We start from the raw sequence: 72,089 nt of genomic DNA on the forward strand, positions 1-72,089 counted from the left end.
TATTTTTAATAGGCCGAGACACAAAAGGTTCGTTAAAATTCCGTAACTTCTCTATCCGATGTTTATTTTTGACAGACTTTTTACCGTTGTACTACCATTGTTGAGGTCTTCGATTCTCATTTAGATTGTTTTAGTCAAAAATCCCTCGATCTCTATTTCGAGTTTTTAGTTGTCTACTGCTACATCCGAAACTTCGAAAAATCACAACTTCCCATTACGAAGTCAGATTTGAGTGTTCTTTTTATGTATGTTCACGGTTTTAATGATATCTACGATTTTCATTTAGATATTGAAGGTTTAAAATTATTTTATTAAAACTTCGCGTTCTTCGTTTAATCGTATTGACGGTTTTGTGGTGAAATCTTAGGCTGGTCATAACTTCTTCGTTATAACTCGGATTTTAGTGTTCTTTATATTTCTGAAAACCTTGACATGATAACTATCATTTATGAAATCCAGTAGATGACTTTTGAACATTTTATTTTCGACAATAATTTCATTATATTAAAAGGGGTTAAAATTCTTGACTTTTTAGGTCATTACATTGATTCGAAATATCGGGTTGTCACAGGTCCTGTGTCCCATCTAAAGCTGGGGGCTTTGTTTGATTGAAGTCCCAGAATTGAAAAGCTCGCCTAGGTCCTCCCCCTGCCGTCGTTACAGCTGTTGTAGCTGTTTCGGCAACCATCTCAACAATGGCTGCATAGTGCTCATCGAAATACTCAACCATAGTCGTCTTAATAGACCCAAATATGACCGGCAGCTATGCCCGAAACAGAGTAGCAACCTCATCATGCAGGATCTCTCGAATCCTGGTGTCCAGCTCATCCGACCTCATCTGACCAACAACCTCGGGCACTGGCAGTCCCTCCTGATCCTAATCTGGATCCAGTCATAAGGCGTCTCGTAACCACCATACTAAAAATACATACAAAGGAAGATATCAGACAATCCGCATAACTAATGGGGAACCAACTCCCAACTAAACCCTAGGGGTTGTGATTGTTGGATTAGTGTCTAAGTCCATAACTATTTTGGTATGTAGTTGACCCGATGGTGCATGGTCCTTTTGGTTTGCCTTCACCAAATCAACTTGATAGGATGAATTATAGAGAGAAAGGATTAAATATGATTTATTAATATATTATAGGAATAATATATTAAAGGAGAAATCATATTGGTTAATTAATATTAGTAAATAATTAATTGGTAATTAGTTTTGTGACTAAAAGAGATTAATTAAACTTAAGGGACTGGAATTGTAATTATAAGATAATTGCACTTTGGGCCATGGATTGCCTTATATTATAAGGTGGACGAATTCTATGGGGGAAGCCCATATAAAATCGTCCAAGGCCTTGAGGAAAGGGCTCCATGGGTTGCTTAGGGCTTAAGCATCCAAATTAGGGTTTCCTTGTTAGATAACCCTAATTGCCTCCTATATATATGGATCCCTTATGACTCAAAAACGTGGCTAAGATCCTATAGGGTTTGTAGACGTTTTTGGGCAGCCTTCATCCTCTTGCTTATGGTGTTTGTGAACCATTAGAGGAGTGACACTTGTGACTCTAAGCTTTCTAAAGTTAATACAAGGAGATTTGGGATTGTTATTACTACATAACAATCAAGGTAACATCTTAAACCTATTCTTATGTTAATATGATTACTTGTATGCTAGAATTAGGGTTTATAGTCTTGGATAACTTGCATGTACAATAGAGAAACCTAGATCCAAGCATTAGGGTTTGTATGAGCACATATGATGTCTTATGACCAAAACCCATCAGTGGTATTAGAGCCTAGACTGGTTGCTATTGTATTGATGCTTGATATGTTTGAAAAATTCAATTTTTTGGTTTCTGGAGGCTGGACTCGCCGAGTCCATAGCTGAACTCGCCGAGTCCATGCAGACTCGACGAGTCCAAGCTTGACTCGACAAGTCAACTCGTCAGATGGGGCTATCTTCGCGATTTCTTGCTGTTTTTGTTTATGGAAAGTTGCCTTATCACATTAGATCAATATAAATCCGATTTTTTGATATATATGAGTATATTCTTGATCTAATTGAAGATATTTATCAATTAATAAAATATTTGTTTCTTTATATGATAATTGATTAATTATTTTGATTAAATTGGTAAATTGTTTTGCAAGAAATCATTAAATTAATCAAATATGGATAATTATGTGATTAAATGTTAATTTAGATTATTTGTTATTTGATCCTTATTGTTATGAAAAGTTTCATATTTTCCCCTTTAGGTTTTATAGTTTAAATTTGAACCCAAAAGTTTTGTTGTTTTGAAATTTAAATAGTTAAAACCCTAATGTTTTGAAAAGGTTTCAAAACTTGCCCTCAAGTTTTCGAATTTAAAATTTTGGATTAATAGTTTAATTTGATGTATATTTAAATTCTAAACCCTAATGTTTTTAAATGTTTCAAAACTTGCCCTCAAGTTTTTGAATTTAAAAGTTGATTAAAAGTTTAATTAGGAATGTTAAATTCTAAAACCCTAGTATTGTTTTAAAAAGTTCAAATCACACCCTTATGGTTTTATTAATTAATTAAGGTGTATAATTAAAAGAGGTTTAATAAATCTATAAAAGTTTAGGTTTACAATTTAATTGAATTAAAAGTATATTTGTTAAATTAGACCACCTAGTATTTTAAAAGTGTAAAATACACTCTATACTATATATAACATTAAAAGTCTAACATTATATATATATATATATATATATATATATATATATATATATATATATATGAGTAAAAGTCAGTCTTACCGTTAGTAGGCCTCATTCACGAAGCTGGTCTATAAGGGGTGTTTAAGGAAATTGCGTATAAAATGGCGATTGAATGGGTATCCACTCTTACCCACCACACTCTTGACTAGTGGAGGGTCGTTAGCCGAACGGATAGGATAGGACAAAACCTTCCATTATAACTATAATGAATTACTAAAGTAACTAAATGTTTTTTTTTTCAAATTCCCAATCTTAGTTACTTAGGCAAAAGTGAATTGATGCAATTCCATGAAATTACACATTGTGCCCTTGCGAAGACGTTAGTGGAGCGTGTGTGGTTTACCGGCACACTTATTGGTTCTAAGCAAAGGTAGCAAAGGGTGAATCAATGTTTGTCATAGTTCGGTGGAGCGTGTGTGGTTTACTGGCACATCGAATAGGTGACTGTAACATGTGAGGGCACCATGTAGTTTGCATGGTTATTTACACCCGCTTTGTGATCCTCGGCATCCCAGTCACAAACAAGAGGGGCATATCGAGATTTAAACATGCCATTGAAAGTTCAATGAATCTCAAAGGATCTAGGAGTTTTCATAGATTTAAAACTTAAATTCTTTTTTGTTTTTCATGGTGGAAATTAGTGAATCGTCATTCACTTAACTTCAAATATTATGCAATTTGGGCTACGACATCCCTCTCCCGAGTTGTAGAATATTGTGTTGGGTCCTAGCCTTAGTATCTCATTTGGGTGATTTACTAAGGACTCAATCAATCAACTAACTTGAATTCGTTTTCTCCCATTTTGTAGATGTCAAAGTTCGACAACTATGGTTTCCCAAATTCCGTGGAACAAGCTTTCCACATGAAGATGATATTCCACGATTCGATCGAGGAACAAGAAATCATGCTTCACTTCCTCCACCTCCTCCAATCATTCTCCCTAACCCACAAGTTCAAAGGCTTGAAAAGTTCAAGATCACTCAAGCCCTTTTGGCAAGTAAACATAAAGAAGGAAAGCCGGTGTGTGCACACGTCCTAGGGATGGAGTCACACATTGATAGGTTAAGAATGTTGGGATCCGTTGTCTATGAGGAAATGGTTGTTGATTGGGTTCTTCAGTCACTTCTTAACTCATATCGTGAGTTCGTAAGAAAGTACTATATGATGAACCGCGACGTGACCCTTATAGATCTCACCTACATGCTTATTGCTGCTGAAACAGAAATGTTTTGGCGCAATGGAAAAGCAAAGTTGATCGGTGAATCTGCCTTTAAGACCTCTATGGATATAGACAATGGGAACGAAAGACATGTTATGATCGAAAAGTTTGATCATAAGAGAAAGACAATGTCTGAAGTAGTTCCATGTCATGTTCCAAAAGAGTCAATTTGCTTTTATTGCCAAGAGAAAGGGCATTGGAGACGAAGCTGCCCCATTTACCTAAGAGATCTAAGAGATGGGAGAGTCGAAACGTATGGCTCTAATATAGGTAAAATCCATTAACTAACTCTTTTAAGCTTCTATTCTAGATTCTTAATACATAATGTGATAAGATTACAATTGATGTTTTATAGGATCGAAGAAAAGAAAGGAAGCTTAAGGGAAGAAGTGAGCAAAATCTAACCGTGAAGGAATTGATTTCGTTCGCATTTCTCGAAGATTAGATTCTTGAGCTACTACTTAGAGTTAGAATTAGATTGCTAAGAAAGATCTATTAGCATAGTTTTTCAATGAAATGCATTGTAAGGACAATTTTTTTCCACAATAAATAAATTTTGATTTTATATTATCCTTACAATGGCGTGTATGAAAAATTGATGTTAAAATGTTTCTATTATTAGCAATAATGGATTTGGTTCTTATTATGTTATTTATGGAAAGTCGAGAATTTACCAAATAGGGAGAGTTTCTCATCGCCCAAGTTTCAATTGGACGGAAACTTGGAATCATGCAACTTGGTTGCACGATGAATGAGAAATTTCATATTTGGAAATTAGACTAATTCATTGACAAAGTGTCAAGTGAAGGACTAGGAGATCGAGCACATAAAGTTGCGTGTTAATCGAGTCCACTATAAGAGTAACAAATATATTTGTCATGATTTACTAAAGGTTTAGTAAATATGATTATACTTACAAGATTAAGTGTAATTCTGAATTGATTGAAAAAGTATAAATCAATAGCAGAACGAATAAGAAGAATCAAGTAGGCAGAAAGATAAAAGCTTCTCCATTCTAAGAAGAAGGGAGAGTACCTTTTATGCTTTATGATAGATCTTAATGATTAAGAACCATATGTCAATTGATCCTCTAAGTGAGTCTTAGTACAATTGTATGACTAAGAAGAGGAATCAAGAATTGAAGAAATGGTTAAATCAAGAAGTTAATCATACTTCGTTCCAAAACAAGTCTTAGAGTTAAGATTGCGACATTGAGTGATAAGAATTAGAAAGGTTTATAACATTCATCAAATGTGGAAAGTTGTGATGTCCTGGATAAGAGAAAGACCAACTAGGACAAATTTATGAAGTGTTTTCATAAAAGCTACACTAACTCTTGAATATTTGTTTGTCAAGAAATGGTTGTTGACATGAGAATCTTATATGTCAAGGAGTCAGTGGGAGTCTTATTGGTCTTGAAAGGTTTCAAGAACAAATCAAATAGACCTTATCGATCATCACTAGCACACGAGTTGAGGTTTACAACCTATCGTGTTGACATTATTTTGTTTCTGTGCCAATCCAATCGAGTTAAATATGCATGTGAGTCCTATGAGTTCTCATTTTGAACGCATAAAAGGCAAAGCACCTTAATAAATGAAAGGTACATCGATAGGAAAGGGTGAGCTGCTTAACTACTTGGAAGACATGGTGGGCAGCTGTGCTACCATAAGGCAAGAAATCAAGATTAAGAAAGTTCGGTCCATATGAGTTTGAATTTGTCGTAAACTTTGGTTTTAACAAATTCACATGGATAGGAACACATACACCGTTTAAATCTAAGTGTCATAAGATTTCCTCCTTCATGAAAATGATTGTGAGGAAATGCTTTCACTAAGAAAGATTTTAAGAAGATAGTGATTGTAAAATTGCATTCTCGAATTCGATTATGGTTACGGTATCCCTTTCCATAATTTGAATTGTGAGGTTGGCAATTAGTCTTAATTGTTTAGATACACATATGAACTATCGAAGGCAAAGGTGTATAAGTTCAAGAAGCCTTGATAAAAGATTATCAAAGCACTAAGTATTAGAAACATGAACTTAAAAAATTCAATAAGTATTGTTTTTCTGAAAGTTAAGATGTTTATGAATACATGTCGAAGCTAGTGGGAGCATAAGTGTTATGTTTTATAATAATCATCATGATAGTGGGAGCATAAATGTTATGATTGTATGATTATTAAGGTACGTATTGCAAGTTGGCAATATTAATTATAGAAAACACGAGTTATACCTTGCAAAGTACTAAGGGTTATAAAGTTGTTTTGCTACAATTAAGGGAGAGAATATTATTCTTCATTTCAAATCTAAAGGCTTACGTTGAGAGATTTTAATAAATTTAGTCAAAGGTACATAGTGTGTTCTTAAAATTTCGATTATGATTACGGCATTCCTCTTCACAATTCGAATTTTGAGAACACAGCAAATAAAACATTATGCGTCGTGTCCCATACGCTTCGAGTATAGGATCGATTGCAAATGCTTTAATGTTTGACCATTCTAAAAATTTTCCAAATGTCGAGCGCATTTAGAGGGGAAAGGGACTAGAATTGGTTTTGACTAAAATAATTAAACAACTATCAAAGGACAATCCAAAGTTTGACGCGGATTGGTCGCTTGTGAGTAGTTGGAAGCATGGTATTGGATGGACCATATCGACATTATTATGAATAGAAAAGATTCTATTAAGGATGAGTTGTCATATGGAAATTATGGAAATGTTTCTATATTGGATGGACTATATCGATATCATTACGAATAGATAAGATTCTATTAAGAATGAGTTGTCATATGGAAAATATGGAAGCGTGTCCATATTGGGAATTGAATATTGAAAATCTATGTCTAGATTAGAAACTTTTATGCAAAAGGATGTTCAAAGGAATGTACTTTGAGTGAGAGACATCATATCTAAGGAATTGTCTTGTAACAATGTCCGATAGAGGACTTTGTAATATCATTGGCAATAGTCTTTGTGACTTTGGTGCAGTGACATTACGAAAGGATCATTCCATAGAATGTTAGAATCTAGCATATTCTATAAGTAGCAAGAATTTGATATTCTTTCACTTATGGAAAAAGGATTTGGAGTTGTGAAATGATAATGATTGGAAATGTGTTCAATGTGATCTATTTCACAAAGTAAGAACCATAGGTAAACATTGTGTGCATGCTATGAGCATGAGACAAGTGTTGTAATTCACGTAAGAAGTTGATTACCCAAAACGACAAATAATGAGTAATCGATATGGTGATAAATAAAAGGAGTTTTATTTATACTCAAAGGTTTGAGGCCATATGGGCTTAGTATTATTCTTGTGTTTCACTTTGCATGTTTTGAATTCCAGAATAATTGAATTTATTAAGAATAATTGAATTATTCGAACGGGCCACAGTCGTTCATATGTTGGAAGTAGATATGAATGAAGACTGTCATGAATTGGTGTGTGGATTGTCTAAAAGAGTATTAGACATAAGCAAATGTTTGTTGCAACGTTCATGAGTGCTTATGAATGTGATTTGAGCATTGGATTTAACCCACGCTCACTTGGATCACTCCATGAATTGCATCACGAGTGATTGGTGAGACGATAACATCTTATATTCTTGAAACCGAGATGTGTGAGTTGTATCTTGCAAATCGGTTGCACATTGATAATATGTAAACGCACTAGTAACTTGGTGTTATAAAACATATTGTTGTGTGTGATTCGGTGAGTGAGTGCAAGCAAGCATTGTATCAAAGTTTATCCGTTCCTTTTATCCAAAGTAGGATAAAAGCGATATCTTTGGGCCCCTCGATGATTTAGTGATGACAAACGTAAATGCTCGGCCGGGCTAGGGCTAATTTGATTTTTTCAATTAGTCAGTCGTCATAAATCGGAATCAAGATATAGTACAAAGAGAATGATGTGAAATCATATCTCATATGATATCTAGAATGGAGGAACATATGATCCCTTATCTAAGGACACGCGTATCTGATAGGATCAGAGTTGACAGCGGCTTTGGAAAGCTACGATTGCAGATCAGGATCTGGAGTCATACGCAGAATAGTTATTAGACTTATCCAAGTGGGAGACTGTTGGATTAGTGTCTAAGTCCATAACTATTTTGGTATGTACTTGACCCGATGGTGCATGGTCCTTTTGGGTTTCCTTCACCAAAGCAACTTGATATGATGAATTATGGAGAGAAAGGATTAAATATGATTTATTAATATATTATGGGAATAATATATTAAAGGAGAAATCATATTAGGTTCATTAATATTAGTCAATAATTAATTGGTAATTAGTTTTGTGACTAAAAGAGATTAATTAAACTTAAGGGACTGGAATTGTAATTATAAGATAATTGCAATTTGGGCCATGGATTGCCTTATATTATAAGGTGGACGAATTCTATGGGGGAAGCCCATATGAAATCATCCAAGGCCTTGAGGAAAGGGCTCCATGGGTTGCTTAGGGCTTAAGCATCCAAATTAGGGTTTCCTTGTTAGATAACCGTAATTGCCTTCTATATATATGGATCCCTTATGACCCAAAAACGTGGCTAAGACTCCTCTAGGGTTTGTAGACGTTTTTGGGCAGCCTCCATCCTCTCTCCACTTCATCCTCTTGCTTATGGTGTTTGTGAACCATTAGAGGAGTGATAATTGTGACTCTAGGCTTTCTAAAGTCAATACAAGGAGATTTGGGATTGTTATTACTACATAACAATGAAGGTAACATCTTAAACCTATTCTTATGTTAATATGATTACTTGTATGCTAGAATTAGTGTTTATAGTCTTGGATAACTTGCATGTACAATAGAGAAACCTAGATCCAAGCATTAGGGTTTGTATGAGCACATAGGATGTCTTATGACCAAAACCCATCAATGATTTCCTTGCTACGCATATGGGTCATGTACTTTCACTAATACGGGCCCATACTACCTTCCACACCTACCCATATTTGTCTCAAGTATCATCACAACGCCCTAAAAAAATATGGCGATCACTCAATCCTCACTTCTAGAGGAATGCTAAATATCTCATACTGGCTTATCGACCTCGAACAACCCACCCATGAAACTTCTACCAACCCTGCAACAGTTGTGTATGCTAGCCATACATAACGTTGGACCCTATAGACTTCCGGATACCTGATCCTACCCTAAGCCCTTCATCAGACAAGAAGAGGAAATAAGGCCAAACCAAACATTCTTAGGCTATAAGATCTTAATTATGTACAGTCGTGATGCATACACTAAGCAACTACAGTAATGATGCCAATTTAATATAAGGAAAAACCCTAGGCTATCAAGCATCATATACTCAGGCAATTCTATCATGCAATTCCTCAACATCCCTAGCCTATTACTAGCATGCTGTTCTAACATATCAGGAGATCAAATAATCTGTAAGGTATTTTGGGGTCTACATACTCGTTTCGGCTAATCGTACACTTGCATCCACCTTTATTATTTTGAAAACTATTTGAAAAATCATTTTAAAATTCTTTCCCTTAGTTTGAGATTGGAGACACACGAGTGTTTCCTCTAATTTACTCAAACCAAGGCTCTGATACAAACTAGTAACACCCACAAGAAATCATGCCAAATTTAAACTTTTTGAAACATTCATAAAACCGACAATTATTACGAAACTTGTTTTCAAAACAGTTTAGTGTCAAGGTATCCCATAATCAAATCATGAAAACATAAGGAGGTGTATGATCATGCCTTCGCCTTCCCGCGATCTTCAGAAGTACCTAAAACAAAATCAACATCTGTAAGCCCAAAGCTTAGTGAGTTCCCCCAAAATACCAACGCCAAACAATATGGACCGTTCTCTGAGCCTTCGGCACGTCTGGACCGCCTCTCAGGGCCTTCAGCTTATCTGGACTGCTCGACTGGCCTTCGGCCTGACTAGTATGCCCTCCTGGGTCTGTAGTTTATCCGATCCCCCCAGCGTATGTTGGCCTTCAGCACAAATCAGGTTCACCTCAACCCATCCCCCAAATCAAACAATCATGTTCACAGAAATATCATACACAAGCATATATAACAGTCAAACCGATCTAACAGATCGCTAATCATAGCAACATCCTATAACCAGGATACAGACATAACCAAGTCACTAAGCATATCCTATATACTAGGATACCGACCTACCAAGTCACTAAGAATATCACCATCCTAACTACCAGGATGCAAATCAATAAGCATATCATGCAATAAACCCGGATACAAATCCGAAAAGAGCCGACATTGGTGCCTTAGACTATATTGATATTGTGAGAAGAACTCACCTCACAAGTAGCTCAGAATGATAATGTCAAATTCCTACAAGTACAGCTCCAAATCCAACACCTACATCCACCAATGATCCCTTCCATAAATTCGTAAATTACTAAAATACCCCTAGAAGTCAAACTTGTCAACCCTTGGTCAATGTCAAAGTCAACGATCAAGGTCAACAGTCCATGTTGACCCAACTTGTCGAGTGTAGCCTACTGACTCGTTGAGTTCTTCCAGAACTCGAGAAAATCATGAAAACCCTAGTTGAATCACCAAGTTCCCAGCCAACTCGTCGAGTTCACCAAGTTCCCCCCATGGACTCGGCGAGTTCATCAGGCAGATTACACAAAATCGACTTTTTTCAACCATTTAGCACAAATAACAAACAAACAAGCCTAGGCTCTGATACGACTGAAGGGTTTTGAGCATTCTAACACTTCCTAAGTGTACATGCAACCCTAATAACCTTGGATCTATGTTTGTCTAATTATCATGCAAAGTTGATATCCAAGGCTATGATCCTATCTAGCATACATGGGCAACAATTTTAACTTGAATAAAAGATAGAACTACATACCTTGTTGTTGATTTTGATCCTTGAAACCTTGTGAGCCTAGCACCCCAAGTGTCATGCCTCAAATGCTTCACACAACACCAAATGCTATGGAGCAAACTTGGAGAGAAAGTATAACACTCTAAAAATCGGCTCTAGCCCTCAAGCATGCATGTGTAGCCGATTTTGGGAGAAATATGAGCTTTATATAGTGTTGACACATCTAGGGTTACACCATGTAAACCCTAATGTGTCATGACTCTTCATTTCCATGACCCATGGGTTTGTAACTCCCATGGAGCCTCCATGGAGCATCCAATGGGTTTAACCCAACATGATTATCCATGGAGCCTCTTAGCCCACTATACAAGATATGGATGATTTACATAATCAACCCATATATTTAATTAGTTATCTTTTGATCACTTAATTAATTCTAAATTAATTCTTGATCAAACTAATTAAATAATATTATTAATATATTATAACTTATAATATATTAACAAACCACAAGTGTTCTTTCTCTCATTTAGTCTATCCAATTTCATGGTGCCATGCAACCCAAATGGACCATGCCGGGTCGGGTCAAGTACATACCAGAAATAGTTATGGACTTAGACACCTTATCCAACAATCTCCCACTTGGATAAGTCTAATAACTATAACTGCAAGTATGACTTCGGGAACCGATCGAGAATCGTTGCTCTTTTCAAGGTTTCTCGAAACAGAGAAGATGATGGTTCGCCATTTCAGATAAGGGATCATATAATCCTTTGTTCTTAGATATCAGCCGGACAAACACATGGAACATAGTCTTGCTTATTGTCCAGCAGTTTGTTTCCCGATTTCTGATTTGTTTGACATAGAACTTAATTGAACACATCAACTTAGTTCTGACCGGGCCCGGTACATAGGTCAAAACAAAATCATCGAGGGGCCCAGATATCAACTTCTAATCCAAGAAGGAACAGATAAACTTCGACTCATATGTTTGTTCTACTACTTGTTAAATTAAACACAAACGCACGTTTTATAACATCGAGTTACCAATGCGGTTTCGCACGTTCAATGCATAACTAACTCATAGTTAACAAGTCATATCTCTAGGTTTGAACATTTATATGATATTACCGTCTCCCGATCACTCGAGATAAATTCCACTAAGTGATACCAGCGAGCGTGGGTTGAATCCAATACGCAGAACTTATGAGCACTCATGAGTGTTGAGGCCATGTCCAACATCTTAGACCTCTACAACCAACTCATGACAGTCTTACTTCATATCTACTTCCAACATATGACTGAGTGTGGATAATTTGAATAATATGTAAAACAACAATAATATTCTGGAAGTCAAAACATGCAAAAGAAATAATAGTAAACGATTGACAAGGGATAGCTACACTTTACTCATAAATAAACACAACTTTTATTCATCATCAAATGTCAATTATATTTTACAAATTTCAAAATTATCTAACTACTAAGACTAATATCATCCTTCATCCCTATGCTCCTAGCATGCTGGAGATGCTTAACCCTACCCAGTCCCTTCGTGAGGGGATCTGCCGGGTTCTCATCCGATGATACCCTCTTTGCCACGAGAAGTCCTTCTTCTATACGGTGTCTGATGAAATGATATTTTCTGTCAATGTGTCTGGACCTCCCATGATCCCTTGGTTCCTTGTCTAAGGCAACAACGCTTTCACTATCACAGAAAATTTCCATTAGCTCTTTAATAGCTAGTACAACTCCAAGTTCTCCAATGAAGTTCTTCAGCCATATCGCCTCCTTTGCTGCCTCGCTAGCTGCAATATACTCTGATTCACAAGTTGAATCAGCCACTGTCTCTTGCTTGGAACTCTTCCAAGAAATTGCTCCTCCGTTCAGGGTAAAGACCCAGCCTGACTGAGAGCAGAAATTATCCCTATCAGTCTGAAAGCTAGCATCACTATACCCTACAACTCTCAAGTCATCACTCCCACCAAGGGTAAGGACCCAATCCTTAGTCCTCCGCAGGTACTTGAGAATGTTCTTTACTGCTGTCCAATGAGCCTTACCAGGATTCCCTTGAAACCTGCTAACCATGCTTAAAGTAAAGGCTATATCAGGACGAGTACAGGTCATAGCATACATGATCGAGCCTACTGCCGAAGCATAAGGTACCCGACTCATTTCTGCTATCTCATCCACAGTACTCGGGCTCTGAGTCTTACTCAATCTAGTGTTACTCTGGATGGGTAACTCTCCTTTCTTGGAATCTTGCATGTTGAATCTCTTCAGCACTTTATCCAAGTATGTACTCTGACTAAGTCTACATAGTCTTTTCCTCCGGTCTCTCAAGATCCTTATCCCTAGAATATAGGCAGCTTCTCCTAGGTCATTCATAGCAAAACACTTCCCAAGCCAGGACTTAACTTGCTACAGAGTTGGCATGTCATTTCCTATGAGTAATATGTCATCCACATATAGTACCAAAAAGCTAACTATACTCTCACTAGCCTTGACCTATACACAGGATTCATCTTCACTCCTAGAGAAGCCAAACTCTTTGACCTTCTCATCAAAGCAAAGATTCCATCAGCGAGGTGCTTGCTTTAATCCATAGATGGATTTCTCAAGATTACACACTCTATTAGGGTACTCTGTGCTGACAAAACCCTCTGGCTGATTCATGTAAACATCCTCAGCCAACTTCCCATTAAGGAAACCGATTTTGACATCCATTTGCCATATTTCATAGTCATGAAATGCAGCTATGGCTAACAATACCCTAATAGACTTAATCTTGGCTACTGGTGAAAAGGTCTCATCATAATCAACTCCTGGAGTTTGAAAAAAGCCATTTGCAACCAGTCGTGCCTTATAAGTGTGTACATTACCATCCATGTTGGTCTTCTTCTTGAAGATCCATTTGCACCCAACTGTCTTACGACCTGACACATTGTCAACCAAGTCCCAGAGCTGATTGTCATACATGGATTGTATCTCGCTATCCATTGCCTCTTTCCATTTAGAAGACTCAGGGCCTGCCATGGCTTCCGCATAGCTGTTAGGTTCATCCAGACCTACTAGTGTCTCATCACTAATAAGTGTCTCACCTTCCGTAGTAATATGGAAACCATAGTAATGCTCAGGTACATTCCTAACCCTTGTGGAACGCCTCAGAGGTACAACTAGAGGTATAATTGGATCAACAGGAGGTTCCTCCTCAAGTTGACTGCTAGGGTTTGAGGTTCCTTCACCACTTGACTCTTGAAGTTCTTCAAGATCAATTAGCCTCCCACTGTCTCCTTGGCTTATGAAATCTCTCTCTCTCAAAAGACATCCCTCCTTGCTACAAAGGCCACATTCTCACTAGGTCTGTAGAAGAGGTAACCAAAGGATTTTTGTGGGTAGCCGATGAAAATACACCTCACGCTTCGAGGTTCGAGCTTGTCATGAGTCTCGCGTCTCACGAAAGCCTCGCAACCCCAAACCTTGATGTGGGCTAGCTAGGAACTTTTCCAGTCCACATCGCGTGAGGTGTTTTGGCAACCTTATTTGTAGAGACCAGATTAAGGATATGGGTGGCAGTCTCTAAGGCATACCCAAAATGAGATTGGTAGCGTAGCTCGACTCATCATGGAACGAACCATGTCCAACAAGGTTCGATTACGCCTCTCAGCTACACCATTCAACCGTGGTGTCCTGGGAGGTGTCAATTGTGAGACAATCCCACATTCCCTTAGATAATCGAGGAACTCAGTACTAAGATACTCACCACCACGATCGGATCGAAGCATCTTAATGTTCCTGCCCAATTGATTCTCGACTTCCTGTTTAAATTCCTTAAACTTTTCGAAAGTCTCTGACTTATGCTTGATTAAGTAGACATATCCATATCTACTGTAATCATAAGTAAAAGTCAAATAATAACAATTAGCATCCCTTGTGGCATGTTTGAAGGGCCCACACACATCCGTGTGTACAAGATCCAACAAACCTTCACCCCTCTCACAAGAACCTGTGAAGGGTGACTTTGTCATTTTTCCAAGTAAGCATGATTCGCAACTATCATCTGACTTTAGGTCAAATGACTCCAAGACTCCATCCTTTTGGAGTTAGCCTATGCGTTTCTTGCTTATATGTCCAAGATGACAATGCCATAATGATGTTTTATCCAAGTTACTATCATTAGTAGAATCAATACACAATACATTATTTCCTAAGTTATCTACAACAAACACAGCTTCATACACACCATCACAAGGTAATGCTTTAAAACAAAACACATTATTAAAGAAAGCATTTATTCCACCAATTTCATTATCAAAAGAAAAGGTAAAATCTTGTTTATACAAACCATGAAAGGAAATAACATTTGTTGCCATTTCTGGCGAATAACAACATTTATTCTAATCTAAAGTAAATCCACTACTAAGCAACAAAGTATAAACTCCAATCTTGGTGACAGGTGAAACTTTCCTATTCCCCATGATCAAGTTTATCTTTCCATGCTCCACATTCTCACTTCTTCTTAGTCCCTGCAATTCAGATCAAATATGAATACCGCAACCGGTATCAAGGACCCAAGAGTTAGAATAGAGTGAATTATTAGATGAGATAGTGTAAATACCTGCATGGTTGGGTTTAACCTTCCCATCCTTCAAATCTTGTTGGTACTTTGGGCAGTTACGCTTCCAGTGTGCCTTTTCATGGCAGTAGAAGCATTCAGCCTCTTTGGGATCAGAAGAAGGTGTAACGAAACCTTTCTTGGTTCCGCTAGAAGAGGAGCCATCAAGGTTCTTACCCTTGGTACCCTTCGAATGGTTCTTTCTCTTCTTCCCTCTACCTTTCCCGATTGCCAGGACAGGTGCTGAGTTTGGAGTAGTAGCAGGAGTGGTCACAACCGACTTACCTTTAAGACCTGATTCTATGGTCTTTAGGAGTCCCTGAAGTTTGCTAAGTGTAACTTCCTCCTTATTCATGTGATATGTCATGCGGAATTGATCATAACACGAAGGTAAGGAGTGCAAAATAATATCTATTGCTAACTTCTCAGGGAAGTTCACATTCAACTTCATCAATCGATCTACATACCTTTGCATTTTTTTGCATGTGGCTTGTGATGGGTTCGCCATCTCTTCATTCGGGTTGTGATCATAGAGGAGATGATTTAATATCACTCTTGACGAGCACTCTGATGGTAGCGGTCCATCAAATCCTGGTGCATCTCAAAAGGATAGTAGTCCTCATAGGACTTTTGGAGCTCGGCTGTCATGGTGGCCATCATGATGCATGCCACTTTGGTAGCATCTCTTTCATGTGCCTCATATTCAGCAAACTCCTCAGGAGTAGCAGTTGGCTCAGGCACCTTAAGCTCCTTGTCAAGAACATATTCCTTGTTCTCGTAACGAGTGACCATCCTGATGTTTCTGATCCAGTCAGTGAAGTTGGATCCATCAAAGATGACTCTCCCACAAAGGTTCATAAGAGAGAACGAGCCTGTAGGGTTTGAGCCAGGAGTAGCATTGTTGGAATACATCTGAAAAGAAGAAAGTAAGTTTAGTTTAGATATATGGATAGTCCTTAATAAAACACCCAAATGTAATATTAAGGCTAGGATCCAATCACAATATATTATAACCTAGAAGAGGGATGCCGTAATCCAAGTTATAACATATTTGAAAGGTAGGTGAATGACCATTCACCAATTTCCACCATGAAAACGAAATATAAATTATTAGGTTTTATTTGGCTTTTAGAAATTCCTAGATTCTTTGAGATTCATTGAACTTTTCAATGGCATGTTTCAATCTCGAGTGTGCCCTTCATGTTTTGTGACTGGGATACCGAGGATCACAAAACAAGGTGTGAAGTAACCATGCAAATTACTTGGTACCCTTAATGTTTTTCACTTAATCGTTGTGCCGGTAAACCACACACGCTCCTTCCGACCTCATGAAAAACCTTAAGTCACCCTTTGCCTTCCTTGTTAAGTCCAAGTTAGTGTGCCGGTAAACCACACACGCTCCACCAATGACTTAAACAAGGTGCAAAGTGTAATTTCATGGATTAGCACCTTATTCACATTTTCCTAAACTAGCTAAGATTGGGAATTTATAAAACATTTAGTTACTTTATAATAATCATTATACTTTTAATGAGAATTTATAAGTCCTTGTCTTACCCTTTCGGCTAACGACCCTCCAACAGTCAAGCAAGCGGTGGGTGAGAGTGGACACCCATTAAGTTGCCATTTTATAGGCAACAACCTTATACCCACCTTATAGACTGGCTTCGTGAATGAGGTGTATTAGCGGTAAGACGACTTTGATCTTATATATATATATATATATATATATATATATATATATATATATATATATATATATATATATATATATATATATATATATATATATATATATTATTAACTTATAATATTATAAGTATAAGGGTTGAATTTTAACTTTTAAAATTCTAAGGGTTGGAACTAAAGTTTTAACATGACTTTACTTGTTCCAAAACTTGAGGGCAAGTTTTGTAAACTTTCAAAACTTTTCATTTCTTGTAACTTATGAGTTTATTAGGGTATTAAAAATGTAGACTCTTCATTTTTATAACCCATGTGTTCTTTTCATGGTTTTAAAGCAAAGGGACTTTTGGTTTTCCATAACTTGAGGACAAGTAATGGACTCCATTAAAACACATAATGATCAAGAATTAATCTACCACATAGGTTAATTACAAACAATTCCTATGATCACCTAAGCATCATAAGATCAAGAACATGAACATGAACACTTTCATGAATCAAAATTACACTTAAAACTTTGTAGTTTTGATAACTTGTTGTTGTAAATGGATTAGCAAGGACATTACACCATCTAAAACAAGTTTTCAAGTACCAAAATAGTTTAGGGTAATGTTTCTAGTCCATTTCCAGCAACTAAAGTCAAAAATCTGCATTCTGTGGCTCCTACTCACCGAGTGCATGAACCTACTCGGCGAGTAGGATGAAGATACACATGAACTCGGCAAGTCCCCCCATGGACTCGGCGAGTTCATCAGGCGGATTGCACAAAATCGACTTTTTTCAACTATTTAGCACAAATAACAAACAAACAAGCCTAGGCTCTGATACCACTGAAGGGTTTTGAGCATTTTAACACTTCCTAAGTGTACATGCAACCCTAATAACCTTGGTCTATGTTTGTCTAATTATCATGCAATGTTGATATCCAAGGCTATGATCCTATCTAGCATACATGGGGAACAATTTTAACTTGAATAAAAGATAGAACTACATACCTTGTTGTTGATTTTGATCCTTGAAACCTTGTGAGCCTAGCACCCCAAGTGTGATGCCTCAAATGCTTCACACAACACTAAATGCTTTGGTGTAAACTTGGAGAGAAAGTATAACACTCTAAAAATCAGCTCTAGCCCTCAAGCAAGCATGTGTAGCCGATTTTGGGAGAAACATGAGCTTTATATAGTGTTGACACATCTAGGGTTACACCATGTAAACCCTAATGTGTCATGACTCTTCATTTCCATGACCCATAGGTTTCTAACTCCCATGGAGCCTCCATGGAGCATCCAATGGGTTTAACCTAACTTGATTATCCATGGAGCCTCTTAGCCCACTATACAAGATATGTATGATTTACATAATCAACCCATATATTTAATTAGTTATCTTTTGATCACTTAATTAATTCTTGATCAAACTAATTAAATAATATTATTAATATATTAGAACTTATAATATATTAATAAACCACAAGTGTTATTTCTCTCATTTAGTCTATCCAATTGCATGGTGCCATGCAACCCAAATGGACCATGCTGGGTCTGGTCAACTACATACCAGAAATAGTTATGGACTTAGACACCTTATCCAACAGAACTTACCTCACAAGTAGCTCAGAATGATAATGTCAAATTCCTCCAAGTACAGCTCCAAATCCAACACCTACATCCACCAATGATCCCCTTCCATAAATTCGTAAATTACTAAAATACCCCCAGAAGTCAAACTTTTCAACCCTTGGTCAAAGTCAAAGTCAACGATAGAGGTCAACAGTCCATGTTGACGCAACTTGTCGAGTGTAGCCTACTGACTCATTGAGTTCTTCCAGAACTCGAGAAAATCATGAAAACCCTTGTTGACTCACCAAGTTCCCAGCCAACTCGTCAAGTCCATGCGATGTCCAAATGTTCGGAAAAACCCTAACTAACTCGTCGAGTCTTCTCACTGACTTGCCGAACCTGTGCAGATTTAATACATGTGATCTTCATCCGACTCGTCGAATTGGCCATGCAACTCATCGAGTACCTTCAGTACTTTACTCAATCAGACGTTTTTAAGCTACCCTAAAGCTCCAAATTGCAGATCTAACCTCATAGGGCATGGTTTCCTTGTAAAGTTGCAAACTTTACGTACATGCAAGGTCCTAAATGCCAAAACGAAGCTAAAGGAGGGGTTTTAGCTAAAGAGAAGGGTCAATGCTTGATAAGTTCAGTGACTTTATAACTCTAAGGACTTAGAGTAGTCTAGATCTGAAGTTACAACTCCAGATCTTACCCAACACCCAAAGTGCTCCACAAATATACTAAAAGATGGCAAAACATTATAGATGTTGGATCTACAAACTCATTCTCGTTCCAAGCTTCTCAACCTTCAAACTTCTACAACAAAATGCACCCAAAGAACTCTTCTAGTCTCACAAGCACAAGCAAACAACAAATAATCGCTAGGGTGTCTTCTCCGGGTAATGAAGTGGTAAGGGAGGCCATAAGAGGCGGATTAAGTCCTTTATATAGGGTGCAAACCCTAAAAATTAGGGTTTCATCTTCCAGCTCCTACTCGTCGAGTCGGGGTCCTCCGACTCGTCGAGTAGACCACGTAAATCACGTGGGTTGACTAAAACTCTACACGACGAGTTGGGGCCTCCAACTCGTCGATTAGACTTCCTTAATTACATGAAACCCCTAAATCTTATTCTCGGAAATCGGGATGTTACATCCACCAATAACCTAAGCAAGACATCCATGTCCTTCTTATGTGATTTTGAGTCGGATATCAATAAGGACAAAATAAACGAAGACTTTTTCATACATAGCAATGACGACAGATTATATATGGTTAGTACATCTGGCCACGTGCTATGAGTTGTACTCATTTTACAAAATAGATTAAACTCGTTAGCTGCAAGCCCTATGAGAATGTTTTGAGGATTTCTTGATAAATTTGTGTAGTTACTATCAAACTCTGTCCATGCAGATCCATCAATAGGATAATGAATCACACACTCATCTCACTCAGTACTATGCCAAATCATATTTTGAGTTGTGCGTTTGGAACCATACAACAACATAGTATGGGAGTCAAGGGAAAGTATTGCAACACCTTATGAGCAACTTTCTTTCCCTTTGTAGACTAAAACAAAGTACAACCATGATATCATTCTTTTTTGACTTTCTCTAATAGTGTGACATCCCCTACCTTGAAGAACCAAAAAAACTTTTTCTTTACGCTTTAAAAACCATAACATTTTTTTTTGCAGACAATCTCAGTATATATTAAAGTATTTTGAAGTACAAATGTTTATTTCAAAATAATAAAACTCCAATGATGTCATAATCAATATACAACATAGTTACAACATAAAGACCAAACGGTCCTAAACATTATTACATGCCTTCTTTTTAGTCACCTAACATCCTATTCAAGTCTTGAACATTCTTAACACCGCTACATGTGATGCATACAAATTGAGTAGGTTAGGTTAGGAAACTTAATGAGACATATAGGGTTTTCAACCCCACAATATTATGATGATGACACTAATAATCCTGCAAAACCAACTATTATCCAACAAACCATCATAATTATCCATAAGACATTTTAATGTTAGTTACCCATCATGTTGATCCTCACATACTGATCCTATAAGAGTGATCTTATGAGATCTATCCTGCGAGGTCATTGTAAGCAACGATTTGACTATACTGCATTGGGGATTCCTTGGCAGCATGCATGAGCCAATAAAAGCAACCATAGTAGAGGATATAGTACAACGAATGGAAATATGATCCGGTATCCTCATATGAATATAATTCATTAACACTTACAGACTATAAGTCTGACAGTGATTCCACAAGACTAGGTTTAGTCATTGGTTTTCATCCTACTCCGACAAATAACCAGGCACCTAACAACTACCTAAAATAGACACACCATTTCTAGTTGTAGAAAAGGAGGGAGTATAATAATATAGTACTCTTGTACATAACCCATTCCCCACCAAAAATCAGTGTCTTCGAATAAAGTTGAAGTCTCTCTTCTCATCTCACACATACCCTTAATATGATGCAACCTATTTTCAACTTAATTGAACTAAGCATCCCCATTAGGTCTCGGTTCATAACTAGATTGATTTACGATACCCGTAATTAACTTCCAACACAAATTTCATGCCTTGGTAATATCTTTAAAATATAGGGTATAATCAAACTCTCCTGGAATATACTGGAACCAAGCATCCTTTATATGTCTTATTTCAAAAATAAGAATGACTACAATGCTTGTAACCAACTTCCAAAACCGTTTTCTTGATTATATAGCACTATGATAATTCAATATATCTATTTAACACAAAGTAACATGTATTTAATATACATTAATCTTTTCAGTAAAAATACTTTCATTAAGATTATCATGTAATAATACCATATATATACTTTAAAAAATATATAACCATATCTGGTTTGCATAACATATGTTATCAGATATACATTTAAAACGAATTCCACATAATAAGAACTTATTTCACATATATGCTTTCAATAGATATTTAATACTTTTAATAAGTAGTTGTATTAAAAACATGTTCATGAAAGTAACTATCCACTAACCTGATAAAGGTGGAAGACTCGTGGGAAAGTCAGCTCCTTAACTAGCACTTCAACTTAACCGTTTTAAACGACCTAAATATGAATATTACTAAGTCTTAGTATTCACTCGTATTTATACAGTTATCTTAATAGTTACCAAATTCTTCAATAATCCTAAGGAATACTTCAAGTTTTATCGAATAAGGAATAACCAGGTAAAGATCATATAGAAGGTAGGACATGTTTGATAAAAAAAATGTAACATTTGGTAATTCCACTTTAAACACCTCATAGATCTAACGTAGACATCACTCCCATAAGTTGATCGATCAGTATAGTGACCGATATTACTTGTAGATCTTATTTATAAGTTCATAATACCAACCATGAACATAGATATGAGTTACACTTAAAGGAAAGCAATAACATTTTTCACACGAACATATGATATAATTTCTTCTATCGATATGTACTTTTCATAACTCAATAAAATTAGCGAACCCTTGCAAGAATTCAGGAGAATTTAGTTTTGGATTAGTGGCCCAACTAATATCAAATAGGTATGGTGAAACTTAAACAATAATCGAATAGAGTATATAGAAAGTAGATTATTTAAAAGGTATCCCCGAATAAAGTTACATTCGGTTTAAGTTTTTGCTATACGAGAAACAATAATTTAATAGAGTATTCATCATAAATTAAATAGAGTATTCTCAATGGTAGATTTCTAAACCCACTTTTTGAATACCTTATCTCATAAGTGAACATATATTACATAGCTGTATGTTTAAGAAAAATTCTACAACATTCCCCCTTAGCTCCTAAGTATATATATATAAGTATGTACCTGAAGAGCAAAGAGAAAATGACAATCATATTTGTCTTAAGCAAAAAACCATTTAATACATGTTCACATTGTAAATGAGATAAAATATTCAAGAAGCAGTTCCAAAATGGGGCCATACCAAAATTAATTTCTAAATCAATTTCAGACGAGTGTTTCTAAGCTCACGATTATCAAAACAAAGAGACAGAAACAAATAGAATTGTAGCATATTTTTGTTATTTATAGCATCTTACTTTTCCATATTTTTATTTTTTTATAGCATTTTACTTTTGTTTTAAGTTTTCTATTATAACATTGCACTTTAAATATTATATACTTTCTTTTTTCTATTATGGCATTTTACTTTTTCATATTTGTTGCTTATTTATGGCAATTTACTTATATTGTTTTTTCTATTATAACATTGTACTTTAAAAGACATTATGAATCATTGCGTCACTCTTTTTTTTTTTTTTCAATTATTGCATTGTATTTTAAATGACATTGTGAATTATAGCATCCTATTTATTTTTTTCGAATTATAGAATTGTATTTTACATGTTATTTAGCATTGAGGCTTGCCTAATTAAGTCATAACAAGTTAACACATCTCTAAGCCTACGATTATTTCACATATATTTTACACACATATAGATACAATTTACACACATATACATATATTATGCACATATAGACGTAATATGTACACATATACATGTATTATGCACATAAATTCTGGATTCATATAAATACACGTACACATACATCATACATGTACACATATAAACATACCAAATACACATACCCAAACAATGATACACATATACATATAAATATTCACACTTACAAAAAAGCACATAAACATATACAAAATACACATACAAAATTAGACAAAAGTGAAATCGCTAACCTGAAATCAAGAATGAGAAGTTGTTGTTGTGGTGGCAGTTGCTGGAGAAGGAGAAGCAGCAGTTGCATAGTCGCCAGAGAGGGAGAAGACACCGACGGTACTAAAAACACAAAGAAGTACCAATTAAACTTGTTTTCTTTGGTCAAAAGAGGAAGGGAGATAGAGAGTGGAGGGCGAGAATTGCAAATGTCGTCGGTGTTGTGGTCAATTCGTTGCCACAAAAACGATAGTCGTCGCCGGTATAATACACCCCAATGGTTCCTGTTTCGTGGTGGTGATAATCATGGGTGTTCATCGCGATTTGCTTTAGCAACAACCTAATTATCACAGTCGAAATAACCAAAGAAGAGAATGTTTTAGGAGATATGTGCATAAACTGAGCAATGGGGAAAAAGCTCCCAATGTAGACACATCGGCCCAAGCGTCGACGGGCTTTAGCGTCAATATGCATCATTGGCGATGACATATAATGGTAATGGATTGAAGATTTCCCGGTCATTTTAGGGTATTACCCATATTACCTTACTATCAATGTCGTCGATGGTATTACTGGCGGAATGGGCTTTACCGGTGACAACTTAATACGGAACTTAATACGGAACTCAGATGTCGCCGGTAAAGCCTATTTTGCCGATAATACCGTCATTGGTATTACTTGGATTTCATGTAGTGTCTATTTGTTTTTTGATAGATTAGCCATCACGAACATCGCTTTATCGCTTCGATATTAAAGTGATAGAATCTTGAAAAAAACATAGTACGAGGAGGAAGACTAAGGAATCCAAAGTAAATTTTAGTATCAACCGTGCATGTGGACGAGAGATATTTTTTTTTACGGAAGATACATAACCGAAAATTAATTCCGTATGAAACAAAAATCAAAACCAAAAATTACACGTACATTTCTTGCTATATATACCATGTTCAGAAAGGCATATCACTTCCCCATGTGAAGTCATGTGATATGTTCTTAGTCCTTCTGAAGCCAACTGAACTCCTGGAATCTTCGAAGAATAGACTTGGATACTTAAATAAAATCAACTTTTCTTGTATTCTGAGTGAATTATTTGGCGAACAATGACATGAAAAGAAAAAGACGAATGAAAATGATCTTTTTGTTTTTATGACTTTTGTAAAAGTAATGTTATAAGATAAGATTTATGACGTGTATTCAACGATCTGTTTTCTTCATGTATCATGACTAGACAATGATGTAAATTTAAAGCGAACTTTCGCTAGGAATGTTTAGACTATGCACATGGACTAAAAACCGATGTTAACACATCTTTCAGATCACTCTATGTTCTTTTGTTAAAGTATAAAACCATAGGATAAGAGTTTTAATGCTACAATAGTTATAAAATGGTCTCGAAAAAAAGATTGTCGGCTCATTTAAAAATTCATTACAAAAGAAAAATTAGAATATGATGGTTCAAGATTTCCAGTCAAAATATTACAAAGTCCCAAAAATTATGTGTAAAGACTGCCAACTGACGTTCTAACGACCTCTTTACACCTACGATTTAAAGGTACATTACACACACTAAAAATTACCAAATACCCCCTCTACACCAACTATAAAGTCTCCTCTTCCACTAAATAAACTTCCATTCATTATCATAATTACCAAAAACCCGCTCCTACACCAACTATAAAGTGGCCACTTCCTCTAAGTAAACTTCCATTCACCATTGTAATTCACAATTCACAACAAACAGCAAACAACAACTCTTCTCTATCCACAGAGATGGCCACCACAATTAACCTTACCAGCAGCACCACCATTGAAGGACGATTATCTAACGTTTCTGACTGCACATCAACTTCTTCAATCTCTGATCAGGAAGACTGCACACAAATTAACAGTAGCAGTGTACGAAGGAGCCGGAATTGGAGGAAGCTCATGAAGAAGGTGATCGAAGGAAGCAAAAAAAGCATCTACGGATCTTCAAAGCCTTTGATATTCCAGTATGATGCTGTTAGTTACTCGCTCAATTTTGATGAAGGAAATCACCATGATGAATATTATTCATATGGATCTCGATGATATCAAGGTTTAGGATAATATTGCTTGTAAGATCGATTAACTAATGTAGCATCATCATGTACAGAGAGATAGTATGTGTTATTAATTAATTCTATTGAGTTAAATTTTATGTTAATTTAAAGAGATTTAGCCCATGGAGTGTGGATATGAATTTAATGATTTGTTGATATATTCTGCAACTTTGGCGTTGATTTACTCGGTGATTTTGCCAGTTTGCAAAGCCCGAAATCTTTTGGTGTTTAACAAGAGAAGATGTGCCCCTTCGAAGACGACGGATGACACTCAACTTGCTGCATGTGTTTAATTGGCTTAAACAAAAATTAAAGTTTAAATTGTTATCTTGGTTTGAATGGTGTATTTCTCCCTTTTTCTTCTTAATATATCTGCACTTAAAAAAAAAAAAAAAGAAAAAAAAAACTTAACAATTTTTAACACCAGATTTAGCATTTTGTAGTTGAAGAAAGTGACTTGTTAGAGTTTATAAAATCTTAACCACAATTTGTGATCCAATTGTCGTTTTGGTTAATGGAATTTTTGTGGAGTCTCTGCAAATCTTAATGTGATATACACGAAAACGGAAAAATGATCGAATTGAAAGTTGACAACTTTGCTTAACACAGTTTCACTAAGAGTATCCACAATTCATTGATCTTCATAGAGTTTAAATATCATTTTTCTACATTTCGTACAACTCAATCAATTTTTTCCAACAATGTAATTAACTCTATAAAGTTCAATAGAAAGTTTCAAAAGCTAATTTATAGAATTATAGTATGTAATTAAGATTAGAAAACTTTCATTTTTCCCATTGAAGAGCTCAATGGTCATTAACTCCAAATCCATTGAATTCATGATAATATCTCACTATGGTAGAGTTTCATCTATTGAATGACAACTAGACTTACCACCTCATTCAACTTTTCCATTGAACTCACCATTGTGGAAGATCTAAATAAAATTTGACGGAAATCATATCGTGAGTTGTTTCCAAAAAATCAAAACCAAAAAATACAAGTACATCTTGCTAATGGTATATACCATGTTAAAAAAAGGCACAACACTTCCCCATTTGATCTGGACATGTGATATGTTCTTAATAATTTTGAAGCCAACTGACTCCTCGAATCCTTGAAGAATAAAGTTGCATACTTAATAAAATCTATTGACATCTTTTCGTGTATTGTGAGTGGATAATTTAGCAAATAATGACATCAAAAGACGAATTCTCTGTCTTTTGTAAAAGTTATGTTATAAAATAAGATTTATGACGTGTATTCAACAATCTTTTTCTTCTTGTGTCAAGACTAATCAACGTTGTAAATTTATGTGTAAAGATTGCCGACTTACGTTGTAACACCTCTTTACACCTAAGATTTAAAGGTACACTACACACTCTTAAAATTACCAAATACCCCCTCCTACATCAACTATAAAGTCTCCTCTTCCTGTAACTAAACTTCCATTCATCATCATAATTCGCAATTCACAATTCACAAGAACTCACCTCTCTCCAAAAAGAGATGGCCACCATAATTAACCTTACCTGTATAGCTGCCATTGATGGACGATTATCTAACGTTTCTGACTGCACATCAACTTCTTCAATCTCCGATCAGGAAGACTGCACACAAATTAACAATGGCAATGTACAAAAGAGCCGGAATTGGAGGAAGCTCATGAAGAAGGTGATCGAAGGAAGCAAAAAAAGTATATACGGATCTTCGAAGCCTTTGATATTCCAGTATGATGCTGTTAGTTACTCGCTCAATTTTGATGAAGGAAATCACCATGATGAATATTATTCATATGGATCTCGATGATCTCAAGTCTTAGGATAATATTGCTTGTAAGATCGATTAACTAAATTAGCGTCATCATGTACAGAGCTCGTATACGTTTGTAATTCACGTAAGATCAATTTTATTAAGGCGAATGAATTTATATTTTCATTGGCGGATCTGCATGCAGACGATGAATTTAAGAGAGATTTATCCCATGGACAGTGGATTTGAATTTATTGATTTGTTGATTTACTCTGCAAATTTGTATATAATCTGCTGCTATTTCATCAGAAGTACACAACATCTCAATCATTGAATTTACAAAAGTCTTTCAATAGAACGAGTTATTCTATTAAAAACATGGATTGATTTATGCAAACAATATTTATAATCAGAGACAAATTTTTCTTTGCCAAAGCAGACCAGTAGCTACTATTTAAATCATTTTTCTTCCTCATCTTAAATAGAGACAAACCACAAATTCCTCTACGTTCATAGTTTTTTTGCTTAATAGTTCTTGAAATGTAAACAATGAGGGGTAATTTCTTAATAATAATCCATACTGCGACCATAATAACCAAAAAGAAAAACCGAACAAAAATCGAATTAACCGATACAATCGAACCATAAAACCCAAACCATTTTTAAAACCAACGGTTCAAATTTGATTTTTTTGTTAACCGATAAGTAATCGTTTTGTTATGGTTTTATATGGAAATTGAACCATTATAGGCCAAACCGAAATCTTATATTTAGTTGTATATAAATTGGAAGTTATAGATAATATTAAATAAATAAAGTCTAAACGAAATTAAAAATTCCATGAAATTTGCTATTTAACAAAAAAGGGTATGTTGCTAATACGTATAAATATAAAGTTTTGGTTGTCGGAGAAGATTATAATATCTAATAAAAATTATTGTAATAGGTTTATTTATTTAAAATCAATAAGATAATGTTTAATATCTATGGAGCATATATTTGACTAATTTTGTTGACATCTAATAAACTTTTTAAGAAGTTGGAAAGAAATGTATGGTGCCTTTTAGGTGTCTAAATTAACAACCGAATGATTACAACTTAGTTAACAACATAGTACTATGTGATTTTCATTTTAATTTATTTAGACATTCCACTTTTTGTTTTTTCATTTTTATAGAAATGTATTTTCTATTTTTTTATCTAATTTGTGTTTCATTATCGTTAACCGATCTTACCCAATAACCAAGGCTTTCAACCGAAACCATTACTCACCGGTACCCAATGGTCAATGGTTACTGAAATGCATTAACCGTTTGTAATGGTTATGGTTCAGTTTTGTCCAATAACCGAACTAAACCCACATAAACGTACCCCTAATAGTCACATGTGACATGTCTCACTAAGGGTAACCCCTGGATATCATGGAGAACAATCTAGTGTGTAGTTGACTCATCATGGTATGTGTATCTATTCTTTAGGTAGGTGTTGAAACAACACATTTTATGTTCTTGGGTTAACTCCATGTAGAACATCGCCCTCTCCGTGAAGATACGAGTGATCTCCGTCACCGTCTCACCATCCTGTCTCAACTCCAAGAAATCCCGAGCTTACCGCTCCCGCTTGACCCACAGAATGTAGCAAGCGCGGAACATATCTCTGAACTGCTCCCAAGTAACCACAACTCTGTGATCATCAGTTTAAGACCAAGTCATCAACCCCCACCAGTCCTTTGCCCCGGACCTTACTAGGTTTAGGACACATCTGACCTTCTGGTCAGCAGAATATACGCACGTGAAGAAAAATCCCTCTATATCAGAAAACCACCTCATGGCTACAATCGGGTCCTATGGCTACAATCGGGTCCTATGTGCGATCGAAAGTTGGGGGCTTCGTGTTATCAAAGTCCCGGTACCGAAAAGCCCAACTAGCTCCACCCCCTGCCGCCGTTACACCTATTGTAGCTGTTGCGGCAGCCATTTAGAAATGGTTGCATAACGCTCGTCAAAACACTCAACCATAATAGTCTTAATAGATCCAAACATCTCCGACAGTTAGGGTGTAAACGAGCCGAGCCGAGACCGAGCCTGACCAAGCTCGAGCTCGGCTCATTTAATTTTGAGGAAGCTCGAGCTCGATTCGAGCCTTAAAATGAAGCTCGAGCTCGGCTCGTGAACAATTCAGTGGGCTCACGAGCCTAATCGAGCCTAAATGAGCCTCCATATATATATATATATATATATATATATATATATATATATATATATATATATATATATATATATGTGTGTGTGTGTGTGTATGTGTGTGTTAGTGTGTGTATGTATGTATGTATGTATGTGTGTATGTGTGTGTATATATATATATATATATATATATATATATATATATGGGTTATAGATCCGGTAAGAATTTTTTTTTTGGTAGGAAGGTAAGAAGTTTTTTTTTCTATATATTTTTGTGACGAACAAAAGAAATGAATCACTAGATGAATAAAAAATAACATGATTCACCAAAAAAAATCTCAAAAAAACACACCGATGATTCATTTATACAATGATTTCGTTGTTATTCATTAAAATTGTCATAAAAGTGAATTTTTTCTTAATTTACTTAAAAATGAATCATGAAGATGTTTTTTTGGGAATTTTTTCTTGTGAATCATTTTACCTTTGAATCATCTAATGATTCATTTTGTATGTTCGCTAAAAAATATGTAGAAAAAGAACTTCTTACCTTCCTACCAAAATTTTCCTTCTTATTTGATCTTGACTCTCTCTCTCTCTCTCTCTCTCTCTCTCTCTATATATATATATATATATATATATATATATATATATATATATATATAGGCTCGAGCTTAGCTCAGGCTCGTTTAATTCGATCTCGAGTCGAGCTTTTAACGATTCGATCCCGAGATGCTCACGAGTAGCTCGGCTCACTTACAACCCTGCCTACAGTTGTGCCCGAAACAAAGTAGCAAACTCATCATGCAGGATCTCTCGAATCCTGGTGCTCAACTCATCCGACCTCATCTGACCAACAACCTCGGGCACTACCGGTCCCTCGTGGCCACCATCTCCTGATCTTGATCCAGATCCAGTCACAAAGCGTCTCGTAACCACCATACTGAAAATACATACTCGGAAGATATCATACAATCCACATAAATCATGGGGAACCAACTCCCAACTAAACCCTAGGGGTTGTGATTTCCTTGCTATGCATATGAGTCATGTGCTTTTAGTAATACGGGACTATACTACCTTCCACACCTACCCATATTTATCTCAAGTATCATCACAACGCCGTAAAAATATGGTGAATGCTCAATCCTCACTCACCAATGAAACTGGCCTAGAGGAATGCTAAATATCTTATAGTGGCCTATCGACCTTGCATAACCCACCCATGAAACTTCCACCAACCCTCCAACACTCGTGTATGCTAGCCATACATTACGTTGAACCCTGTAGACTTTCGAATACCGGACCCTACCCTAAGCCCTTCATTAGGCAAGAACAGGAAATAAGGTCAAACCAAACATTCTCAGGCTATAAGATCTTAATTATGTACAACCGTGATGCATACACTAAGCAACTACAGTAATGATGTCAATTTCATATAAGGAAAAACCCTAGGCTATTAGACATCATATACTCAGGCAATTTTATCATGCAAATCCTGAAGATCCTTAGCCTAGTACTAGCATGCTGGTCTAACATATCACAAAATCAAAAAATCCGTAAGGTATTTTGGGGTCTACTTATTGGCTCCGGCTAATCGTACACTTGCATCCACCTTTATTATTTTGAAAACCATTTGAAAAATCATTTTAAAATTCTTGCGCTTAGTTTGAGATTGGAGGCACACGAGTGTTTCCTCCAATTCACTCAAACCAAGGCTCTGATACTAACTTGTAACACCCATAAAAATCATGCCAAATTTAAACTTTTTAAAACATTCATAAACCAAAAATTATTACAAAACTTGTTTTCAAAATAGTTGAGTGTCAGAGTATCCCAAAATCAAATCATGAAAACATATGGAGGTGTACGATCATGCCTTCGCCTTCCCGCAATCATCAGAAGTACCTGAAACAAAATCAACAATTGTAAGCTCGAAGCTTAGTGAGTCCCCCTCAAAATACCAATGCCAAACAATATGGACCATTCTCTGAGCCTTCAGCACATCTGGACCGCCTCTCAGGGCCTTCAGCCTATCCAGACCGCTCACCAGGCATTCGGCCTGACTAGTATGCCCTCCTAGGTCTATAGTCTATCTGGTCCCCCCATTGTATGTTTGCCTTCAACACAAAGCAGTTCCGCCTCAACCCAACCCCCAAATTAAACAATGGTGTTCACATAAAGATCATACGCTAGCATATATAACAGTCAAATCGATCTAACAGATCACTAATCATAGCAACATCCTATAACTCGGATACAGACCTAACCGGTCACTAACATAGCATTATCCTATATACTAGGATACCGACCTACCATGTCACTAAGAATATCACCATCCTAACTACCAGGATGCAAATCAATAAGCATATTATGCAATAAACCCGGATACAAATCCGAAGAGGGTCGGCATCGGTGTCTTAGACCCTATTGATATAGTGAGAAGAACTCACCTCACAAGTAGCTCAAAATGATAGTGTCAAATTCCTCTAATTACAGTTCCAGCTCTAACACTTACATCCACCAATGATCGCCTTCCATAAATTCCTAAATTACTGAAATACCCCCAGAAGTCAAACTGGTCAACCCTTGATCAAAGTCAAAGTCAACGATCAAGGTCAACAGTCCATATGGACCTAACTCGTCAAGTGTAGCCTACTGACTCGTCGAGTTCTTCCAGAAATCGAGAAAATCGTGAAACCCTAGTTAACTCACCGAGTTCCCATCCAACTCATCGAGTCCATGAGATGTCCAAATGTCGGGAAAAACCCTAACTAACTCATCGATTTTGTCACTGACTCGCCGAGTCCATGCAGAACTAATACATGAAATCTTCATCCGAATCGTCGAATTGGCCATGCAACTCGCCGATTCCCTTCAGTCCTTTACTCAATCAGACATTTTTAAGCTACCTTAAAGCTCTAAATTGCATATCTAACCTCCTAAGGCATGGTTTCCACATAAAGTTGCAAACCTTATGTACATGCAAGGTTGTAAATGCCAAAACCAAGCTAAAGGAGGGGTTTAAACTAAATAGAAAGGCCAATGCTTGATAAGTTCAGTGACTTTATAACTCTAAGGACTTAGAGGAGTCCAGATATGAAGTTACAACTCCGGATCTTACCCAACACTTGATGTGCTCCACAAATATATTAAAAAGGGCCTTAAAGCTAAGAAAAAGGGGATCTAATGCTAGAATGATCACGGTAACAACTTGTTACCTTCAAATGGATGCCCAAATGTTGTAGATGTTGGATCTATAAGCTCCTTCCCGTTCCAAGCTTCTCAACCATCAAACTTCTTCAACAAAATGCACCAAAAGAACTCTTCTAGTCTCACAAGCGCAAGGAAACAACAATTAATGGCTAGGGTTTCTTCTCTGGGTAATGAAGTTGTAAGGGAGGCCACAAGAGGCGGATTACGTCCTTTATATAGCGTGTAAACCGTAAAAATCAGGGTTTCATCTTCCAGCTCCTATTCATCGAGTCGGGGTCCTCCGACTCGTCGAGTAGATCACCTAAATCACGTTGGCTGACTAAAACTCTACACGATGAGTTGGGGCCTCTAACCCGTCGAGTAGACTTCCTTAATTACATGAAATCCCTAAATCTCATTCTCGGAAATCGGGATGTCACATTCACCAATGACCTAAACAAGACATCCATGTCTCTCTTATGTGATTTTCGGTCGGATATCAACTAGGACAACATAAATGAAGACTTTTTCATACATAACCATGGTGGCAGATTGTACGTGGTTAGTACATCTAGCAACGTGCTATAAGTTGTACTCATTTTACCAAATAGATTAAACACGTTAGCTGCATGCCCTAAGAGAATGTTTCGAGGTTTGATTGATAAATTTGTGTAGTTACTATCAAACTCTTTCCATGCAGATCCATCAACATGATAATGAATCACAAAATCTTCTTGATCGGTACTACACCTAATCATATTTTGAGTTGTGCGTTTGGAACCATACAACAACGTAGTATGGGAGTCAAGGGAAAGTATCGTAACACCTTATGAGCAACTTTTTTTCCTTTTGTATTTATATCGACCCACCGAATTTCATAACAAATGGAATAATTTTGCAACAAATTGTGCTCTTTCCGAAAGCGAGAACAACCGTTTTTAGACACATGTATCGATTCATAGCCCAAAAAAATCTTTTTTTTTTAATTCTTTCCGGTAATGCTGATTGCGATAACTATAAGAGTTGATCAAATGAACTATTAGCCCATTTGTTGTTCACCTTGATATGCATCAACTTTTCTCTAATGTTAAGAGAAGAAAACAAAGTACAACCATGATATCATTCTTTTTTGACTTCCTCTAATAGTGTGGCATCCCCTACCTTCCAAAACCAAAAAAAAAACTTTTTCTTTACACTTTAAAAACCATAACATTTTTTTTGTAGAAAATCTTAGTATATATTAAAATATTTTTAAGTACATATGTTTATTTCAAAATAATAAAACTCCAATGATGTCATAATCAATACATAACATAGTTACAACGTAAAAACCTAACGGTCCTAAACATTATTGCATGCATTATTTTTAGTCACCTAACATCCTATTCAAATCTTGAACATTCTTAAAATCGCTAGATGTTATGCATACAAATTGAGTTGGTCAGGTTGGGAATCCTGATGAGACACATAGGGTTTTGAATCCCACAATATTATGATGATGACAGTAATAATCCTGCAAAACCAACTATTATCCAACAACACATCATAATTATCCATAAGACATTTTAACGTTAGTTACCCATCATGTTGATCCTCACATCCTGATCCTATAACAGTGATCTTATGTGATCTATCCTGAGGGATCACTGTAAGCAACGATTTCACTATGCTGCTTTGGGGATTCCTTGGCAGCATGTGTGAGCCAATAAGGGCAACCATGGTAGGGGATATTGTACAATGAATTAACATACGATCTGGTATCCTCAGTTCAATATAATTCGTTAACACTTACAGACTATAAGTCTGATATTGATTCCACAAAACTGGGTTTAGTCTTTGGTTTTCATCCTACTCCGACATATAACCAGGCACCTAATGGCTACTTGAAATAGACACACCATTTCTGGTTGTAGAAAAAGGAGGGAGTATACTAATATAGTACTCTTGTACATAACCCATTCCCCACCAAAAATCAGTGTCATCAAACAAAGTTCCGTTAATATGATGCAACCTATTTTCAACTTAATTGAACTAAGCATCCCCATTAGGTCTCGGTTCATAACTAGATTAATTTACGATACCTGTAATTAACTTCCAACACAAATTTCATGCCTATGTAATATCTTTAAAATATAGGGTATAGTTAAACTCTCCTGTAATATAACTCGAACCAAGCATCTTTTATACGTCTTATTTCAAAAATAGGAATGACTACAATGCTTATAACCAACTTCCAAAATCGTTTTCTTGTTTATATAGCCCTATCATAATTCAGTATATCTATTTAACACAAAGTAACATGTATTTAATATATATTAATCTTTTCAGTAAAAATATTTTCATTAAGATTCTCATGTAATAATACCATATATTAAAATATATAACCATATCTGGTTCACATAACATATGTTATAAAATATACATTTAACACGAATTCCACATAATAAGAACTTATTTAGCATATATGCTTTCAATAGATATTTAATACATTTAATTAGTAGTTGTATTAAAAACATGTTCATGAAAGTAACTATACACTAACCTGATAAAGGTGGAAGACTCGTGGGAAAATTAGCTCCTCAACTTACACTTCAACTTTTTCCTTTTAAACGACCTAAATATGAATATTACTAAGTCTTAGTATTCATTCGTATTTATACAACTATATTAATTTTTACCAAATTCTTCAATAATCCTAACGAATAATTCAAGTTTTATCTAATAAGGAATAACCAGGTAAAGATTGTAAAGGAGGTAGGACCTGTTTGATAAAAAGATGTAACCTTTAGTAATTCCACTTTAAACACCTCACAGATCTAGTGTAGACATCACTCCCATAAGTTGATCGATCAATATAGCGACCAATATTACTGGTTGATCATATTTATAAGTTCATAATACCAACCATAAACATAGATATAAGTTACACTTAAAGCAATGTAATAACATTTTTCACATGAACATAAGATATAATTTCTTCTATCGATATTTACTTTTCATAACTCAATAAAATTAGCGAACCCTTGCAAGAATTCAGGAGAATTATGTTTTGTATTAGTGGCCCAACTAATATCAATAGGTATGGTGCAACTTAAACAATAATCGAATATAGTATTTAGAAAGTAGATTATTTAAAAGGTATCCCCGAATAAAGTTACATTCGGTTTAAGTTTTACTATACGAGAAACAAGAATTTAATAGAGTATTCATCGGAAATTAAATAGATATTCCCAATCGTAGATTTCTAAACCCACTTTTTGAATACCTTATCTCATAAGTGAACATATATTACATAATTGTATGTTTAAGAAAAATTCTACAACATTCCCCTTAGCTCCCAAGTATATATAAGTATGTACCTGAAGAGCAAAGAGAAAATGACAATCACATTTGTCATAAGCATAAAAATCATTTAATACATGTTCACATTGTAAATGAGATAAAATATTCAAAAAGCAGTCCCAAAATGGGGCCATTCCAAAATTAATTTCTAAATCAATTTCGAACGAGTATTTCTTAGCTCACGATTATTAAAACGAAGAGACATAAACAAATATAATTCTAGCATATTTTTGTTATTTATAACATCTTAGTTTTCCATATTTTTATTTTTGATAGCATCTTACTTTTGTTTTAAGTTTTGTATTATAACATTGCACTTTAAATATTATATACTTTTTTTTTTCTATTATGGCATTTTAACTTTTTCATATTTGTTGTTTATTTATGACATTTTACTTATATTGTTTTTTCTATTATAACATTGTACTTTAAAAGAAATTATGAATTATAGCAACGCTAGTTTTTTTTCAATTAATGCATTGTATTTTAAATGAAATTGTGAATTATAGAATCTTACTTTTTTTTTGTTTTTCCAATTATAGAATTGTCCTTTACATGTTATGGAGCTTTTAGGCTTGCCTAATTAAGTCATAACAACTTAACACATCTTTAAGCCTACGATTATTTCATATATATTTTACAAACATATAGATACAATTTACACACACACACACACACACATATATATATATATATATTATCAACATATAGACATAATATATACACATATACATACAATATAGACACATATACATGCAGTATATGCATAAATTCTGGATTTATATAAATAGACATACACATACATCATACATATACACATGTAAACATACCAAATACACATACCCAAACAATGATACACATATACATATAAATATTCATTCCTACAAAAAAGCACATAAACTTATAAAAAATACACATACATTTTTTTACTAAATACACATACACATATACTAAATATATAAATGTTACTCATACACATACACATATACCAAATCTATATATATTTTCACCCATAAATTAATACACATTTGTTTATGAACAAAATTAGACAAAAGTGACAATCAGTAACCTGAAATCAAGAATGAGAAGCAGTTGTGGTGGCAGTCGCTGGAGAAGGAGAAGCAGCAGTTGGATAGTCGCTAGAGAGGGAGAAGAAACTGGTGGTACTGAAAACACAAAGAAATACCAATTAGACATGTTTTCTTTGGTTAGAAGAGGAAAGGAGATAAAGAGTGGAGGGACGAGAATTACCAATGTCATCGGTGTTGTGGTCGATTTGTTGCCACAAAAACGATAATCGTCGCTGGTATAATACACCCCAATGGTTCCTGTTCCGTGGTGGTGATAATCATGGGTGTTCATCGCGATTTGCTTTAGCAACAACCTAAGTATCACAGTCGAAATAACCAAAGAAGAGAATGTTTTAGGAGATATGTGCATAAACTGAGATGGGGAAAAAGCTCCCGATGTAGTCGCATCGGCTTTAGCGTCGGCGCGCTTTAGCGTCAACATGCATCATTGGCGATGACATATAGTGGTAATGGAGGGAAGATTTCCCGGTCATTTTTAGGGTATTACCGGTATTACCTTACTATCAATGTCGGCGATTGTATTACCGACGAAATAGGCATTACTGGTGACAACTAAATACAGAACTCAGATGTCACCGATAAGCCTATTTTACCGGTAATACCGTCGTTGGTATTACTTGGATTTCATGTAGTGTCTATTTGTTTTTTGAGAGATTAGCCATCACGAACATGGCTTTATCGCTTCGATATTAAAGTGATAGAATCTTGAAAAAAACTTAGTACGAGGTGGAAGACTAAGGAATCCAAAGTAAATTTTGGTATCAACGTGCATGTGGACGAAAGATATTTTTTTTTACGGAAGATACATAACCGAAAATTAATTCCGTATGAAACGAAAATCAAAACCAAAAGAGAAATTAAATATCCTCCTACTATTTCTTCCTATAAATCCTCCTACCCAATTAAATAGTGACATGTGTATTATTTAATGTTCATTTAATGATATTTTAATATATTAATATGACACATGTAATCATTTAATTGAGTAGGAGGATTTGTAGGAATAAAAGTAGGAGGATATTTAATTTCTCAAACCAAAATTACATGTACATTTCTTGCTATATATACCATGTTCAAAATGGCATATCACTTCCTCATGTGAAGTCATGTGATATGTTCTTAGTCCTTTTGAAGCCAACTCACTCCTCGAATCTTCAAAGAATAGACTTGGATAGTTAAATAAAATCAACTTTTCTTGTATTCTGAGTGGATAATTTGGCAAACAATGACATGAAAAGAAAAAGACGAAGGAAAATGATCTTTTTGTTCTTATGTCTTTTGTAAAAGTTATGTTATAAGATAAGATGTATGACGTGTATTCAACGATCAGTTTTCTTCTTGTATCATGACTAGACAATAATGTAAATTTAAAGCGAACTATCGCTAGGAATGTTTAGACTATTCACATAGACTAAAAACCGAAGTTAACACATCTTTCAGATCGCTCTATGTTCTTTTGTTAAAGCATAAAACTATAGGATAAGAGTTTTAATGCTACAAAAGTTATAAAATGGTCTCGAAAAAAAAGATTGTCGGCTCATTTAAATATCCATTACAAAAGAAAAATTAGAATATGATGGTTCAAGATTTCCAGTCAAAATATTACAAAGTCCCAAAAATTATGTGTAAAGATGGCCAACTGACGTTCTAACGACCTCTTTACACCTAAGATTTAAAGCTACATTACACACTCTCAAAATTACCAAATACCTCCTCCTACACCAACTATAAAATCTCCTCTTCCTCTAACTAAACTTCCATTCACCATTATAATTCACAATTGACAACAAACAGCAAACAACAACTCTTCTCTATCCAAAGAGATGGCCACCACAATTAACCTTACCAACAGCACCACCATTATTGAAGGACGATTATCTAACGTTTCTGACTGCACATCAACTTCTTCAATCTCCGATCAGGAAGACTGCACACAAATTAACAGTAGCAGTGTACGAAGGAGCCGAAATTGGAGGAAGCTCATGAAGAAGGTGATCGAAGGAAGCAAAAAAAGCATATACGGATCTTCAAAGCCTTTGATATTCCAGTATGATGTTGTTAGTTACTCGCTCAATTTTGATGAAGGAAATCACGATGATGATTATTATTCATATGGATCTCGATGATCTCAAGTCTTAGGATAATATTGCTTGTAAGATCGATTAACTGAATTAGCATCATCATGTACAGAGCTCGTATACGTTAGTAATTCACGTGAGATCAATTTTATTAAGGAGAATGAATTTATATTATCATTGGCGGATCTGCAGACGATAAATTTAAGAGAGATTTATCCCATGGACAGTGGATTTGAATTTATTGATTTGTTGATTTGCTCTGCAAATTTGTATTAATCTGCTGATATTTTATCGGAAGAACACAAAATCTCAATCATTGAATTTACAATAGTCTTTCAATAGAACGAGTTATTCTATTAAAAACATGGATTGATTTATGCAAACAATATTTATAATCAAAGTCAAATTTTCCTTTGCCAAAGCAGACCAGTAGCTACTATTTAGATCATTTTTTTTCCTCATCTTTAATAGAGACGAACCACAAATTCCTCTATGTTCATAGTTTTTTGCTTATTAGTTCTTGAAATCTACACATGGAGGGGTAATTTCTTAATGTTCATACTGCGATGGTAATAACCAAAAAGAAAAACCGAACAAAAATCGAATTAACGGGCACAATCGAACCATAAAAACAAAACCATTTTTATAACCAACGGTTCAAATTTGATTTTTTTGTTAACCGATAAATAATCGTTTTGTTATTGTTTTATATGGAAATTGAACCATTATAGGCCAAACCAAAACCTTATATTTAATTGTATATAAATTGAAAGGTATAGATATATATTAAATAAATAAAGACTAAACCAAATTAAAAATTCCATGAAATTTGCTATTTAACAAAAAAGGGTATGTTCTTAATACGTATAAATATAAAGTTTTGGTTGTGGGAGAAAATTATAATATCTAATAAAAATTATTATAATAGGTTTATTTATTTAAAAATCAATAAGATAATATTTATCATCGAGCATATATTTGACTAATTTTCTTGACATCTACTAAACTTTTTAAGAATTTGGAAAGAAATCTATGGTGGCTTTTAGGTGGCTAAATTAACAACCGAATGATTACAACTTAGTTAACAACATAGTACTTTGTGATTTTCATTTTAATTTTTTGATAATCCACTTTTTGATTTTTCATTTTTATAGAAATGTATTTTTTATCAAATTTGTGTATCATTATCGTTAACCGTTGTTACCCAATAACCAAGGATTTCAACCGAAACCATTACTCACCGGTACCCAATGGTCAATGTTTACTGAAATCCATTAACCAATTGTAATGATTATGGTTTAGTTTTGTCCAATAACTGAACTACACCCATATATACATACCCCTAATAGTCACATGTGACATGTCTCACTAAGGGTAACACCCTGGATATCATGGAGAACAATCTAGTGTGCAGTTGACTCATCATGGTATGTGTGTCTATTCTTTAGGTAGTTCTTGAAACCATACATTTTACGTTCCTAACTTCCTTTGTTTTGTACTTAAGATCCATCGACTCCCACAACCACAAGGCAACCATGGTGTCCCTTCTTGTCCTCGCATCACCCCACTTCTCTGCTCTGTTCTATGTCACTATGGATTCATCCACATATTTGTGTGGCACTATCATACTAAACATCCCCATTTCTTTCTTTAGCAAAGAAATATGCAATCTCATGCACGCTAATCCACCCACATTGATGAGCTATACACAATAACCAAAGTGGTTTAAAAATGGAGATAATGTCTACTTTGTCGAACGTTCCACATTATCATCACTTTTATAGGAAATTCACTCTTCCAGGTGGGAACTCTAGAATAAATGCCATATAATAATAGATGTCATCTCCTTTTTTTAGCCACACATGAAAACTGATGTACCTAACTATAAAGCACTGCCAAGTTTGGTAAACCACCAAAGCTCCCAACCACAAACCATATGGCCTTCTCCAACAATTACCAACACTATAAATCCATGGTAGACATCATCATTAATTTTATAAGACACCTTCCTCCATCAAATGGAAATACCACCATATCGGTTATGATAGATCGACTTACTAAACTCGCTCAATTCCTTCTACTTCTATAATGTTTATAACTCTCGACACAACTGTGGAGAGGGTTATCATTTAGTATATATAGTACAATAACAAATAAGTGATATGCATTTGAAAATGTTACCCACTAAGTTTAAATATTCATGATAAGAATACTAAGGGATAATGCTATCTATCTCCAACTGTCTACTTATCGCTAATTCCCCCTTCAAGTGTATGGGTGGTGGTCCAAAACAAAGCTTGTGATGAAAACTCTCAAATAAAGGCTTTGGAAGACTCTTGGTAAAAATATCTTCCACTTGCAACTGACTAGGAACAAACCTAGCGTGTAATATACCAGAGGCAACAAGTTTTCGAACCAAATGGTAATCAATATCGACATGTTTGGCTCGTTTGTGAGAAACTGGATTCTAACTGAGAAATATGGGACTTCAGATATCACATAGAAGGGTTGGACGATCAGGAGGTATGACATGAAGCTGTCGAAGAAGATGAGTGATCAAGACAATCTCAGAAGCGGTATATGCCATACCATAATACTCAAACTCACAACTCGAACAAGAGACAATAGGTTGTTTCTTAGAACTCAAAGATATAGGATTTCCACCAAGAAAAATAGAGTATCCATACGTAGAACACCGTGTTTCAATACAACAATCCCAATTAGCATCAGAATAACCAAGGATGCTCGGTTTGTTAGAATATCAAAAAGATAACCCATAGGAGATAGTACCTTTGACAACCCTCAAAATTTATTTAACATCCTGAAAGTGATCAATAGTTGGAATGTGCAAGAACTGACTTACTTGATTGATGGGATAGGATAAGTTAGGTCGTGTAAGGGTAAGATATTACAAAGCACCAACCAGAGACTGATATGCAGTAGGGTAATTAAATGGAGTAGATGGGCTTGTGACGTAATTGAAGGTAGAAAGTGGCGTAGAAACAAGTTTAGAGCTCAATAAGCTGGCTCTCGTGGGAATATCATGAGCATATTTAGCTTAACTAATGAATAAGCCATCATTAATATAAATCATCTCAAGACTGAGAAAATAACTCAAGTTTCCTCGGTCCTTGATCACCAATTCAAGATTTAAAGTGAAATACGAAAGTTAATAAATTTACGGTTGGTTACCTATAAGAATAAGGTCATCAACATAAACTATAAGGTAAAGAGTACATATCCCCTTTTTGTAAACAAAAAGAGAAGTGTTAGCACAACTACAAATAAACCCGACGGTAGATAAAAAAGAACTCAGTTATTGGAACAATGCATGTGGAGCTTGTATAAGGCCATACAAAGCTTTCTGTAATCAGCACACATGATTAGGTAGTTTAGGATCGAGAAAGCCAAGGGTTATTCCATAAATACAGTTTTAGTGAGATAACCATAGGCATTCTTAACATCTTGTTGGTGGAGAGGCCTTTATTTAAGATTACCAAGGATAAAACTATTCGAACAATGAAAGCTTTTACAACTGGACTAAATGTCAAAGAGTAATCAAGATTTGGTACTTGTGTAAATCCTTGGGCAACTAGACATGCCTTAAACCGATCAAGAGAGACATCATAATTATATTTTTTCCAAAATACCAATTTAAAGCAACAACATTCGAACAAGTGGATCTAGGAACTAATACCCATGTATGATTAGATCTTAAAGCATGTATTTCTTCTTTTATGGCGGATAACAATTTGGGATCTTTAACAACACTTTTAAAACTGCAAGGCTCTTTATTTGAAAGAATAGCAATATGAAGACGGTTGTGCTGGAGAGATGTGAAATCAACAATATACTTTGGATTTAGGTTTCTGATTTTAGATTTTCCTTGTGTAAACATGGGATGATGAGGAATGGATTGGGTCGGAGCTGTGGACAAAGGCGGGTCAATATCTTGGGCAGGTGTAGTATGAAGTGCAGCAAAAACAGTTGTGGACTCAACTATATCATGGCATAAAGTGCATCCGGGTGAAGAACGAAGACCACTTGTGTTGGCCGAAATAGGTGGCCCAAAATGAGAAGAGGTTGTATATGTTGGGTTATTTGACTTGAAAACTTTAAGAGGCCAAATCAAATGAGAAAATGGGTTGAGTGGTAGAGCGAGTGGCAACAATCGATGGACTATCACAATAACTAGAGAAAAGTAAAGTGACAAGATCGATGGGTACAACTTGACCAGAAAAAGGAAGCTTGTTTCATCAAATTGAGCATGTCGATTTGTATAAATTCGAGAGGTAGCCAAATCTAGGCACCGATAACCTTTATATTGAGTGTCATAACCAAGAAAAATACATTCTAGGCTTCAGGGAGCCAACTTATGTGCAACATAATTATTCAAATAAGGAAACAACCAATAACTAAACACCTGGAAAAAGATCATAGTTTGGTGAAGATCCAAAAATGAGCTCAAAGGGAGACTTGTGATCAAGAAAAATTGTGGGAAAATGATTAATAATATATGTGGTTGACATGAAGGCATCAACCTATAAAGAAGCTCGTTCATGAGCATTGAAAAGCATAGTAAGGCATGTTTCAATAATATATCAGTGTTTTCTTTTAGCTCTACCATTTTGTTGAGGTGTATAGGCACATGATATGCGATGATGAGTGCCATTTTCAATAAAGAGAGTACGAACCCGATGATTGAGAAATTTTGTGCCACCATCAGTTTGGAACACTTTAAGTTTTGTGGAGAATTGAGTTTGAACAAAAATTAAAAATGTCTTAATAGTCTCAAAAGCATCACATTTAGATTTTAATAGATAGAACCAGGTAAATCTAGAATAATAATCTACAAAAATTATGTAATATAAGTAACCATTAGTATACATAATGGGAGTCAGTCCCCATAAATCACAATGAAAAAGATCAAGAATATGTAAAGAGCACTTAGGATTAATATCAAAGGGTAAATGTTTACTTTTAGAAATCTGACAATAAGAAGAAATACTAGGATTTGGTAATAAAGAGGCAAGGTACAAACGACCAAATCTAGACAAAGAGGAAATAACGTAAAAAGAAACATGACCTAAACATTTGTGCCAAACAAAACAGTAGCATGAAGTCGAGATTTGGATAACATGGATAAAAATGCTCTTTGACCTTGTTCGAGAATGTAAAGATCTTGATTAACCCTTCCTCAAGCTAGAATTTCCTTGGCGACACAAGTGAATTAAAAGAAGTAGTTGGAAAATAAGATATCAACAGGAAGATCATTGGTAAGTTTACTAACGAAAATCAAGTTTTTGATAAGATGACAAATGACAAGAATATTTAATAAGGGAATGTTTTGAAGAGTTAAATGACTAATATGAGTGATAGGTGAAGTCTTACCATTACCGAAGCTGACAAAATCAACCCCATTGTAAGGCATAAAAGATCTATATGCCCAATGGTAATTATGAAATGATATTACTAGATAATATATGATCTTAAAGGGTTACACTAACAACTTGATACAATTGATTATCTATTAGAACTCACTATTGTAAGTTCTGAAATAGTTTAGACACACACATCTGAGCTATCTAAGGAAAGGTGTGTGGGTTTGAGAAGCCTAGATAAAGTCTCATCGAAGCATCTTGTATCAAAATCTAAACTTTGGTAAGAACGTCAATAGGTATTGATTTCTAGAAGTCCAACTGATTTCTGAGTACATGTCAAAGCTAGTGGGAGCATAAGTGTTATGTTTGTAAGTATGTAATCATTATGTTAGTGGGAGCACAATTATTACGTTGAGTGTTGCGAGTTAGCAATGCTATATTTATAGGAAACAAAGTTTTAAATTTACAAGGTTGCAGAGGATGAAAAGTTGTTTCGCTGTAGAAAGTCTAAGGGAGAGGAACTCGTACTTCATTTCAAATCTAAATGCTTAGAGTGAAATTTTAATGGTACTTAGTCATGGATATATGTGAATGTCGTGTTGAAGTGTTTCAACATTTGAAATTCTATATAAGGAAATATTATAGCAAGAGACTGGTCAAGTATCAAGTCTTTATGTAAGACATTATGTGACAACCCGAAACTTTTTCCGTTTCTATTACGTGATTTCCGTTAACGAAATTTCAGATCCGTTAACTTTTCCATCAAAATTTTTGTTTAATAAAAATAATCTAGTTATATTTAATTAAATTATTTACGAGTTGGAACCAAAAATCGCGCGAAAACCCGAATATCTCGAAAAATCAACATTTTTGGTCTAAATGGGATTACGACCGTAAACGTGTTTACGGCCGTAAACTCATTTACGACCATAAACTAGTTACGATCGTAAACCTGTTTACGGTCAGTGAAGAGTGGACCCCTCACTTCACCCTTATAAATACGATGCCTCCGACTTCATTGGGACGTTTCTAGCCGCATTCTCGCCTCATCTCTCTAAGATTCATCAACCGTAAAGTCACAAAACGCTTTTAGACTCCGGGAAACGTCGAAGAACACCTTTTGGAGCACTTTGGAGCATCTGGAATCACTTCTCGCATCGAAATTTGCATTCAAAATCTTGTTTTCCGAGTTTACGGTCCGAGCTTCGAAGACCGTAAACTCAATCCTTGAGTTTACGGCCATAAACTTAGCCACCTGCTAAAATCGTAAACTCATTTCAGAAACCGTAAACCCATCTTCAGAGACCGTAAACTCGATTTCTAAGGCTGAAAACTCATTTCTTCGATTCAAGCAAGTCTCGGTAACATTCCTCAACCGAATTCAAGTGTTCTTTTGACACTTTATTTATTCAAAATCGCTAATTTAGATACATATACGTATTTATTTGATAATAGGATTTCGTTAAGTGTCACGTGAAACAACTCGAGGATCTTCATTTCAGTCAACGATTTCGCGCACCAGCTGTGAGTTCATACCCCCTACATTTTCCCGTATTTTTTAAGATTTTCAGGGGGGATTACAAGATAAACATATATGTTTTCTGAAATACACATAAAACTTATGCAAAATTTCATACTTTATTTCCCTTTTGTACTATGTCAAGCATAAGGGACGTTTCACGAAAATTGCATAGTTTTTACGGATTCGATATTCGCTTCATTATTCATACAAACTATAATCAGTATAGTTGGGAACTTCTCTAAGAACTTATCAAACATGAAAACTTTCTCTACTAAAAATATGCACTGGAACAGAAACCATTTACAGTTTATATCATTGTTTTATCATGATTTTTCATAGCTGTAATTTATCATTATACGTGGTATACACTCGGATTTCCATTACGGTAGAACGCTACTGCTTTACTTGTAAACTAGATTGTACGATACTGTGAGGCGCTACTTCATTACTGTACCCTTAGGTGTACATGGATAAATCCTACCACTGTATAACCAGAGTCTCCTGGAGGGAGAGCGTGAAGTTTGTGAATAGATCTATTCGGGACTGACAATCCCACATCTGGACTGTTAGCTACAGTTTGGTGGTCACGCCTAAGATGTACAAATGTCATTTAACGTCAACGCCTGAAGAACGTTGGAAAGGTCTCTAGTCATATCAAGCATGGTTATACGACTCATATTATGTATAAATCACCGATAGTTTACCAACCTGGTTTTCTTCAGTAGTTTTATTTATACCAAATAGGAATAAACACGCTATGCATACTGGCCGAGCTAGGGTTTTCAAAAACCGAATCATTTATGCTACGGTTTTACATTTAAATATGTATACTTCATGATTAGCTTTAGCTAGTCACATGAAGTAGTATTTTGCATATCTATACGATTTTCAGAAACGAACATTCATGGTTGTATACGAAATCGATCACACTACGTTTTTCACTAAAGAAAATATCGGATTTTCTTGAAATTACACAATCATTTCGGCTCGCTCATCAATAAGTTTTCATTACAAATTACTACTTATGAACTCACCATTTTTATGCTGATATTTTTCAAACTGCTTGTATTCTCAGGAAATTAGTAGACAGGTACTTGCTGGATTTTCGAGGAACCGAAGCATTTAGAGTTTTTAAGTTTTTATTTTGCAAAACTATTGGATGTATTTCAAACTGAGTTTCAAACAGATGTAAACATTTTTATTCAAATATTCATTGTAATGCTTGTGTTGCTATGATTGATGTTATTCATTGGTTGTGATGCTATACATGACGTCCTCCGCCCCGGAACGTTTCCGCTATCGGTTTCGGGGTGTGATAGATTGGTATCAGAGCCCATGTTTATAGCGAACTAGTATACCGAACCTTACGTGGTATACAACTATAAACACTAAGGGGCCTAAGTGCTCTATGCTAAAAGTATACTTTCAAAATATAAGTATTTTTATAAGAAGTATACGAGCATGCATACATAACAGGATTCGTGTCGCTAGTAGAACTGAACAAATGTTTTTTGGATGCTGGAACGCTACAGTTAAACCTGGGCAGTTATGTAATCATGTCTAGGGTGAATATAGGCTGATCAACTATATTCAGCCGAGACATGACCAACATATGTTTGGGAGCGACTTTCGTGCTACAGCAGGCTTAAAACTTACCAAAATCATCTCACATAAAATACTATAGAAGTATTTTCGCTAGAGCCAAACTTAGTACGCGGATTCACTCTAAGTATTGCTACCTCTCCTTCATTACCAGGATGAGATATATTTTGTTCTTTTATGTATATCTCGAGGACTTACCATCCTCTTCTTCCTGATTGTTTCTAGAACAAGATGCCTCCCCAACCAAGACTCATCAGAAGGAACAACGACACTCCGTCACCACCACCACCACCACCTCCTCAGTTCGACCCTATCATGTTCCAGGCAGCAGTTACTGCCGCCGTGACTGCAACAATGGCACAAGTAAACGCTGGAGGAGTTGGAGGTGGAACCGACCCACAGAGACAAAATGGAAGTCAGGGATAGGGATGAGTTATAAAACCGGAAAATCGGACCGGAACCGGAACCGGTATAACCGGAAAATACTTAAACGGTCCGGGTATTGGGTTTCAAAATTACTCTTATCCGGGTTCCGGGTATTTCGGGTATGGGTCCAACGGGTCCGGTTAATCCGGGTTTTGGAACCGGTTTTGTTTAAAAAACCGGAACCGGGTTTAATGAACCCGGTCCGGGTTTAGTGGGCCAAGAAACCGGTTTAGGTTTAATGTGGAACCGGTATAGGACACGTGTTTATTACACCAAAACTGTAAAATACTCTATTTTTATTAATAATCTGACATACACAAGTACCATCAACAATAATAGAATAAGGTACAAGATTGAGAGTCTGCATTGACGGCCTATAAAACAAATTGTGTTCCATTTTATCCCATAGACTATAAGAAATATATAACTTTTATTTTAATAATTTGAGAAAGGATAATATATTACACTGTACATCGTAATTAACTTGTATACTATTTATCAAAACTGTAATGTACTCTAGCTGTTGTATGGCTATAGCAGCCTTCATGGGTTAACGGGGATAATCTTTATCAATAATCACAGGTTTAGCCAATATAACCTAGTCCAAACCCATCCTACCATCGTAATTAACTTGTAGCTTATGCAATAGAAGTTGTACTTTAATCCTCCACCCATCGAATTTTTTGTTTATTAATTTTTTATAATAGTTATGGGATTGAGGTAATTAAAAAAAAATTCGGGTTTTACGGTTCTAAACCTATTTTATCCGGTTTCACCTTACCCACTTTTCTATTTTCAGGTTTTTCGGTTCTACACCCACTTTACCCGTACCGAACCCGGAACCAGTTCCTATAATTCGGTCCGGTTTCCGGTTCTAAGAAATCTCGTTAAACGGTTCCGGGTTTTCCGGGTCCGGGTCCATCCGGTCCGGGTTTGGACCCACTTTCATCTCTAGATGGAAATATCGATGATGAATATTATTCATCCGAATCTCGATGATTTCAAGTTTAAGGATAATATTGCTCATAAGATCGATTAACTTAAGTAGCATCATCCTGTACAGAGAGATAGTATGTGTTAGTAATTCACGTGAGATCAATTTTATAAAGGCGAACGAATCTATATTATCTTTGGCGGATCTGCTAATGATGAAATCAAGAGAGAGATTTAGCCTATGGAGAGTGTACATGAATTTTTTAATTTATTGATCTATTCTGCAAATTTATATATATTCTGCTGCTATTTCATTGGAAGAACATGCCATCTCAGTCATTGAATTTACAAAAGTCTTTCAACAGAACGAATTATTCCATTAAAAACATGGGTTGATTTATGCAAACAATATTTATAATAAAATACAAATTTTCCTTTGACAAAGCAGACCAGTAGCTACTATTAAGATCATTTCGCTTCCTCTTCTTCAATATAGAGACGAACCACAAATTCCTCTATGTTTTTTTCTTATTCGTTCTATAAATCTACACATGGAGGGGTAGTTTCTGTATCGTAGCCGCTATGGCGAGCATAATAACTGAAAAGAAAAAACCGAAGCAAAACCTACTTAAACGATACAATCGAACCATAAGAACCAAACCATATTTAAAACCAATGGTTCAAATTTGTTTTTATTTTTTATTTTGTTAACCAATAAGTAATGGTTTTGTTATGGTTTTATATGGAAATTGAACTATTATAGAGCAAACATAAATTTTATATTTAATTGTATATAGATTGTAAGTTATAGATAAATATTAAACAAATAAAGTCTAAACAAACTAAAAAATCTCCATGAAATCAGTTATTTAAGAAAAAAAAAAAGGTACGTTCTTCATACGCATAAATATAAAGTTTTGGTTGTTGGAGAAAATCCCAATATCTAATAAAATTTACTATAATAGGGTTATTTATTTAAAAATCAATAAGATAATATTTAATATCTATCGAGCATATATTTGACTAATTTTATGGACATCTACTAAACTTTTTAAGAAGTTGGAAGGAAAATTATGGTGGTTTTTAGGTGTCTAAATTAATAGCATAAAGATTACAACTAAGTTAACAACATAGTACTTTTGATTTTCATTTTCATTTTTTGACAATCTACTTTTTGTTTTTTTTTTTTTTACAAATGTACTTTCTATTTTTTTTTATGTAGTTTGTGTATCATTATGGTTAACCGATGTTACAGTATAACCAAAACTTTTAACCAAAGCCATTACTAATCGGTAGCTACTGATTACTGAAATGCATTAACCAACTGTAATGGTTATGATTCGGTTTTATCTAATAACTACCACCATATACAAACCCCTGATAGTCACTAAAGGTAACCCCTAACTAGATATAGGGTGTCGTTATTGACGCCTAAAACCACGTTCAAAAAGTCAAAACCGGCTACACGACAATAATTAACTTAATTACATGACTGAAATATTACATCTTTAGTACTTTTGTTTACATTTATCTTCAATTTTAAAATCTTTTATTTTAAAATTTTAATTTTACATCTTTATTATATATATATATATATATATATATATATATATATATATATATATATATATATATATATATATATATAAACGAGTAGTGAAGACTCGGTTTATAACGTCGGTTAGAAGTATATATATCATATTTAGCTTCGTTCCTAACCCGCTTACTATTCAAACGCTGGTTATGTGGATTAGGTTAATTGGAAGTCAACGGAAGGTGTTAAAGGTTGTGATGATGACTGTTTTTTGGTGCATGTATTTGGAATTTTTGAAATTTGATTATTTTGAGGTCGATAATACATAGGAAATCCATCATTTTTTATGTGGTGCTTGATAGATCGGTTTTTGGATTTCTAATATGTATAGGGAAGCTAAGTCGTGTTTTGGTTTCTTTGTTTTAAAAATGACTTTTAGCTTCTATTTTATGATTATGGATATTTTTGGCTCTTCGTTAGTATTTAAATCAAATTACACCGTTCCAACAAAATTAATGAATTTTTGTCAAACTATTTAGAACGTTTGGGTACAGTTTGTTTATCGTTACATTTAGGGGCGGAACACAAGCATTATAACTAGGGGGCTGAAATTAAATTTCAAAACAAAACTATATAGGAAAAACAAAATTTTGTTCAAAATGATCACATATCAAAATATGAAAGAAGAAAAATAGTAACAAATATTGTTATATCGCATTTGAAAGTGTAACTCGTCAATCTTTTTCTTTTTTAAAGTCTTGTTGTAGCAGGAATACTAAACGTTGGGTTCTCCGCAATAGACAATAACATGATTTTGATCTTCCAAAATTCATCAAAAAAATATGTTTTTAAGCTGTTAGTATAATGTTTTTAAGATGCCATAACTTTTTTATTTTTAACATGTAAGATTCGGCTATAAATAATTATTTGTTACCTAAAAAATAGCTTCTTTTAACCTAGATAATAAATTTTTTAGCAAAAAAAAAGGCAGCTCAAAATCAATCGGGGGCGGGGGCGGGGATGGGGGAACCAGGAAATTTCGGGGGCGGGGGCGGGGAATGCACTCCCCGTCCCGTTTGCCCCCGTTGACATCCCTAGGTGGTTCATGAAACCATACATTCTACGGTCCTGACTTCCTTTGTTTTTGTGACTTCCTTTAAGATCCATCGATTCCCACAACCACAAGGCAGCCATGGTGTCATCTTAGTCCTCACGCCCCCTACTTCTCCGCTCTACTCTATGTCACTATGGATTCATTTAGATACACAATTAGATACACTACTGGTGTAGTGCTATCCTACGACACCTACTGATTTCTTTCTTTAGCAAAGAAATGTGACACCTCATGCAGGCCTAATCCACCTACACTCATGAGCTATACATCATTACCGAAGTAGTCAAACAAAAAATGGATACAATCTCTACATGGTCGGATGTTCCACATTATCATTAATCTTATAGGAACTCACTCTTCTGGGTGGGAACTTAGGAACAAATGTCACATACTAATGGATGTCATCTGTCTTTTTTAGCCACGTATGAAAACTGATGTTGTTAACTATATTAAGCACTACCAAGTTTCCCAAACCACCAAAGCTCGCAACCATAAAGCATATGGCCTTATCCAACCCTTACCAACACCATAAATCCATTATAGACATCGTCATGGATTTTATCGCATACCTTCCCCATCAAACCGAAATACCACCATATCATATCGATTGACTTACTAAACTCGTTCATGTCCTACCGCTTCCAACTCAATTCAATGTTACTGAATTGGCCACCATTTTTTTAATAGAAGCATATCAACTGCATAGGGTTCAAAACAATATCATTTCGGACCATGATCCATTATTTCTAAGTAATTTTTAAACAGTAAGGAACCAGCTTATTACATTCAAGTGCCAACGATGTATAAACGGATGGTCAAACCGAGGTAGCCAACCAATTCTTGAAAGCTTATTGATGTGCCTTTGTTAGTGACGAACCTTGGTTGTGGAATCAATTATGGGTCAACCAAAAGATTCAAATTCATAATTTGAATTTAATGAAATTGACTTATTCATCATCAATATATTATTGTTGTATCTAGCCTAGTTTAGGTCCATAATCTTCTCCTTTCCATTTGTTGTAAATAGCTACAAATAACCCTATGATGTATGTATTTTTCATCATTGAAGATTAGCAAACACATAACTTTATATGGTATAAGAGCCTAAATTGCTCAAACGAGATCTGATCCTCAGCCATATCATCTTCCTCGCCACCCATGTCTAACCCTGATTCTGGCATTCTTCAGCTCACATCCCCTGCTCATTTTACCATTAAACTTACAGCCTCCAACTTCACTATACGGAGGAAGCAAGTTCAATCAACCTTAACTTGGACTTGATCTCTACAAATATCTTGATGGTACTCTTCAACCACCATCAAAAGTCACAACCGAAAAAGAGAAAACAAGCCCTAATCCCGATTATCTTCCATGGTGCAGACAAGACCATATGATCGGTGCACTATTAGGGAGTTTCTCTGACTCCATCCAACCGATCATCTCTTCTGCTAACACAGCCCAAGAAGCCTGGGAAAGACTCAACTCAAGTTACGCGAGTGCCTCACGATCTCGTATTATCTCCCTCAAATCCAATCTCGCTAAAAGCCCACAAGGTAATCGATCCATCACAGACTATCTACATGATATGAGAGCAATAGCAGACGACCTGCCCTTGCCCAAAACCCGGCGACCGAAGAAGATTTGATGCTTTACATCCTCTCGCAACTCGGTGATGAATAAACTACAGTTGTTGTTGCACTCAAAATCCGTGAAACTTGAATCGCATATCCGGAGTTGTTTCATAAACTCCTCGACCTTGAACGATCCTTAAAATCTACCTCAGTGATACCCGAACCAATGCTTACCGTAATCAACTACACAAATCGCCAACAAAGTTGATCTCAGTCCTACACTTCTACCGGTTCTGCTACGACTCCACGCACCAACAGGTACTCACCAAATAATCAGCAACGCAACCCACGTCCTCCATGGTCTTCTTCACAGCAAGGCGGAACACGTTCAAATCGGACAACATCTTTTTGCCATTACCGCAATATTTCTTATTTCTGGTCACCACACAAAGGACTGCAGAAAGCTCTCTAAATTCCTCAAAGAAAATAATATTTCAGTGGTGAACTCCCAAGGTACAAGTCCTGTTGCAAATGTTACTACATCTGGCTCCACAAATGCTACATCAACTTGGCTCTTTGACGTTGGTGCTTCCAACCATGTCACCCCGAATCATGCAACACTTCACAATCTTTCTGAATATGGAGGCCCTGATGAGATTGTTCTTGGTGATGGTAAGCGCCTTAAAATCTCTCATGCAGGCCAAAAACAAATTCAAACTGCATACAAAACTTTAAATTTTCCTAATGTTCTTTGTGTCCCTCATTTAAATAGGAACCATATATCAGTTGCTAAATTATGTAAGACTAACCAAGTTTCATGTGACTTTTTCCCAACTAACTTTTTTGTGAAGTATCTTCACATGGGGGCATGTCTGTTGCGAGGGGAGAACACTGATGACGTTTACCATGCTACCTTGTCGTCCACTCCTCAAATCAACCACACCATCAAAATTTCGTTTCTAGACTGGCATCACAAACTTGGCCACCCATCAATTAAAACATTTGTGTCTATTATTAAACACCTAGGTCTCACCTCAAAGTCTATGTTGGATTTTCATGCTCACTATGCATCTTGTTCAATTAGTAAAAGTCATAAACTTTCATTTGGTCAAAATTCACTTGTTGCTAAAACCACTACAACTTGTGTACTCAGATGTGTGGGGACCTCTTCAAACTTCTATTGACCAGTATCATAGATATTATGTCATATTTTTGGACTTTTACTCAAAATATGTTTGGCTATACCCAATGAAACGTAAATCTGATGTTGCCAGATTATTTCCACAATTAAAATCACTAGTGGAAAAATATTTCGAAACCCCACTTGTATCTCACTTTACCGACAATGGTGGAGAATATCAAGGCCTAACCCTTTTCCTCAAAACAAATGAAATTTCCCATTATACTACCCCTCCACACACACCGGAACAAAATGGCACTACTGAACGACGTCATTGTCACATTTTTGAAACGGGGCTAGCCCTCCTACATTATGTCGGTCTTCCTCTTAGTTTTTGGACACATGCTTTTCAAACTGCTGTTTACCTAATAAATAGATTACCCACTCCAGTTCTTGGTCATCAAAATCCATTTGAACTCTTGTTCAACCAACCACCCAATTATTCTAAACTAAAGTCCTTTGGGTGTCTAAGCTACCCTTGGCTTAGGCCCTACACACAATCCAAACTTCAACCCCATTCATCCCCTTGCATCTTTCTCGACTATTCTTCATCAAAATCAGCCTATAAATGCCTTGATCCCAAAAATAATTGACTCTACCATTCTGACATGTTGAGTTTTTCAATCACATATTACCCTACAAAAGCACCCAATACAACCCTCCCACTCTACTTACGGCTGACAATTTTCTTGCAACATCTATGCCATCTCAAACATATAAGCATGTACCTCCTACTACCATTCCAAGTTCACCTTTGCATACTTTCATACGGCTTCACATGCACCATGCAACCTACCCTCTTCATCCAGCTAAATGCTAGAACCTAATGAACCCTTATCACCCAACCAATCCTCACCTGATCTCTCCTCCCCACCTCCTTCCTAATCACCCACTCCTGACCAACATACCCCCAACCCCCACCCCTCACCCCTACCCCCACCCCCACCCCCACCCCAACCATTGCTTGCACCAAGACACTGAAAGCTAAACTCTAAATATTTCAACTCCACCTTTATTAACACATCCACCCTGTAAGTCCTTAATCTGCCTGTGTATCAATCAGATCCATTTAATGGTGCGGAATCCCAATCAAACGGATGATGTCAGATCAAATAGAAGAGAAGGAGATGAAGAATATGATGAATCTTGAATGTATTGATTAGAATGAAGTTCCGAATATAAGATTCACACACACTAACATACACTCTCTTTTCTCTCTCTTTTGGCCGTACACTCTCTTATGTTCATCAATTTACTCCTCAACCCTAACACCTATATATATATATATATATATATATATATATATATATATATTTATTTATTTATTTATTTATTTATTTATAATAAGGGAACATGGGCCGTAAATGGGTTTACGGCCGTAAACCTATTTATGGCCGTAAACACGTATACAACCGTAAACACCCATCAGTTTACGGTCCAAGACACAAAAATATATATTTTCTAGAAAAAACAAAGTATAAACCATATTTTGACCCAACACACCCTACACCTGATCCCTACCACTCTTGAACCCACCACCTACACTGAAACAATGAAAATTTCAGATTAGGGCAATGCAATGGACTCCGAGTTCAACGACTTACTCCATAACGACACTTGGGAACTTGTCCCTTGTACCTCTCACACTACCATCAGTTGCAAATGGGTCTTCCGAGTCAAACGCAACTCAGACGATTATGTTGCTAAATACAAAGCTCGGTTGGTGGCAAAATGTTTCCAACAACAATACGGAAAAGATTACTTTGACACTTTAGTCCAGTCACTAAACCTGTCACCATTTGAACCGTTCTCTCCATTGCACTCTCAAAAAATTGATCACTTCGTCAACTCGATGTGAACAATGCATTTCTCCATGGAACTTTGAATGAAGAGGTGTTCATGATCCAACCTTCGGGTTACATTCACCCCCAATTCTCCAACCACATATGTAAACTCAAAAAATCTATATATGGCCTTAACCAAGCACCTCATGCTTGGTACACTGAACTCGCCACCATTCTTACCACTGTTGGGTTTCACAAATCAATGGCTGATGCATCCCTCTTCATTTATTATCATGGTAGCAATACATGTTACTTCATGATTTATGTTGATGATATCATCTTCACCGTTAATAACCCTACCTTCTTGGACCAGTTTGTCCACACTCTTGCCCAACAATTCTCTATCAAAGACCTTGGTCCATTACATCACTTCCTTGGCATATAGGTTATTTCTACCGCTTCCAGTCTTTTCCTCTCTCAACATCGTCACATGCAAGACCTTCTCACCCACTTTTCACATGGATGGTGCAAAAGAAGTTGCTACTACCCTATTCTCATCAGTTGTTCTCTCCCTAATGGATGGCTCTCCTCCGGTTGACCCAATCCGTATCGCAAACTAGTGGGCTCCCTTCAATATATTGCATTTACAAGACCTGATATCTCATTTGCGGTTAACAAGTTATCTCAGTTTATGCATGCTCCTTCTCAAACACACTAGCAAGCATTAAAAAGAGTTCTTCGCTACCTAAAAGGAACAATACATCATGGTCTCTTCCTAAACTGGGCAACTGCACTTGACCTCAATGCCTTCTTAGATTCTGACTTGGGTGGTGTTTCCACTGCCCGTCGATCCACTACAACATACTTATTATATCTTGGGGAAACATTATCTCTTGGCGGTCTGCCAAACAAAAGTCGATATCCCGATTTTCTACGGAAGCATAGTACAAGGCTCTTGCCAATGCGGTAGCAGAAGTCTCTTTGGTACAAAATGTACTCCATGAACATGGTATAACCACGGATCACCCTCCCACTCTCTATTGCGGCAATACAGGTGCCACCTATTTGTGTTCTAACCCGGTTTACCACTCTAAGATGAAACATGTCACGTTGGACTATCACTTTGTGCGAGAAAAAGTCACCAATGGCTCCCTTCGAGTACTCCATATGAACTCCACAGATCAACCTACAGATGCTCTCACCAAGTCGCTACCTCGTTCTACATTCTTCATCTATGGTCAAAGATTGGAGTCTCCAACAGATCCTCCATCATGCGGGGGCATATTACGGATCAACCAAAAGATTCAAATTCATAATTTGAATTTAATGAAATTGATTTATTCCTGGTCAATATATTATTGTTGTATCTTGCCTAGTTTAGGTCCATAATCTTTTCCTTTCCATCTGTTGTAAATGGCTACAAATAGCCCTCTGATGTATGTATTTTTCATCATTGAAGATTAGCAAACACATAGCTTTATAGACTCGTTACATCTACCTAACCAAATCATATTACAATATGAGCCACCACCATTCATGATTACAAACCCGACGACTCTAATTTTACTTCTATCGATGATTCCTTCATTGCACATCAGTGACTGATTGAGCTGCTTAAAGAAACTTTATCTAGGTCCTAGCAAAAGATGATCACTCAAGCCAACAAGCACCATCTTGATAAGAATCTACCGCAAATCTTTTGTGTAAAACCATGCTAACGAAAAACTTGCAAAACGTTTTTAGAGCCATATAAAATCTTGGAGAAAGTTGTTCAAGTTGCATGTCGTTTAGAGTTACTTCCTCATCCACGAATCTACCCCATTTTCACATCTTGCTGTTGCATTCCAACTGGATCAACTACAATATAGACAACCAATTTTCCAATAATAGAAGATGATGACTGCAAATACTGAGTCCATGTAAACAAAGAACAAACACAACATGATCACCACGTCCTCATTAAATGAGTAACAAGCCTATCTCAGAAGCCGCTTGGGAGAGAAAACGTGAAATTCTCGGTTTTCCTCAAGGACGAGGTCAATTGTAAGGGAAATGACATTTATACACCACATGTTGAACCTTAGGCCCAAATCAATATTCTGATGGACCAATCCGTTGTTACTAGGAGGCCATACTTGAGAGTTAATTGCCAAACTGTTATAAGGAATAACTTTGCATGGAACCAGACAAGAAAAAGAAAGAGTCAAGCACAGTTTTATAAGAGTTGAATAAGTCTTTCCATGTTTTCCTACATTTTTGCATAATTTTAGAACCTGACAGCAGCATTTAATTCATGGGGTTGCATTTGGAAATATAATTCAGAAAATTGCTCCCACCCTTCTTGTTTGTTCTTCTTCTGTCTGTTTTTCGGAAGATTAGCCATCTGGAACATGGCGTTACCATTAGGATATTTAAGTGATAGAATTTTGAAGACAACAACTTAACAGTCGGAGGTGGAAGACTAAGGCATCCAAAGTAAATTTTAATGTCAACCATGCATGTGTACGAGAAATATATTTATACAAAGATACATATATAACCAAAAATTAATTTGGTGTGAAAAAAAATCAGAAATAAAAATTACTAGTACATTTCTTGCTATATATACCATGTTCAGAAATGCATATCACTTCCCCATGAGAAGTCATGTGATATGTTAATCCTTTTGAAGCCAACTGACTCCTTGAATATTCGAAGAATAAAGTTGCATTGTTAAATAAAATAAACTTTTCTTGTATTCTGAGTGGATAATTTGGCAAACAATGACATCAAAAGAAAAAGACGAAGGCAAATGATATTTTTGTTTCCGTCTTTTATAAAAGCTATAATATAAGATAAGATTTGTATTCAACGATCTGTTTTCTTCTTGCATCAAGAGTAGACAATGATGTAAATTTAAAGCGAAATTTCCCTTGGAACGTTTAGAGTATGCACATGGACTAAAAACCAAAGAGAACACATCTTTCAGAATACTCTATGTTCTTTTGTTAATTAAAGTAGAAGCTTTATAAGAGTTTTAATACTACTATACTTATTAAATGGTCTTGAAAAAAACATTGTCGGCTCATTTAAAAATCCAATACAAAAGAAAAATTAGAATAATGGCTCAAGATATCCAGTCAATATATTACACAGTCCCACAATTATGTGTAAAGATGGCCAACTGACGTTCTAACGACCTCTTTACACCTAAGATTTAAAGCTACGCTACACACTCTCAGACTTACCAAATACTGTGACAACCCTATATTTTCCAAAAGCATTGTAACGCTCGAAAGCTAAGTACAACGAAATTAACCTCGAAAATAAAGTGTTCAAGTATCTAAGTTGGGATGCATCGAATATTAGATATCATGCCAAGGTTTCCAAAAACATAAAGAACGCTCAAAACCGGGTTATATTGAAGAAATTATAACCACTCGTATATTTACGACACGACGTTAAAACATTATTTGACGTAAAAAGTAGAATCTCAATAAAATGCATTTTAGCCCTAAGTATCTAAACCGAAGTCGTAGATCTCGTTGAAAGGTGAGCGTACATAAAAATATCGCCCAAATTGGACCTCGTATGAAGAAGTTACGAATTTTTAAAGTTTCGTAACAGTAGTAGAGGGCTAAAAACTCGGATTGAAGATCAAGTGTTAGTTAGCTATCGCCACCTAAACTGAAGTTGAAGATCTCCTCAGTAGTAATAAAACAATAAAAAGACAAACGAAAACCGACGTCGAATAAAGAACCTATGAATTTTTAACGAACTTTAGGAGGCCCGGCCTACTAAAAATATATCATTAAAAATAAAGTCAAAACTAGCCGACGGAGTCTAAAGGAAAGTTGTAGAGCATAATCTTACCTACGCGTGGATATAAAGAACGCGAAAAACGGAGCTCGTACGCGAAAGTTACGGAATTTAGAAGTCGGAAGCAGGGATTACGCCCCGCGTACTCTGAGAGTACGCCCCGCGTACTAGACCCAGAGTCGAGTCTCATCGGCCCGCCCAAGCTACACTCGGATAGACCCAGAAGTCCCATCGACCCGCCCAAGCTACGCTAGCTAGACCCGAGTCGTAAGCCATGACGCCACTTTACGCCCCGCGTACTCCAGAAGTACGCGCCGCGTACGGGGGTTTCCAGCCCTATAAATAGAAGGCATAAGCTTCGAGTTTAAGCACACATTCACAAACCTCCAGATACTCTCACACTCTTCTAAAGCTCCAGAGACCATTCCATCACCTCGGTTTCCGCACTCGAGCCCCGACGAAAGATTTACGCTGCAGGAATCCCCGAAGAGCCGACGACGCAACCATTCGCGGTCGAAGTTCTACTCAACCCTAGCCTCACTCTTCAAACTTAACGGGTGAGTTCATACCCCTACTTTTCAATTCTTTTCACGTTTTAGGGGGGGGGGAATACAAGTACATTACCAATCAAAGTATCATTTTTATAATATCGTTCTTATAGAGTGTTGATACAAAAATAACTTTATGTTTTAAAGGGATATTATATCACCAAGTTGTTATTACCAAATGGGAACATACTTTTGACAAACTATAATGAGCATAGTATTCAAGTGATTCATACATTTTACATATACATCTCGACGAATGAAATGCTTTCAAAGGAAGTACAGTCTTTTATCATCGTAAATCTGTTTATACCTAGTAATGTGAGACAGCTTCACGTACGTTCGAGTATGCATTATTAAGTCCTGTATTATATACCATAATCCCTTGTAGGGGGAGCGTGATACTTGTGTATAGATCAATACGGGATTGACAATCCCACACCTAAGCTGTTAGCTACAGCTAGGCCGGCAGGCCTGGGGTGACAAATGTCATAACAGTTCGAACGCCTGAAGAACGTTGTTACAGGCCAACAATGTCATTAGCATGTTATAAAACTCACATAAAAGTATAAAAACAAGTTAGATTTACGAGATTCATATATGCATTTCAGTTTTCCATTTTATCGTTAATACAAATTTTATCACTATTATTCAAATATGGAAAACACAAACGCACTCCAACACAGGAAACTTTTCAAATCATTTATAGAAAATATTGGATTTTCTGAAAACCTCGTTCATCGGTTTACTATCAAAAAGGACATACTTTTTCAATACAAAACGCTTATGAACTCACCAACTTAATTGTTGACACTTTTTTGAAACCACTTGTATTTCTCAGGAAATCAGTAATACAGGTAACCACCAGCTTTTGGAGAAAGGAACACTAAGGATGTTTTATTATGGAACATTTATCATCTCATTGTAATATTCTTTTGCTATCATGTATAATGCAACAACATACGTTTTCTTTATATATGTGATGGTTGTGTTGCTTTCTTTACAATATTCAATGGTTGTGATACTACGTGAAGTCATCCACCCCCGAATGTTTCCGCCATTCTGGTTTGGGGGTGTGACAGATTGGTATCAGAGCATTGTTTATAGTGAACTAAGTATATCGAACCACATATGATATACAAACTATAAATGCAAAGGGGACTAAAAACCCTCTGATGAAACATTTTCATGAACAAAATACTTTCTTTTAAAGATATACATTTTTAAAAAGCATGCATTAATCTCGTATCATAACAAGTTTTACTAAAAAGTATTAAGGCAAGTTACGACACTACGATTGAGCCTCGGGGTATGTAATCATGTCGAGAATAAATATAGCCTGATCAACTATATTTATCCTGGATTTGACCAACGTACGTCGAGGAATGGTCGTAGTGGACAACAAGCCGAAAACTTACCAAATACAAAATTGTTTTAGTTTCGCCAAATTGAAATATTATAGGAGTATTATTAAAAATAGTTGTACAAATTATAGTTAAAAATAGTAAGTCGTTAAATAGAATTTTCTTTTCTTATAAAGTTCTCATACATCCATCCTAGTACAGACAAATGGCCGGATTCCATTTACCAGGAGATCCCTACTACCCAAACCAAGGCAACGGCGGTTGGATAGAAGAAGACCCGGAGGAAGACCCAGAGGAAATCGAAGAAGAGGTCGAGGAAGAACCCGAAGGGGTTATCGAGGGAGAATTTGAAGTCGAAGTCGGGGAGGAATTCGAAGTCGACGAAGAGATCGAGGAGATTTCTAGCGGGACAGACTCCGAGCCAGAAGTATACGACCCTCCCATCCCTCATCCTCCCAAAATCAGACCATATCAACCGGGACCCATTCCCATGTGGGGAAGTCACATCTACTACTGGAGCCGCCAACAAGGTGTACGCCCTCCTTTCGGCATGTGCCGAGATTTTTACAATGTCAGTGGGGGAAGCTCAGCTGATCGAGCACTCCCTGTTCTTGTGAACGCTATAGCTACCCAGAACTACGAGACGGACAAGCAAGCAACCAGAGTTCGCGAGGTCAATGCTGCTACCCAAGGTAACGCCGCTGACATCCGCCGTTTGGAAGGACTACATGAGAATACCCAAATCTACACGGGGACACTTCAGAACCAAATGATAATGGCTCTGGCAGATATAAGAGAAATGAAGGAACAACAAGCAGATCTCGAGAGGCGACTAATGGGAGTCAAACGGTCGGATGCCGAATCTAGCTCCAAACGCCGCAAGTAGAGCTTGGACGATGCCCAACAATTTTGTTATAGATTAGGATTTCGGATAAAAGTTTTCCTTTATTTCCCTTGTTTTCCCTGTTGTATTCGTAATCGGAGATCTCTAGGAGGATCAAATTTGCCCGAACAAGATATGCAATGTAACACACCTCAGGTGTGACCTATATGTATAAATATGAAGTATTTCTTATTATATACCTCTCAAAAGTAGCGAGTTTTAAATTTCTATGCCTACCTTGAAACCATAAACTAAAGTCAAAACAAATTACAACTAACACACGATTGTCAAAACATTAGAAACTTATAGTATTCATTCTTATTTTTCTCTACCAGAACATGCCTCCTCGTAGATCAACACGCAGAAACTCAACTTCAACACCACCTCCACCACCTCCTCTAATTATGGACACCGTTATGTTCCAGACTGCTGTAACCGCTGCTGTAACTGCAGCAATGGCTCAAATGAGCAACAACGGATCGGGGGGAGGAACAAACAGTTTTACAAATGGCCAAGGTCAAAGCCGTTCAGGGGTATGCACTTACAAAGACTTCACCAACGGAAAACCTATTCCCTTTTACGGGACTGGGGGAGTATTGGCTCTATCTCAATGGATAGAGAAAACAGAAGCTGTATTCGAAATCTGTGCATGTCCTGAAGAAAGCAAAGTAAAATTCGCCGCTTTTACTTTCTCTGAACGCACCCTGACATGGTGGAACGGCCACGTCCAGACACTAACCCTGGTGGTGGCAAACTCCATGGGTTGGGAAAACCTGAAAAGAATGCTCCTTCGAGAATACTGCCCAAGAGGCGAGATTCAGAAGCTTGAACAGGAACTGTGGAACCTCTCGATGGTAGGATCGGACATAGCTGGTTACACCAACAGGTTCAGTGACTTAATAACACTTTGCCCAGGAATGTTAACCCTGGAGAGCCAAAAGGTTGAGAGATACATTTGGGGACTATCACCCCAACTTCGAGGAAGTGTGCTAGCTTCCAGACCCTTGACTTTCGCCAGCGCCAAGGAACTAGCGCAATCTCTTGTTGATCATGGTGTCTGTCAAGGAGTCGCGGCGATTATGGCTGAACCCACCAAAGGGAACAGCAACAATGAAATCAATGCCAACAACAACAACAAGAAGAACCTTTGGAACAAAAGGAAGGGACAAACTTCGCAAGAACCTTCAAAGAAGCAAATGGTCGCGGTTCATGCTGCTACTACCCCCACCACAACTCCTACTACCTCTGCGCCAACAAAACCATATGCGGGGATTCTGCCCAAGTGCAGCAAGTGCAACTACCATCACCATGGTATTTGTCGCGAGATGCACTGCAAGAACTGTGACAGGAAAGGGCACACAACCCGTTTCTGTAAAGCACCGGCACGACCAATTACTCAGGTTTCTGGCACTGGGGTAAGCCGGGCGTGTTATGGGTGCGGAGAGACTGGACACTTCAGGAGGGATTGTCCCAAGGAAAGGAATATTGGCGGTGTAGGGAGAGTGTTGGCAGTAGGACAAAATGAAGCAATAGCAGACCCCACGGTGGTTACGGGTACGTTCCTACTCAACAACACTTATGCATGCATACTTTTTGACTGCGGTGCGGAGAGAAGTTTTGTGAGTCATAAATTCAAACACCTACTTAATCAAAAACCCCAACCACTCAGTAAAATATTCACTGTAGAAATGGCAAACGGTAAAACAGAACACGCAAACGATTTATACATAGGGTGCACACTAAATTTAAACGAGCGTTTGTTTCAAGTCGATCTTATGCCCATTTCCATAAGAAGTTTCGATGTCATCATCGGTATGGACTGGTTGAGCCTTCACCATGCCGATATCCTTTGCCACGAAAGGGCTGTTCGCCTAAATCTGCCAAACGGCGAAACTCTTGTCATTTATGGCGACAAACCTAGTTCAAGTTTACAAATCATTTCCTGTATTAAAGCACAAAAGTACCTTCGTAAGGAATATCATGCCTTTCTAGCCCACGTAGTAGACAAGAAACGAGAATCAAAAAACATTAAAGATATTCCGGAAGTCTGCAACTTCCCGGATATTTTCCCAGAAGATCTTCCAGGAATCCCACCGGAACGTCAAGTCGAGTTCAGAATCGACTTAATCCCCAGAGCTACCCCTGTAGCAAAGTCACCTTACCGTTTAGCCCCAGCCGAGATGCAGGAACTATCCAGTCAATTAAACGAGCTGCTGAGCAAGGGATTCATCAGACCGAGCTTCTCACCATGGGGAGCGCCAGTCCTATTTGTGAAGAAGAAGGACGGATCCTTTCGCATGTGCATCGATTATCGGGAGCTAAACAAACTCACGATCAAGAACCGATATCCCTTACCGCGCATAGACGATCTATTCGACCAACTTCAAGGAGCAAGCTACTTCTCAAAGATCGATCTAAGATCTGGTTATCACCAACTGCGAGTACTGGAAGGAGACATCCCCAAAACGGCTTTCCGAACACGTTATGGTCACTACGAATTTGTAGTAATGCCCTTCGGATTGACGAATGCTCCAGCAGTGTTCATGGACTTGATGAACCGAGTATGTCGTCCCTTCCTGGATAAATTCGTGATCGTATTCATAGATGATATACTCATCTATTCAAGAAGCCAGGAAGAACACAACCAACATCTCCGCCAAGTACTGGAAACATTACGGGCAGAGAAACTTTACGCAAAATTTTCCAAATGCGAATTTTGGATTCGGGAAGTGGATTTCCTAGGACATGTTGTAAGTAAAGAAGGAATACACGTGGACCCCTCCAAGATAAAGGCAATAGATAGTTGGACTACTCCAAGAACCCCTACAGAAATCCGGCAATTCTTGGGACTCGCCGGGTATTACCGAAGATTCATACCGAACTTTTCAAAGATTGCCAAGCCACTTACCACCCTAACCCAGAAGAATGTGACCTTCGACTGGGGAGAAAAACAAGACAGTGCATTTCAGACACTAAAGCGAGCCTTATGTAGTGCGCCCATCCTAACCTTGCCAGAGGGAACGGAGGACTTCGTGGTCTATTGTGATGCATCAAACCAAGGACTTGGGTGTGTCTTAATGCAAAGAGGGAAGGTCATCGCCTACGCCTCAAGGCAACTAAAGACGCACGAAGTAAACTACACAACGCACGATCTTGAGCTAGGAGCAGTCGTCTTCGCTCTGAAGATATGGAGACACTATCTCTACGGCACAAAATGTACCATCTTCACCAATCATAAAAGCCTCCAACATATCCTCAATCAGAAGGAACTCAACATGAGACAGAGACGATGGGTAGAACTACTAAGTGATTACGAGTGCGAAATTCGATATCACCCCGGAAAGGCTAATGTAGTGGCCGATGCACTCAGTCGGAAGGAGTACTCAGGTCGCCGAGTGAAATCCCTAACTATGACAATCCATTCACACATGTTCACGCAAATCAAAGAAGCCCAAATAGAAGCCTTGAAATCCGAAAATGTGACAGGAGAAGCCCTAAGGGGAATGGATAAGAACCTTGAGACCAAGAACAACGGAATTCGTTATTTCATGGATCGAATTTGGATACCGAAGTTTGGTGGATTCAGAGAAATCGTTATGGACGAAGCCCATAAAACACGATACTCCATACATCCCGGCTCCGATAAGATGTATCTCGATCTCAAGAAGTTGTACTGGTGGCAAAACATGAAAGCCGAAATTGCTACCTACGTAAGCAAATGCCTGACATGTGCCAAAGTCAAGGTGGAATATCAGAAGCCCTCGGGTTTATTACAACAACCAGAAATACCCGAATGGAAGTGGGAGCGGATAACCATGGATTTCATAACAAAGTTACCCAAGACAACAAGCGGACTTGACACCATTTGGGTAATTGTCGACAGGTTAACTAAGTCAGCGCATTTCCTACCGATCAAAGAGACGGATAAATTGGAGAAGTTAACAAGGGCATACCTCAGAGAAATTGTACGACTGCATGGTGTGCCCATATCCATTATCTCGGACCGAGATAGTAGATTCACCTCAAGGTTCTGGCAGTCGTTACAAAAAGCTTTGGGGACAAGACTAGACATGAGTACCGCTTATCACCCACAAACCGACGGCCAGAGTGAGAGAACTATACAAACCCTAGAAGACATGCTGAGAGCTTGCGTAATCGATTTTGGCAAAGCATGGGACACACATCTACCATTGGTCGAGTTCTCGTACAACAATAGCTACCACACCAGTATCAAGGCTGCCCCGTTCGAAGCCCTCTATGGACGCAAATGCAGGTCACCTGTGTGCTGGGCCGAAGTGGGGGACACACAACTAGCAAAAGGACAAGCAACTGACAACACGCTCACTGGGCCAGAAATCATACGGGGGACTACGGAGAAGATTGTTCAAATCCGAGAACGTCTAAAAGCATCAAGGGATAGAAAAAAGAGTTACGCAGATAAGAGACGAAAACCCTTGGAATTCCAAGTTGGAGACCATGTCCTACTCAAAGTCTCACCTTGGAAAGGCTTAATACGCTTCGGAAAACGTGGAAAACTGAACCCTAGATACATCGGACCATTCGAGATCCTTGCCAGGATCGGTCCAGTGGCTTACAAACTTAGACTACCTCAGGAACTCCACAACGTACACCCAACCTTTCACGTATCGAATCTGAAGAAGTGCTTATCCGACGAGACCCTTGTCGTCCCTCTAGACGAAATTGCAATAAATGAAAACCTCCAGTTTGTGGAGGAACCAGTAGAGATCATGGATCGGGAAATCAAAAGGACTAAACAAAGCCGAATACCCATTGTAAAGGTCCGCTAGAACGCCAAGCGAGGACCTGAATACACTTGGGAACGCGAGGATCAGATGAAACAAAAGTACCCGCATCTTTTTCCAAAACTGTAAACGCTATCTTAGAGTAAATTTCGGGACGAAATTCCCTTAACAGAGGGATGATGTGACAACCCTATATTTTCCAAAAGCATTGTAACGCTCGAAAGCTAAGTACAACGAAATTAACCTCGAAAATAAAGTGTTCAAGTATCTAAGTTGGGATGCATCGAATATTAGATATCATGCCAAGGTTTCCAAAAACATAAAGAACGCTCAAAACCGGGTTATATTGAAGAAATTATAACCACTCGTATATTTACGACACGACGTTAAAACATTATTTGACGTAAAAAGTAGAATCTCAATAAAATGCATTTTAGCCCTAAGTATCTAAACCGAAGTCGTAGATCTCGTTGAAAGGTGAGCGTACATAAAAAGATCGCCCAAATTGGACCTCGTATGAAGAAGTTACGAATTTTTAAAGTTTCGTAACAGTAGTAAGGGGCTCAAAACTCGGATTGAAGATCGAGTGTTAGTTAGCTATCGCCACCTAAACGGAAGTTGAAGATCTCCTCAGTAGTAATAAAACAATAAAAAGACAAACGAAAACCGACGTCGAATAAAGAACCTATGAATTTTTAACGAACTTTAGGAGGCCCGGCCTATTAAAAATATATCATTAAAAATAAAGTCAAAACTAGCCGACGGAGTCTAAAGGAAAGTTGTAGAGCATAATCTCACCTACGCGTGGATATAAAGAACGCGAAAAACGGAGCTCGTACGCGAAAGTTACGGAATTTAGAAGTCGGAAGCAGGGATTACGCCCCGCGTACTAGACCCAGAGTCGAGTCTCATCTGCCCGCCCAAGCTACACTCGGCTAGACCCAGAAGTCCCATCGACCCGCCCAAGCTACGCTAGCTAGACCCGAGTCGTAAGCCATGACGCCACTTTACGCCCCGCGTACTCCAGAAGTACGCGCCGCGTACGGGGGTTTCCAGCCCTATAAATAGAAGGCATAAGCTTCGAGTTTAAGCACACATTCACAAACCTCCAGATACTCTCACACTCTTCTAAGGCTCCAGAGACCATTCCATCACCTCGGTTTCCGCACTCGAGCCCCGACGAAAGATTTACGCTGCAGGAATCCCCGAAGAGCCGACGACGCAACCATTCGCGGTCGAAGTTCTACTCAACCCTAGCCTCACTCTTCAAACTTAACGGGTGAGTTCATACCCCTACTTTTCAATTCTTTTCACGTTTTAGGGGGGGGGGGGGGAATACAAGTACATTACCAATCAAAGTATCATTTTTATAATATCGTTCTTATAGAGTGTTGATACAAAAATAACTTTATGTTTTAAAGGGATATTATATCACCAAGTTGTTATTACCAAATGGGAACATACTTTTGACAAACTATAATGAGCATAGTATTCAAGTGATTCATACATTTTACATATACATCTCGACGAATGAAATGCTTTCAAAGGAAGTACAGTCTTTTATCATCGTAAATCTGTTTATACCTAGTAATGTGAGACAGCTTCACGTACGTTCGAGTATGCATTATTAAGTCCTGTATTATATACCATAATCCCTTGTAGGGGGAGCGTGATACTTGTGTATAGATCTATACGGGATTGACAATCCCACACCTAAGCTGTTAGCTACAGCTAGGCCGGCAGGCCTGGGGTGACATATGTCATAACAGTTCCAACGCCTGAAGAACGTTGTTACAGGCCAACAATGTCATTAGCATGGTTATAAAACTCACATAAATGTATAAAAACAAGTTAGATTTACGAGATTCATATATGCATTTCAGTTTTCCATTTTATCGTTAATACAAATTTTATCACTATTATTCAAATATGGAAAACACAAACGCATTCCAACACAGGAAACTTTTCAAATCATTTATAGAAAATATTGGATTTTCTGAAAACCTCGTTCATCGGTTTACTATCAAAAAGGACATACTTTTTCAATACAAAACGCTTATGAACTCACCAACTTAATTGTTGACACTTTTTCGAAACCACTTGTATTTCTCAGGAAATCAGTAATACAGGTAACCACCAGCTTTTGGAGAAAGGAACACTAAAGATGTTTTATTATGGAACATTTATCATCTCATTGTAATATTCTTTTGCTATCATGTATAACGCAACAACATACGTTTTCTTTATATATGTGATGGTTGTGTTGCTTTCTTTACAATATTCAATGGTTGTGATACTACGTGAAGTCATCCACCCCCGAATGTTTCCGCCATTCTGGTTTGGGGGTGTGACAAATACCCACCAACTATAAAGTCTCCTCTTCCACTAATTAAACTTCCATTCATCAATTCACAACAAACAAGAACTCTTCTCTCTCCAAAAAAGATGGCCACCACAATTAACCTAACCTGCAGTGCTTCCATTGAAGGACGATTATCTAACATTTCTGACTGTACGTCGACTTCTTCACTCTCCGATGAGGAAGACTGCACACAAATTAACAGTGGCAGTGTACGCCCGAGTCGTAATTGGAGGAAGCTCATGAAGAAGGTGATTGAAGGAAGCAAAAAGCATCTACGGATCTTCAAAGCCTTTGATATTCCAGTATGATGCTGTTAGTTACTCACTGAATTTTGATGAGGGAACTCACGATGAATATTATTCATATGGATCTCGATGATCTATGTTTTAGGATAATATTGCTTGTAAGAACGATTAATTAAAGTAGCATCATCATGTACAGAGTTAGAATGTGTTAGTAATTCATGTGAGGTCAATTTTATAAGGCGAATGAATTTATATTATCTTTGGCAGATCTGCAGAGGATGAATTTAAAATAGATTTAGCCCATGAGGAGTGTATATGCATTTAGTGATTTGCTTATTTAGTCTGCAATTTGTAGATAATCAACTGCTATTTCATCGGAAGAACACGACATCTCAATCACCAAATTTACAAATTTGTTTGAACAGAACAAATTATTTTATTAAAAACTTGGGTTGATTTATGCATACAGTATTTATAGTAATAAAAAAAAAGGTTTCCTTTGCCAAAGCAGACCAGTAGCTACTATTTAGATCTTTTTTCTTTTCGTTTTTTCAATATAGAGACGAACCACAAATTCCTCTATGTTCACAGCTTTTTGCTAATTGCTTCTTGAAATCTACTCATGGAGGGTTAATTTTTCTATCATAGCCGCTAGGGTGAGTATAATAACCGAAAAGAAAGACCTAACTAGAACTAAATTAACTAATGCAACCGAACCATAAAAACCAAACTGTTTTTAAAACCAACTGTTCCGTTTTGTTCTTTGTTTTTTTTCTTTATTTTATATCGGTTATGGTTTTACACGTAAATTGAAACATTATAAACCGAACTGAAATCTTATATTTAATTGTATATTAATTGTAATTTAAAGATAAATATTAAACAAATAGTATCAAATAACGAAATTTAAAATTCCATTAAATTAGCTATTTAAGAAAAAAGTGTACGTTCTGTTCTTCATACATAAATTTTTTTGATTGGTGGATAAGATTACGTAACTAATAAAAAATATTATAACATAGTTATTTATTTAAAAATCACCAAGATAATATTTAATATCCATTTAGTATATATTTGACTAACCTTTTTGATTGCTACTAAATATATTAAGAAGATGGGAGGAATTGTATGGTGGTTTTGAGGTGTCTAAATTAATAGCAGAAAGAATACAACTAAGTTAACTACACAGTACTTTTTAATTTTCATTTTAAATTTTTTACAATCTACTTTTTGTTTTTTCATTTTTATAGAAATGTACTTTTTATTTTTTGTGGAATTTGTCTATCATTATGGTCAACCATGTTACCCAATAACAAAAACTTTTAATTGAAATGCATTAATCGATTGTAATTATTATAGGTTGGTTTGTCCAATAACCGAACGAAACCACAACATACGTACTCATAATAGTCACATGTGACATGTTAAACATGAACAGATCGTTACTCATGAGCATGGGATGCACGACCAAGGGACGGCAAGGGAGATGAATCCATTCAAAAAATATGTTTAGAAACCAGTGGTTTGGGAAAAATACCTTGCATTGAGGAAGATGATAATGACTTGAAATGTATGTTACTGTTGAGTGTAGAAATAGACATATGAGCAACAACTTGAGACGGAGGCAATTGTTATGACGTCTATATGAAAACTTCCTTGAGTAAATCCACCACCAAAATCCCCTTTGGGATTCCCAAAGCTAGCGAAACCAATAGATGAAACTTTCCAGCCTTGATCACATGTAAATCGGAGTTGAGAGCTTTAAGAATCGGAATCGGACCATATGTGACTTGGTTGACCATATTTCTTCTGACTTTTGTGTGCATAATACTCGAAATTCAGAAACCCTAGATGTATAAACCACACTTCGTGAACCCCATAGGAACAGATAAGGAGCTCATAATCCATGTGTGTTTGCGAAGGAAAAGGAGGGGAGAACGAACTAGGGAT

This window comes from Lactuca serriola, chromosome 4 (assembly GCF_051521515.1).
Source record: "Lactuca serriola cultivar US96UC23 chromosome 4, Lser_US96UC23_V15, whole genome shotgun sequence".
NCBI lineage: Eukaryota > Viridiplantae > Streptophyta > Magnoliopsida > Asterales > Asteraceae > Lactuca > Lactuca serriola.